Consider the following 66,943-nt stretch of genomic DNA (forward strand, 5'->3'; position numbering starts at 1 on the left):
ACCCCCAGCCCACCTGAGACTGCCCCAGACCCCCAGCCCACCTGAGACTGCCCCAGAAGATCCCCAGCCCACCCGAGACTGCCCCAGATCCCCGGCCCACCCAAGACTGCCCGAGACCCCCAGCCCACCTGAGACTGCCCCAGACCCCCGGCCCACCCGAGACTGCCCCAGACCCCCGTCCCACCCGAGACTGCCCCAACCCCCAGCCCACCCGAGACTGCCCCAGACCCCCAGCCCACCTGAGACTGCCCCAGACCCCCGGCCCACCTGAGACTGCCCGAGACCCCCGGCCCACCTGAGACTGCCCGAGACCCCCAGCCCATGCCTGCGTCCACATGGCGAGGCCCCTGCCCCTCCTTCCCTCCCACAATCCGGCACCCAAGTGAAAGATGGAAGACTCAGAAAATAGTAATTTTAAATGCTTTATTGGGGTTGCGAGCGTTACAGGTTAAAGACAAAACCCAAGCCCTGGGCTTTGCCGGAAACATGAGCATGTTAGAGGAGTTGAGTCGAGGCAAACACGGCCGCTGCAAGATGGGCGGAGACAGCGGCAGGTGACTCGGGGTGTTTGGCGCGTGGGGGGTCTTCAGGTGATGGTCCAGTGGGGGACCCAAGAGGGGGTCCCGCTGAAGACATTGTCGGGGAAGAGACAGATGGGGGGCCACAACTATGGCTCGGGAGGTCAGACGGGGGCCCGGGTCGGGATGGACTAGGACCCAGGGGAGAGCTGCAGGCCGGGCGGGGGGCACAGAGGGTGGTCGGCAAGCGCTCCCCCGGAGCGCCCGCCCCGTCGAGGCGAAGGAATACTGGGGGCGGGCGTCCGGCGGGGTGGGCGGCAATTTGGGGTGCCTCGAAGTCTTTTGGGTCTCGGGCCAATCTGGGTCTCCAATCGTGGTGGCGGTTTTGCTCTTTGGGCTGCGTCCAATGTTCCGAATGGCCCACTCTCCGGGCGCCTGCCGAGGACCCTCTGTGCCTGGTGTGGGCGGGCTGGCGTGGACGACCCCCGGGGTCACGCCAGCCCTGTCGCCAGGGCCCCGAAGCCTTAGGCCTCTAGACTGCTAGTCGGACCGCCGTGCGGGGGGGCTCCGCTGGGGGCACAAGTGGGGGCGAGGTAAACCTCCCAGCTGCCCGGTCCCCCGCCCCAGTCCTAGGCGCCGTTTGAGGGTGGCTGCGGCGGACGGCCAGACCCACGGGCCTCGGGGCCCAAGCGACCCGGCCGATGGACACTCTGGCAGCTCTCCTGCTCTGCGGGGCTCAGCCCTCCTGACCTCCCCACTGCCTGGCCTCACCCCACCTTGCCCCGGGGAGGCCCTGCGGAGCTTCAGGCCTCCCCGGGGACAAGGCAGGGCGCTGGAGAGCGGGCAAGATGTCACCGAAGGAGGGGGCAGGGCTCCCCAAGTGCTCGGAAGGCGGCCACCTGCTCCAGCCCGGTGGAACTCCTCTGCTCACACGTCCAAGGCCCCTTCCCCCCCAGCCAGCCTGGGGCTGGCCGGGGGCCCCAACCTGGTGGCCTCCGAGCACCTTCCTGACACCTGGGGAGACCCCGCCCCACCCCCTCCTCCGCCCCCCAGGACCTCCGGGGACCAGCCACTGTCCCCAGAAGCCAGGCCGGGCAGCGGCCCTCTCCATTCCCCTCTGGCTGCTCCGTAGGGTGCTGTGGCCGGCACCCCACGGAGGCCCCACTCTCGACCCAACCCAAGCGACAGGGACAGATAAAAAAAAAAAAATTAAATGCAGGGAGATAAATGGCGGAGGACAGGACATGGTGGTCTTGTCTGTTGGTTCCGTGCACAATTACTTGGTCCTGCCCCCCTGTTACATGGGGAGGGGGTATAATTCGGCGCGCGTAAAAGCTAAGGAGGGATAAAAAAAAAAAGAAAAAAAAAAAAGGAAAAATGCCCCAAGAAACAAAGAGGGGAGATAGATCAATTGACGTAGAATTTGGGGTCCTAATTGCCGTCTGTCACCCTGCAGGTCTCCTGTTTTCCTCCTGACTCCTCCGAATCTGTCTGGGCCACCTCTCACCCGAGAGCTTCCCCCCCACCCAGCCCCCACTGCCCCCCACCCGCCCCGCCAACCGCCAGACTTCCCACTCTCCCCGTCACCTTCGCCAGTCTCCGGGGGGGCTCCCAGGAGGCTGGTGAAGGTGACCCTAGGTGTGCTCGGGAGGGGGGGTCCCCTAGATCTTACTGCCAGCAGCACACCCAGGGAGTCAGGCTGCCAGGGGGGCGGGCACGTCTTGCTTGGCTACAGCTGTCTCCCACCTGCCAAGCTCGTTCTTTGCTCTGCACAATGAACAGGGGGCTGGGGTGGGTGGGGGCTGGGGGGCATCGCAGCTCACACTGGGGGGCCGCGGAACAAGCACCCAGGAGGAGGGACGGCTCCCTCATTGTGGAAAGATGGTGGGTGTGTGTGCGTGTGAGTGTGTGTGAGTGTGTGAGAGTGTGTGTGAGTGTGTGTGTGGGCGGGTGCCTGCGTGTGTGTGTGTGGCTGCAGGGAAGCATGTGTGCTTTCTAGGGTGGGGGGTTCAGATGTACAATTTTTTTTGGGGGGGTGGGGTCACGCCAATTAAATTCTACCTGCCCGGATTCCGGTCCTCGCGTCCCATATTCCCATCTTCGGCCTCACTAGATCCCTCTAACTAGCTCCGTGACGGATTTTGGTGGTGGGAAATCGGGCAAAGAACGAGTTTGGGCCATTGCTGTTGTCGGTGCACCCCGAAAAGCCCGGGGGCGGGTTTCCCTGAGAAGACAGCGGCGCACAAGCAAGAGGGTGCCCGCCTGCGATCTGGTCCCTTCTCTCTGTGGGTTCGGGCACCCGAGTCCAGGCCGATCTGACTCGAGGTCCAAATGGGAAGAGAAGAAGGGGGGGGGCGCCAAATTCCTTTATTTTGCCAATTGTTTCGAAGCCAATTTGTTTTTAGTATTTTTTTCAGCCAATTGGTTTTTTAGTTTTTTTTTTTTTTAAGCTAATTAGTTTTTTTTTCTGGTGTTTTTAGAAAGCCAATTAGTTTTAAGGGGGCTGGTGTGTGTAGTTTAGGGTTTTATGTTTCCAATTTTTTGATGCGCATGTGTAATTTGGGGGTAATTTAGGGGGCAAGTCGGGGTTGTGGAGGATGTTGAAAGCCAATCAATTCTAAATGGTTTTGAAGATGTTACTGTGGCCCGATGGAGGGGGGCCTGGGGGGCAGCCTGACCTGGGGAGGCGGGGCAGGGGGGCTGGGCTGGGGGGAGCCCTCGAGGGGGAGGTGGCACAGAGAGATTTCAGGGGTGGAACCTGCTGGAAATGTCCCTGGTCAGGAGTTCACAGGACGATGGATCGGTGCTGCAGGAGGACGACGCTTTGGTTCACTTCTGATCGCTGGGCATCTCCGAAGAGGCGTCCCCGTGGGTGGGGTCTTGGGCGGGCAGGGCCTGGGGGTGCTGAGCTTCTCTGACCGCCTTGAGCTCCTTGGCGAGCTCGTGACCCCGGCGGGCGCGCAGGAGGGCAGGCAGGCCCCTGCGCAGGCGCTGGGTGGACTGCTTCCAGCTGTCATATTGGAAGAACTTGCCCACGGGGTATCTGGGGAAGTTGTCCTGGGGAGGGAAGGGGCCGGTCACCAGGGGCCCACTCCCGGGTGCCCCTACCCGAGCCTCCCGCCCTCCTGCATGCATGGGCCTCTCTCCGTGACCCGGCGGGGGGACCTTGGCCACGCCCGCCACCGTGTAGCCGCCACGTGGCAGTGCGACTGGTCAGCAACCGGTGCTGGGGAGAGACGGTGGCAGCCACGAGAATGGCCTCCCAGTGGTGGCCCCGCCAGCCAGGACGCTGGCTGCCCACCCTGCCCCTGGGCCGGGAGCCCCGCTGCTGGAGGGGACGGGTCTCACCGGAAGCACGGTCGGAAGGGTCGACACGTCCCTCTCGGACTTGGCGGGGGTGGCGCAGTAGGTCTCCAGGAGGGCCAGGTCACAGCTGCGGAAGCAGCACTCCTCAACGATGCCACGGCTGCGGCGGTTCACACGGCTTGCGGGCCTGCCTGGAAGTCCCACAGGACACAGGGGATGGCTTTAGCACTGGGCACCGCCGGGCACAGGGCCGGGCGGGCCCCCTGGGGAGGCCCGGCCACCCTTCAGGGCAGGAGGGGAAGTGAGTGCTGCAGGCAGAGGTGCCCCAGAGAGGCGAGGACAGAGGAGGGGGTGCATGCATTAGGCCCCTGGCCTCGGGGCCTCCTTCCTTCCACAGGTTTAAATCGGGCAAAGCCCCCGGCCACACGGCCGGCCGGGCAGACACCACCAGGACCAGAGGCCCGTGCTGGCAGTGGTTTGGGAGCTGTGGGGTGTGAGCCCAGTTCGGACACCACCCAGCAAGGGACCACTGGGTGGACACCAGCGTGGGCCACACCCCGGGAGCCGCCGAGGCAGGCAGGCACAGGCAGGAGAGGAGAAGACGGGAGGAGAGGAGTGAGGAGGCCATGGAACCACTCGCTTCTTCCCTCCCGCCTTCCCCCTCTCCCCCACGGCAGGGCTCAGCTGTAAGAAGAAAGTCACAGGGGAGGGGGGAGAGGGACCCCACCCATAGTGGGGTCCCAGGAGCAGCGGGGCTCCTCCGCCCATCCCTCCTCCACTTCCTGCCCCCAGTGAGGCTGGCGGGAGGGAGGGCCCAGGGAGGCCAGGGCAGCAGAACTTCGAAAGCGTCAGTAGTGGGTGTGCTTTTCAGAGAGAAGCTTCGAAAGGCATGTGCATCCTGTGAGCCCACCTCAGTGTGGCAGGCAGCGTGGGCAAGCAGAGGCTGTGGAGGGTGTTGCGCGGCAAGTGTCAGGTGGCAAGGACGGGGCGCCCCATGCACGGGGCACGCCCCGCCTGTCAAGCTTGCCCCGAGCCCCACCCAGGTGCCCACCCAGCCCCCCTTCCAGGGGGTGAGTCTGAAGGACAGCGAGCAGTGAGCCCACCCTCCAACCCCCCAGGCCGGAGATCAGGAGAGAAACAGAAGAGCAGTATCCGAGCACTCTGGGGGGGCGGCAGGGGGCACCCCACCGCCTCTCCTCCTGCCACCCGCCGCCCGCCGCCCGTGTGCACACTCAGCCCCGGCACCACAGACCACGTTTGCTTTTGCTTTTATTGATCTTAAACCGATTTCATCCGGTTTTAAATCCTGCCATCTGTGCACACAGGCCCCTGTCAAATGCCCACCGAGTGCAGGAGAAGAGGCGGGTTGCTCCTCACCCGCCAGAGGCTCCACGGTGGGGGCTGGCATTGCCCACCGGGAGCTCCGGCCCCCGGGCAGCCCCCTGCGAGTGCATGTGAGGAGCCGGGCACCTCCGGCCACCCCCAACAGGAACTGTGAGTGCGTGTGGCAGGTGACACCGAGCCCAGGTGAGCTGCAGCTGCTTGGCCAACACCAGCTGGGACTCCAAGGCCTCAGAGCAAGGGCTGGCCCGGTCACCTGGGCGTGTCCTGCCCCAATGAGGCTAGGCGTCCTCAGCTGTCACCCAGGGAGGTCTCGCCTAGGTGTGCTGAAGCCACCCCACCCGACTGGGTGCCTGCTGTGTACGCCCCACCCCCCCAGCCCCAGCCCCAGCCCCCCCCCCAGCCCCAGCCCCGGGCTACTTACTGAAGTAGAAGCCGCGGTCCCCACAGACAAACTGGAGGGTGTCCACCAGCTCCCCGCCGCACAAGGTCTCACTGGGGCGGTAAGCAGCAAAGCAGCACGAGGCCAAGGCCAAGAAGGTGAGAAGCACCAGCATCGACTTCCCCGCTGGGACCCCCATTGGTATCTGGGGGCAGGAGACACACAACACCGTGAGCCGGGTGCCCGGCGGACTGGGAGGTGACAACGCAATTGCAACTCTGAAGCTCGGCTTCCCCATAGGCGCTGGCATTTTAATCGCAAAATAACACACACGCCTCAGCGGCTGGGGTGGAGAGGGCTGGGTGGTGGAGCCACAGGACGAGCTAGTAGCGTGGGGTGGCCATGCCCGCCGGCACTATGGCAGGGTCTGGCCACACCCGCGGGCGCCAGGGCCCTTGCTGGACAGTGGGCCTGGTCTCCGGCCTGTGACATCATGGAGATGGGGCCAGCCCAAGGGCATGTCACCACTTCTTGGCCTCTGTGCACCAGCCAAGAGGGCAGAGCACATGTGCCCAGGAGGACCAGCCCTCCCCCCTCCTCCACCCCACCCCCAGCCGGACAAGGGGGTCCAGGAGGACCACCCCTCCCCGAGCAGCAGGCGGGGCCGGTGAGCCTCTCAGAGCTTCCACCCTTCCAGTGTGTGCAAAGCCCAGGTTGAGGCACCTATGGTCTCAGCACACTCACACCCCTTACTCCCCGGAGCCTGTTCTCCCAAGTCACCCAGTCCTCCACCTCCAGTCTCCCCCGGGCACCCCAAAACACGACAGAGCCAGCACGCCTCCTTTGCCTCCAATCCCACCACCTAAGGCCAGGGACCTCAGAGGCCCTCTGTGGCCACCTGGCCACTCCCCATCTGGAGTGCCGAACCCCGCCGGTGGGAGCCGGACAGCAGCTCAGGCCACCTGGGAGTCCGGACACCAGGTCCCTGCAGGTCCACCCTGGAAGCAGAGGCACATCCTAGGACACACCCCCTCTGTGGGTCCGGTGGCCACAGGGCTGCAGGGCAAGGGTTAACCGGCCCCCTGAGGGTGGGCGGCCTGGGACCCACACAGCAAGCGCCCCCGGCCCCCCCACACCCCCGCCCCGCAGAAGGTGGAGGCCTCCAGGCGGGCAGCCCCGGCCTTCCCCGACAGGCCTAGGGGAGTTCTTGATGCAATAAATCACGTGAGCCACGGAGCAGGGATGAGAAAGAAACACGAACTGAAAACCCCAGGGTCACCTCTTGACCGCACCCCAACCAGTCCCCCCACCGCCCCTGCCACCCCCTTCCCAAGTCCAAGAACACACTGGAGTGGGCGGCAGAAAGCAGGAGCCTGGACAAGAGGCACATGGAGGGGCAGGACAGGTGAGGGCCCAGGAACAGCAGGGAAGCTGGGCTCAGAGGGCCAGGAGCGAGGAGCAGAAGAGGGAACAGCAGGTGAGGAAGCCAGAGACCCAGGAGGAGGCCGGAGCGAGGCGGGCGCGAGGCAAGGCGCAGGCCGGCGACTGGGCCAGGCCAAGGCTGGCGGGTGTCCTGGGCTGCCGCAGGCTGGAGTGAGATGGCAGCAGGGTCCTCGCTCCACAGCCCCGGTTACCTGCAGCTGGACAAGAGGCTCGCTGGGGTTGAAGAGGAGGAGAAGGAGGAGGAGGAGGGAGCTGGACGTTTCTCTCGAAGGAGAAGCGATGTCCAGTTTGCAGGCTGGTCAGTGCCTGCGCTTTTATGTCTGAGCGGGCTCCTCCCAGCCCCGGCTCCACCCTGCCCCCACCCCTCCGCCTGCTGACCACTCCCCCCGCCCCTTTGCTCCCGCCCCCTCCCTCCTCCCAGCCAGTCCCTCCTCTCCTGCACCCCCCCCACCAGCTCTGGACCATCCCTTAGCAAAGTGCCTTGGGGGGGCTGGTTCTGCACCCCCTAGCCCATCCCCACACGGGTGACGGGGGGAGGGGGTATGTCTCCTCTCCACCTCCCTGCACGGAAACTTCCAGGCTGCCCACCGGGCGGGGGCGGCTGCCCCTCTGCAGCCCGCGCGCTCCTGCCCTTCCGAGCGTCACTCCAGCCCCTCTCCCCGATTCCTGCTCGGAGACGTTGGGGACAGAGAGCGAACGTGGGGGACACACTGCAAAGGTGGCGCCGGGCCGAGTCCTTCGCCAGCGCGCCCCCCTCTCCGTCCGGGCCCCGCCCACCAGTCTTTCCCTCGGTCTCGCTGGCAGCGAGTCAACATGCCAGGGTGGGCTTCTCGGGCTCTGCCCCCCACGCTCCCCGGCGCCCGGGGACGCCCGCCAGGCGCGGATCACACACTTCCCGCGACACCCCTGCACCGGCAAGCCGACCAGGAAGTTGGTGCCCTCGCAGACAGCTCACACCTCCCTCGGCGCGTCCCGGCGCCCCCGCCCCCCCAACTCCGGCGGTGCAGGGCGAGAGCGGGGCTAGGACGGGGAGCGGGACCCGCAGCCTCCCACCCTCCCGGGGCTCCGCCGGCCCGCGCCGAGCCAGCCCCAGGGCCGGGCGCCGCCGGCCCGCGCCGCACCGCTTACCTGGAAGCCGGCGACGCTGCCGCCCACCTCCCTGCTGCACGATTCGCAAACCAACAGCGGGCGTGGGCCCTCCTGCCGGGCACTCCTCTGCCAGCGCCGCTCTGGCCGGGTCGCGGGGGCCGAATGTGCGACGGGGCCGAACGGGGGGATGGCTTTTTTTGGGGGGTGGGATTTGTCTGCTCTTTCAGGGAGGACGGGCTGTCTTCGGGCTGGGGCGGGCCAGATGTTGTACTTTCGGGGGGGAAAGGGTGTCGTGGAATGAGGTCAGCTGTTGTATCAAGGACAGAGGGGGGGGCAGGACAGTGGGAGAGACAGAGTGAACGTGAAAGGGGGGGGGCCGAAGAGAGGGTTAGAGACGGAGAGAGGACAGCGAGGGGCGGGCAGGCTCACAGCGGGAGAGAACAGTGGAGAGAGAAACAGAAAGCGTATAATTAATCCACTTTGGTAGGCGAAGGCGAGAGGGCGGGCGTGGAGGGGGAGGGAGTCGGAGGCCAGGAGCTGGGGGGGACGGGAGGGAGCGAAGGGAAGGTGGCGGGAGAAGAGAGGGGCCGGGGCCAGACGCAGAGAGAGGATGGGGCGCACAGAGAAGCCAGGGAAGGGCGCAACGTCGGGGGCCGGGGGAGGTGTTGACGGGGGGCGGAGTTGAGGCGGCTCCCCGGCCGCGGGCACCCAGCTCGGTTTGGGCCGACGGAGCCCTCTGCCGTCGCGAGCCCGGGCCTGGGGGGGGGGTCAGGCGGTGGCGCCGCCGGGGCCGCTCGGGACGCAGCGGAGGGGAGCGGCCGAGGCTGCGCGCCGGGGGAGGGCTGGGGGGGAGCGCGGGGGATGACCACGCCGGCGGCCTGCGAGCCGGACTGCCTGCGGGGGGGACCGCCTCCCCTGGCGAAGCGGGGACGGGGTTGAGGTAGACGACGAGGAGGCGGCGGGGGGTCCGCAGGCCTGGCGGAGCGCGGCCCGCCGACGGCGCCCGGGACGGGAGTCAGCAGCGAGGTGACGGACGGCGTCGGCGTGGGCCGCCAGCCCGGGTGGAGGCGCTGGCGGGCCGAGTGCGGGCGGGCGTGGGCCAAGAGGCGGGGGCGGCCGGAAGGGGGGGCCGGGGGCCGGCCTGGCCTCACGCAGCTCCGCCGGAGAGCAGGCGAACTTCGGGCGCCAACGCCCGGCTCTTATAGCCGCGCCACCCCGCGGCCAGGCGCCCGCTCGGGCCCCGCTGGCCGTGAGCCCGCGCCAATGGGCGCCCGCGGGGCCCTCGCCCCGCCCCCGGCCCGCCCCCGCAACTCGAGCCAGGGGGACGGGGGCCGGGGGCCCCTGGCCCCGGGGGGCGGCGGCGGGAGGGGGGCCGTGGGGTGCGGGGTGGGGGGAGGTTGGGTGGGGGAGGTTGGGTGGGGGGCAGGGAGCGACGGAGTGCGATCGGAATGCTGAATGCCCTTTCTAAAGAATTCAGGGGCCCTATCTCTGGTTTCCGGGGTGCCAGGGCGCCCTGGGTTCGTGCACATGGGGCACCGTGCTGGCAGGGGCAGGCGGCCTGCCAGGCTCCTGCAGCAGGCCCCAGGGGGCTACACGGCAGGGGCGCTCCGCCTCAGTGCAGGCGCAGGTGGCTCGTCTGGGCCAGGGACCCCGCTGTGAGCTGCAGGGGAAGGGGTCCCTGGACTCTGGCGGGGCGCACAGCCGCCACCTGCCCAAGCAGGAGGAACCGGCCGCGCGGCGCCTCGAGTGAGCGGCACTCGGATCCCGAGCGCCCCCAGGTGCCACGCCGAGCCTCGAGCACGGCTGCGGCCGCCAGGTGCGGACGCGAGAAAGGCCGGCTGGGCTGAGCCGGGCCGAACCCTGGACCTGGCTGGGAGCCTACCCAGGCTGTGGCCGCTGGGGAGAAAGGCTCAGCGCGGGAAACCGCTCAAATCCTACCTGCATGACCGAGCTCACCGGGGTGCGTCTAAGCAGCTCCCCTTTGGGGCCCACCCCAAATATCCGGATAATGGTTACCCAGTCCTCAGTGAGTTGGACTTGCGTAGACGCGGGTTCAGTCCCGGGGACCACCACGATAACTTGGGGGTCCGGGGACACCATCTCCTAGAGAGTGTGGACGATGTGAGAAGGCGTTGTGATTTGCACCAAGTCCAACCATGCACGAGACCCCGCACCCCGCCTGCCCCGTCCCAGGCCGCCGAGCCTCGCTAGGGGAAGGGGCCCCGGCGGAAACCCGCGCCCCTCGCCCCCCTCGCTCCGCCATCAATCACTTCGCCCGCGCTCGGCGCGCGCCTCCCGGAGCCCTGGGCCTGCGGGCTGGAGGCGCGGGGCCGCCCGGGCAGGCAGCGCCTCTCCTCTGCGTCCCTCCAACCCGGCGCCCCGCTTGCTCCGTGTCGGTGCCGTCAAGTCGCCTTCCCCACAAATGTGATCTTTGCAAAGAACAAACGAAAGTGGCGCCGGTTTCTGGCCGCCGAAGCCGGAGCGCGGCCGCGGCCGCCGAGCCGCAAACCCGCAGCTGGCTCCCGCGCCCAGCGCGGCGGCCCCAGAGGAGCGCCAGCCCGGGCGGGACAGCGGCGGGTGTGGGTCAGAAGCCGGGCGGGACCCGCAGAGACCGAGGGGCCGCACCGCGGGGGCTCACCGCAAGTTTGGAGGCCGGTCCGCGGCGCACGAGGAGCCCAGGCGACCGAGGAGCGCTCTGTGGCGGCGGCGGACGCTGCTGGAGGTGAGCGAGACCCCGGGGGCTGTCCTCGATGTGTCGGGGCAACGCCCAGTCCGTTGGAAGACCCGGGGACAATGCCCAAATTTGGGGGAAACTGGGGGCAATGCCCAGTCGTTTTCCTGGACACGGGAGAAGCAGCACAGCCCACGTCTTGGGGACGCGCGGGCGGCCCAAGCGTGTTTGAGGAGCACAGAAATTTCCAAAATCCGAGTAGCTCGGGGGACTTCGTAGGAGACGCAAAGAGGCCTGAAACCAGTACCCGCCTGCCGCGCGAGGGACTGGGGAGGCAGACTCGGGCGGCCGGCGGCGGGAACAATGCCCAAATTTGGGGGGAACGCAAGTCAGACCTCTGTCTGATTTGCGCGGAGAAAATGGGTGTCCCGAAGTAGGGGACCCAGGGGAGACTCTGTTGAAGTGGGAACTGTGATTAATGACTAAATTTGAGAGTCTAAAAAAATAGAGCCCAAGTTTGAGGAGGAGGGAAATTGCTCCAGGCAAATTGGGGTGATAGGGGTCTGTGTCCAAAATAGGGGGGAAGCCAGCATCTTGGTCAGCAGCCTTGGGGGACCCACCAAATCCCAGACCAGTTTATGGAGGGGCATATTTTTTTGGTTGAATCAAAATTCTCCATATGAAATTTGGGGGGGGTACCTAAAAGGTAGATTGCCTTAGATGGGGAGGGGAAAGCAAATGGGTACATTTTGGGGATCCAGGCAAATTATTAGTGTGTGGGGGAAGCAGGGATTCACTTCACATTTTAAGAATGCAAGCGAGTGGCCTGGACACTTGCAGCACTAAAGAAAAGCAACCTCCCTAATTACCGTGGTTTCAGGGGGGAATTTTAATGTCCTTTAGAGACCCTAGAAGCACTATGTAAATCTGGGGGACCCTAGAGCATGATAAGTACATTTGGTGAATGCAGAAAATCAATACCTTTTTATATTTTATTTTTTAAGTAGATATAAAGTAATTTATTGTTTATAAACAAGAAAGATTTTATATATATATATATATTTTTTTTTTCTGGACAATGTCTGCATTTGAGGAAGCTCCGTAAAACATGTTTCAAGTTTTGGGGATCCATGAAAATTTACCCAAAGGAAACTGATAATCTGCATTTCAGGAAACCGGGTTAGTAGCTCAGAAATTTGTAGGACACAGGCCTTTAAAAGCCTGGGATTCCTGGGACCAAGGGGACGTTTTCCATGTGCTTTGGGGGGCCATGGAACAGTGCCCAAAGGCAGGAGGACTCAGGACAGGGGTTGTAAAGCCGGGAGAATCATAAATCAATGTTCAGAAAAGCTCAATCGTTTTGTGAAGGAAAATAATCTCCGTTTGTTCCGGAGGGCTGGGGAGACAATACCTCAAACCTGGGGGTCCCAGAGAAAAATAATTGTTGAATCTAAGGATGGGTGAAGCTGCTCAGGGTCTTGGAGGGCTTGGGAGTCAATACTACATTTGCAGGGAAGGCATTATGAATTCTGAGGTCTTTAGGGCCTGGGGAATCTACTCCCAAATTTTGTGATCTACGGGGAGCATGCAGTGCGTTTGCAGGAAACATTGCTTACGTTTGGGGTGACTCTGTGGGTGCATGGGTCTCTTCGGAGCCCAAGAAATCAGTCCCTTCCTGTGACCCAAATGTCCTGCCGAATGTGCCCTATTCCAGGGAGTCCGGCTAATCCAAAAGTGGGGGTGGGGGTGTCAGGAAAAGAGTCCAATGTGATCCTGGGGTTTGGGATTTGGGACCCGTGTCTGACTTTTTGAAATCCTTGTTGTCAGCAAGCTAGTGGCACTGGGCAGCTTTTTTATATTCAAAACGTTGTGTGATGCAGAGAAAAAATGCTCAGCATGTTTGGGGACACTTAAAAAAAAAAAAAAAGAACCCGGTATAACAAAAAAAAAAAATAGACTCTGCCCAAGGTGTTAATTTTGTGCTCCGTGTGACCCAGAGGGATGTGGGGGGCCATGGCGATTTTAGGGGAGCTTAGAAGACCCCCGGTCACACTTGGGTGCATCCCGGGTGGGTAATCTCTGAGTGTGCTGGGGGGCCTGGGGTGACGTGATGGCGTTTAAATCTTAAAACAGGGATAGATGATAGATCAGTGGCCTGGAGCTCCTAGGGCCACAGGAACGAACACCCCCAAATCTCTGTGGCATGCCAAAATAAATGAATAAATGCACAAATAAAAACTCTCTATGCGTTTTGGGGGTCACTGAAAAATAATTCAACGGAACTCGGTGATAAGCGAGCAGATGGCGTTCACGACTCGGGAAAGGAGTTGGGTGGCTGTGGTGGGTGTCATTGCCTGAATTTAGGGGGAGGTGGGTGAGACAAGGTTCAAACCTCCAGGGTTTCAGGAAAATCTCTCCTCAGTGCGAGGGTACTTGGGGTTCCACGTGCAAAACTGGGGGAACCCAGGTTGGTGCCATTAGATTTGGGGCACTCAGCGGAGGGTGTCCTACAGTGTGGGGAGCCAAGGAAGACTGGGGGGATCCAAGCGAGGACGGGGAGTTCGAGACCCTGCGGTTGATATTCGAAGCTGTGCATAGACGCGGGAAGAGTCTACTTATTTCGGGAACAGCCCAAGCGTGAGAAAAGCGCGGTCCGCGTCCTGCGGAACCAAAGAGGTGGCGCGCTGCGGGGCTGAGGGGTTACTGCGTAGATTTTAGGGCCCCAGGTGAGTGGTGTGTGAGTCTGTAGGGCCTGGAGGGGTTACCTGAAACTGCTCAGAGCCCTGGAGAAGACTAATCTGGGGACCCAGGACACGTAGTGTAAATTCTGGGGGCGCCAGTCGAGGCTAGAAGCAATTTGAGTCCCCGGAAACCACTGTCCACGGGAGCTCTCCGCCCTGCGGAGTGCGGAGCGGAGGCCTGAGAAGCCGCGCTTACATTTGCAGGACCCCCGAATAAGTGGGGACCCAGTTTGGGGGAGCAGGGAAGTTGCCACTGGGGTCCCGGAGAGCAAGGGCTGCGCTGCTTGCGAGACCAGGCTCCGCCGCCGGGGAGGAGCGGCTGCGGGCCACCGGTCTGGCCGGCGCGGGGCTGCTGCGCGCTCCCCGGGGAGCTGGCGGGCGGCGCGGGCGCCCTGGCGCGCACGGCCGGGGAAACTCGCTTTTCCTTCTTTCCCCTTCTCCCCACGCAGAGCACTTCCGCGGCGGCGGCCTGAGCCTAGCGGCGCCTGGGTGAAGACAGGGCCCTGAGGGCCGCGAGGGAACCGCCGGGAGCGGCTCCCCGGGCGCTCCCGGGCCTCCGCTCCCCGCTCGGCCGCCGGGGCCAGGGCCCGCGGGCTCCCCATCGCCGCTGCGCCCCACGCGCTTCCGCGCTGCGAGCCTAGGCGAAGCCGCGGCTGAGCCGCCGCCGGGGGCAGGCTCGTCCCTGCCTTGGCTTGGGGGCCCCGGAGCACCCCAGGCGGCCACCGCCGCCTGCCTGGGCGCTCCGCGCGCGCCGTTCGGGGCTTCCGCCATCCCCAAGCAACGGCGAAAGCAATTTTGTTTGGCAACCGGAAAGAGGAGAGGAAGCGGGGAAGCAGAGGAGAAAAATGTGGGGAGAGGCAGGGGTGCAGGACTGCGCCCCGCTGAGGGGTCAGGGGTGTCCTTTCGTTTTCTCAAAGAGAAATTTTACAGAAAGCCTCTCACCCCCCCTCGCGACTGGGGAAAGTCCAGTTCCTTAAAGGCAAACATTGAACCCACACAGGAGCGCGCAGTGCTGTTGGCCAAAACAAGGTCACCCCTAGGCATTGGGCAATGTTGGGGGTGGGGGACCACAGCCCCAGGCGGCCTAGGGGTGGGGGCTGCCGGAGAAGGGCACTGCAGCCGGCAGGCAGTGGGGACCCTGGGGCAAGTACAGTGAGCTTTGCTGGTCCCCACTGTCACCCCTTAGAGGGACACTAGCTGGAAGGGGGTGACCTCAAAGCCTGACACCCTGGGGAGGCAGGGGTTAACGCCTTTGGACAGGTGCGGGAGCTGGGCAGGGCCCAGGCATCTCCCTCGGGTTAGCTTGGCAAGACAGGGAGCCCCCCACCCATGAAAAACAGCCCATTTTCCACCCAGAGTGCAAAGCACGTGGGGAATGTCCCCTTCGAATTCCAGTCCGCATCCATCACCCCGTGTCCCATTCCAAGAACATCTGGCTGTCTCCCCCCACCCAGCGCGGGCCCCCTCCCCTTTCCACCAGCCTTCTGCAGGCTCCCTGCATCCCGGCCCAGCGGCTTTCTGGCCTCCGAGTTAGCCTATAGAGGGAGGGAGGCTCCGGCACCACCGAGGCCCAGGCCGCACTGAGGCCGCAGGCCTGGTGATGTTCCCCACTCCAGGGCGTCTTGCAGATTTGGGGGCGAGGAGCGGGTAGTAAGTGCCTGGCTGCAGTGACCAGGGCAGATTTCAAATCTCTGTTGTGGACAACGCCAGCCTCCCCCTGCCCTCCGCTGTGCGTCCTCCACCCTCTCTGCAGGCCTGGGATGGGTGGGACACCAAGGAGAGCTGTGGGCTTTCACCTCAGGGTACCTGGGGGCAACCACACCAGTGACCTGTCTGGGGGCCCTCCCTTGCTCCCCTGCTTTCTGTTCCAGAGGCACCAGCCCTGGAGGAGCCACCACAGCCCACACTGGGAGACCCATGCCTGGACTTGGCAAGGTATGGAGAAAGCTGAGGTCACCTTGGGGTGCCCACGGCAGGGTGGGGGCTGCACACGGTCCCCTCCCCACCGGGGCTGCCCACTGGCTGAGCCCTTTCCTTATTTAGTCAAAAGTATGGCCAGAGCGAGCAGATCCGGGTCACCCTGGGGCTCAAAAAGTACACTGGCTGCACCCCCAGCCAGGACTGGCAGCGGGGTCTGCCCCCAAGACCTGCTCCTTCCCCACTGTTCCTGGACCCCCAGGGGAGGAAGGGTCCCAGGACGCTGCACAGGGGTGAGCCCTGCCCCAGCCCAGAGCTTGGCTGGCAGGAACGTCAGCCTCCAGTGGCAGCCTGGCCAGGCACTGCCTGCGACAGCACCGGTCTTCTCTCTGGGCTCGCAGACCCAGACTCCAAGGAGAGTGACTGTCCCCCCAGAATTCCCACTCACCCCCAAGAGCTGCTCCTCCCTCCCGCCGCTGCTCCCCTGCTCGGGCTCTGCCTTGGGCCCTTCTCATCCCGGTTTCTCCCGCTCTGGCTCTGAGCTGGCCGCTCCCCCCTCCCCGGGACCAAGCCCAGCACTTTGCAGACCCGGCTCCGTTCTCCAAGGGTCCCCTGAGCACCCCAACCTCACCCCGCAGGGCACTCCACTCGGGGCTGGGGAAGCACCACCGCGCGCCCACTGGGCGTCAGCCGCCAGCGTGGCAAGCCGGGGACTGACCACCCCGAGAGGGACTGCCAACACCACGACGACCATGCCAACGGCTCATCGGCTCATGGGGCACCCAAAGCCAGACGGTAGGTCCTGGGCGAGGGTCGCGGGGAGCGCAGGGGAGGGCCGCGCACTCACCACTGCGCTAAAGGAAAGACGCCTTTGAGAGAACCTGCCTGAAGACGCTTCCTGCTGGGTCCCTCCCGCAGGCCCCACAGGGAGGCCTGTGTCCTGGGTCGGGGACAGGGACAGGGACCACGGCGCACCCTACCTCCCTCACCGCCCGCCCCCGACCCGGGTACCTGACCAACCGACTGGCGCAGCCACCACCACCACCACCGAGCTTGCTGCGGCCGGCCGGCAGAGTCAGGGGAGTCAGGGGCGTCCGGCCGGCGGGGCCTCTGCAGCCCCCCCACCCCCACTGTGCACAGGAAGCCCGGGTCGCGGAACACAATGGGATTGGGACAGCCGCACTTGCCAGGCCCCCGGTGGTGCACAGAGCGCCGCTCTGGACAGCGCTTGGTTTGCTCCTCACAGCCCTGCACCGCCAAGGGGGCCTGAGACTGTCGGCCACTTTGACAGATGGGGACAGACACAGAGAGGTCGAGCCACTGGCGTGAGGCCTCACAACCCGCAGCTGGGCAGGGAGGACTGGGCCCCCCAGGCCCCGCAGCGGACCCAGCTTTCCCCGTCTCCAGACGGCCCCTGCCTGATGTGTTCTCCCTCTCCCCCTTCTCCCTGCTCACCCCTGCTCCAACCCTGTCCTCACGGCTCCCTCTGTCCCTGCCCTCCTCTGCCCTCTCCCTCGCCCCTGCAGCTCCCCTCTGAGGACCTGACGCTGCAGGGAGCCTGCTCTGCCGGCACCAGAGCCCTCCAGAGAGAAGAGCCTGGAGCCCACGCTGGACTCGGCGTGCCAGTCTGCGCGTGGGGCGTCCGCACCTGCCTGGGTGCCCGAGCCCCTGCCCGGAGCCCGGCACTGACCCGCACCAGTGACATTTCTGCCCTGCCCTGCGGTGCCCCGGTCACTCACCTCGCTGGGGCTGGGGCTGGCCTCAGTTCTCAGAGTGCAGGGGTCCCTTGAGCCACAGGCCGCAGCAGCTCACCCGGGGACTGGGGTCTCTGGCCTGCCGGGGCTCAGGCTGGGCAGGCGGCTGAGCCCGAGGAGGAGAAAGAAGAAGGGCTCTGGGCTGGGGGCTGCGGGCCGCCTCCTCCCGCACAAGCTCGGCAGTGATTCTTCGGCCCCTGGGGAGAACCAGAAAGGTGTTCCTGAGACACTGCCTTCCCCAAACCAGACACCCCCACCCAAGCCATCCCCTCCTGTCCCTCTGCTCCTAGCTCTCCCTGCTGCAAAGCACGAGGGGGGAGTGTCAGAAGGTCGCCCAGAAAGGGCTTCTCTGCAGCCAGGGCTGAGTCCTGCGGTGGGTCGAGGGGCAGGAGACCCTCCTGCTGGGCGGCGATGAGGTGCACACAGGTGGCATCTCGGAGACGCACAGCACGGAATGGGGAAGTCTGTCCCTCTGCTTCCCGAGAGAGCCCCCTGCAACCCCCGAGGACACCGGAGCCCCGAGAAGGCTGCCGAGTGGGGTGCAGCCGGGCTCCTGTGGGAAACGAACCCCTCCCCACAAACACCACCCTGGGAGGATGGAGGAGTCCGGGGTCCCGGGTGCGAGAGAGAAACGCCATGCAAGATGCCTGTCGCCCCAGCGGAGCTGCTGTGGCCCCGGCCCTCCTTGCAGAGCCTGTCGGGAGGAGGAAGGTCTACTTTTTGAAACCCTGCTAGGAGTGTCAAGCCCATTGTCCCTTCATCGTCCTTCTCACTCTCCTTCCCAGTTTCTTGCTGGTGGTCGGGAGGTGCAGGGAGCAGGGAGAGAGGGAAGCTTAATGTTTAAAATGCTATGTGTGTGTATGTGTGTATGCGCATATATTATATATACCTAGTCCGGAGCCTCAGGCCCGGGCCCCTCTGCACAGTCTCCTGTTTGTCTTTGGGATTGGAGGTGTGTGTGGGGGGGTGTCGGCGTGCAGCAAGAGGAAACTTCCACACAGAAACCCCTCCTTGGACATGTGCAAAAACAGCTGTGCCCTCCTGCTGGGCAGAGCAGCCCTCCCCACCTCCCCACACCCCTCCCCTGTGCCTGCGGGCTGAGTGCAGGAAACCTATTCTCCTTGCAAAAGCCCCGGTGGCTCTGTGCAGTCCCATAGAGGAACCCCCTCCCCGACTGTCTTTCCTGTCCCCTCCGCAGTGGAGGCCACTCCCGGGAAGTTTGCCTGGGCCCTCCGGCAGCGGACATTCCTGCCCTCTCTCAGAAACCGGGGTCTCGGCAGCTGTCCCGGGTCCCCAGCCCACCGGCGGGGCCTGAATGCTCAAGAGGCGGCTGTTGTCAGACACACTCACGGGGCACGGCTGGAGGGAGGGAGGGAGGCCCAGTCACCTGTGCTCTAGTCCCTGCGAGGTCCCCGCGGCTCCCGGGCGGTGGATGAAGAGGACCGGAGAGTCACTGGTGCCCAGGGATCTCTGCTGAAACTGCCTGGACGATGATCCGCCGGCTGGGCCAGTATAAGCAGTCGCCGCCAAAGCAGGGGGTCCTCTGGCCGTGGTGCCCAGACCCTCCAGCCGGGTCGCCGCGGAGGAGGAGGAGGAGGAGAAGGAGGGGGACGAGGCTGAGGCTGCAGAGACAAGGAAGGGCGCTGTTAGAGTGTGCATGCTATCGTGGGGCCCCTAGGAGCAGGGGAGCCTGCCCACCACCACCCAGCGCGGCACCCACCCAGACGCCAGCTGAAACTACAGCTGTGCTCTCACCTCCTGGTCCCCTCCACGCCTTTCCCCGGGCGCCTCCAAATTTGGGGAACTTTGCATCGACGTGGCGGTGCTGGGGTGGCTGGCCGTGGCACGTGCCCACGCTAGGGCCCGGTGCATAAGGGGTGGAAGCTTGGCCCGTCCCCACCCCAAGCAGAAAGGCTTCTGAGGCCGTGGGCACAGCCGGGAGCCGTCCCTGCTAGCTGGGAGGTGGAGACTGTGTGCAGGAGGTGGGCAGAGGGTGGGGCTTCCCGAGAGGGACCCTTGGCAGCTACTTAAGACCCTGGCACGCCTGTGGGCGTGGCACTGGTAAAATGGGGGCGGGGACTGAGCAGGGTTCGAGAACGAGCAGAAAAAATCGATTTTTAGGTGCTCCCGAGGTAGCTGTGCGCCTCTCAGCCACGTCCTTCCGTCTTCCACGGGCTGGGGACTCAGCTGGGAGCTTCCCCCCTTTCCCAGTCCCACTTGCTCCACCCCCCACCCTGCACGGGCGGCCCCGGGCACTAGGGACACCGAGGCACGCAGCAGAGGGGGAGCACGTGCAGGCACTGCTGGGCAGGACAGCCGGCCAGGCTCTCAGCCCTCTGAGCCTGCACGAAGCTCCAGCTAAGCTCAGGCTCAGCTGACGCAGCTGGAGAAAGTTCAGATGGAAGCTCCGCCTGGTTGGGCTGAGCCTCCTTGGGAACTTGAAACCTCCTTCCCAAGCCAGCAGGGAGGGCAGGCTCAGAGCAGGCTGGACTCAGGGAGATGCAAAGACGCCTGCACTTCCCCGAGAGCACCCGTCCCCACCCCACCCCGCACCCCTGCACCTCAGCCATGCGTCCTGGGTGTGTTCGTCCTGCCCAGCCCACCGGCCTGTGCCGGGGTCTCATTCTCCCTTCTCCCGAGCCCGCATCCGAACTCCCTTCCTTAGTTGGAGCAACGGGGCATCTCGTGAGGATAGCAGGGCTTGCAGCAGGGAAAAGACTTAGGTTTGAGGGGGACTCAAATCTGGGGGGTGGGGGTGGGGGTGGGGGGCATCTCAGACAGGATGCGGATGCCTCCTGGGAGGCAGGCAGGTGGGACTCCTCCTCACCGGCCGCTGGGCGGGGGGGCGTGCTAGTGGCCCTGCGTCCTGTCTGGAGCCCGTGGGCAGAGGCAGGTGTGGACAGCTCTCCAGGTGAAGCGGTCACCTGCTCATGCCGGCTCTGACTGCGCTCTTGTGGCCTGGAGATGCTGTGGCACGTGCTGCCCCCTGGCGTCCGCCGCAACATGCCCAGATGCCGCGGGGAGCCGCTGCCAGGGGCCTTTTGGGATACTGGGGTGGGGCTTTGCAACTGGCAGAGGGAGCTAGGGAGGGGGAAGGGCTGTCTGCCACCGAGCCAGATGAGGTGGCTCCAGGGGGAGGCTCATCAGAGGACTGTCCCCAGCCTGAGGGGCAGGCGGCTACCGGGCTGGAAGGGAAGCCGCCCACAGATCAAGCTCCTGGAAATGAGGAGCCCCCCTCCCCAAAACGGCGTCTTGAATCCGAGCTCTGCCCTGGGCTGGATTTCCCTCTCCACCTGGCACAGAAGGGGCCCATTCCAGTCCGGGATTATTCTGCCCACCAGGATCTTGGAACCCAGGGAGTTTAAGCAGGAGGAGCGGGGCCAGGAGAAAGGGGGCCGGGCAGGAAGGGCCCATGGGCGGGAGCCCAGCCGTGGTGCACCGAGGCAGGACACAGCCGAGAAGGACCACAGCACAGACAAACATCGGGGTGCTGGGGTGAAGCACTGCACACAGCAGAAACCTCCTTGCTCCACGGCCTCTTGGGCCTGGAAGAAGGTCAGCCCATCCTGGGGGGTCTGGTCGGAACCCCCATTTAGGCGGGAGAGAATCGGCTACCCCCAGAAGTCCCCAGTGCCAGGTTCTGCCACTCGGCTTCTTGAGTGGCCTCGTACTGCCACCTGGTGGGCATTTACAGAATTACACTGGCACGACGCAAGGGTTTTGGGGGCTGCCAGTTGGGGTACTCCGGGAGGGAGGGTGCAGGGTGTGGGGGGCAAAGCCAGGACACCCCTCCGGACGGTGGAGAGGCCCCTCCGCAGTGTTGGGGGTACGGGTGGGTTCCGCCCCTTTCTGCTGGCACCTGCCTCTATCCTGGCAAGACTGACGGGGAAGGGGATGGGAGACTCCCTTTCTGTGTCCCGGACCCTGGGGGTACGGCACGGTGGGCACCCCGAGCCACAGGCGGCTAAGCCTGGAACCCCTTCCTGAAGCATCCCTCACGTTTGGAGAGAGGAAACTGTATTTTATTAGCATCAAAATAAAACCGGGCGTATCACTGAGAGGCCCCGGGCAGAGGCAGGGTCCCTGGGGTAAACGCAGGACGCGGGAGTTTGCCCTCGGCGCCCACTCCCTGCCCCACCGGGAAGCGGGAATGCCGGAATTTCCAAATCCGGCCCGAGCCTGACACCTTGTGGCCACTTGGGAAGTTGCAGCCACTTTCCTATAAGTCACTGTCACTGTTAGTCACTGCAGGGCCAAACCTCGGGGATGGGGGGACGGGAAGGACGTCACCCACGACCCCCACCCTGAACACACCAGACGTCCCTGGAGGGCACTGGGCGGCCCAGCTGCCACTCCTGGCAGGGGGGAGGCGGCCCGAGGGCCCGCCGGGCGCGCTCAGACAGGGGAGGAGGGGGCACAGGGCCCGGAGGCTGACCCCGTGCACATCCCAGCTCTGCTGCCTACGGCCCTGGGGGAGCCGGGTCGCCCCAAGCCTCCGTCTCCCCTCTGCCTGCACAGGTGCCAGGTGTGGGTGGGGCAGCCCGCTTGGACCCAGGGAAAACACACAGTCGTTCAGCGGCACCCCGTCCCGGGTGTGAAGTCCTGTCTTCCCCTTTCTCCCCTTGCCCTTGGCCCCGAAACGCCAGACCTGGGACCACGTGCAAACACGGCCCAGACGGTCCCCGTGCCGGGGCCCCGGGAGCCCCACCTGCTAAGGCTCCTCCACCTGCCCCAGGATAGGGGCGGTGAGTTCTGGGGAGACCTGGGAGCGGCTCTCCCTGCCCGGGGCTGCCAGGTTCAAAGAGCTGCAAAGACCCCCCCGGCCATGAGGGCCTCAGGCACACGGAGCCACCCTCAGACTGCACCCTGGCACCCCAAGTCCCTCCTGCACGCCTCCTGTTCCTGTGTGTCCCCCCCCCAGCTGTGTGGGGGCCTGTGCCTCCACCCCTGGCCCCTGCCACCTACCCACGGCCGTGCCTGGCGGCCTGGAGGCTGCGGCCTCCCCCAGAAGACACGCGGGGTCCCCCGGCCGCCACCCCCAGAGGAGAAGCAGGCCCGTGGAGCTGTCCCCAGGAGACTGGGGCCCAGAGAGAGGAAGCCACTACAGGAGCGCCAAAGCAGGAGGCGCCAGGGTCTGGACAGGTCCCCCGAGTGCCTGCAGCCCCCTCCCCGCACACCTGGGCGGGCTGGCCTGCGGCCTGGGTCCTGGAGGACACCTCCACGCTGGCGTCCCTCGTGGTCTTAGGCTGTGGGCTCTGGGGCACCACGTGCTGGCCGAGGACGGCAGCAGGCGCAGACGGGCCTGTGCGGAGCACTCACACCTGTGCGGAGCACTCACACCTGTATGGAGCACTCACACCTGTATGGAGCACTCACACCTGTGCGGAGCACTCACACCTGTGCGGAGCACTCACACCTGTGCGGAGCACTCACACCTATGTGGAGCACTCACACCTGTGCGGAGCACTCACACCTGTGCGGAGAACTCACACCTGTGTGGAGCACTCACACCTGGGGTGACAGCACTCACACCTATGTGGAGCACTCACACCTGTGCGGAGCACTCACACCTGTATGGAGCACTCACACCTGTGTGGAGCACTCACACCTGTATGGAGCACTCACACCTGTATGGAGCACTCACACCTGTGCGGAGCACTCACACCTGTGCGGAGCACTCACACCTGTATGGAGCACTCACACCTGGGGCGACAGCACTCACACCTGTGCGGAGCACTCACACCTGTATGGAGCACTCACACCTGTGCGGAGCACTCACACCTGTATGGAGCACTCACACCTGGGGCGACAGCACTCACACCTGTGTGGAGCACTCACACCTGTGCGGAGCACTCACACCTGGGGCAGCAGCACTGGTACGAGAAAGCAGGCTCCCTGGGGACACCTGGAGGGTCCCCTCCCTGGCCCAGTAGTGTGGGCAGGAGGCAGGAGGCCAGACGTGGAGGGGCCAAGAGGGCGCGGCTCTGCCAGGGGCCCCCCAAACTCACCCTCTCGGCAGCCAAGGCCAGCGGGTCTCCTTTGGCCACCTTTCGACAGATGAGGAAGCCAAGACCCAGAGATGTCAAGTCACTTTTCCGAGGCCACACAGCCCGGAGCGGCGGAGCCAGCCCTGCAGCCCTGCCCAGCCTGCCCGCTCTCTCCCGTGAGCCCGCACCAGCCCGGAGGATGCTCAGGGCCCGTCGTCTCCGACCCCCACAGGACACGCCCGCTGCCACCCTCGGACCACAGCCGCCCCTTCTCTGCCAAGGCCAGGCCCACGCCCAGCCTCGGGGAGGCCCCGGGTGCCAGCTCTGTGCCGTCACAGCCTCCAAGTCTCCGGCCAGGGCGTCATGGGCTGCACCAGGCTGCGTCTGCACCCCCGGGGGCGGTGGTCCAGCACGGACTGGTCCTCAGGGCTGCCGAGCCAGCGGGGCCGTGAGACACCTCCTCCAGGAAGCCCGCCCGACTGCTGCTTCCTGGCCCCTCTGTTCCGAGCTCTGATTGTGCAGCTGGAGCTGGGCGGGGGGTGCCCCTGCCTCCCTCTCTCCCCTGTCTCTCAGCCAGCCCGTCCCCCTGCCTGGAGCCTGGGCCCCCACACATTCCTGTCCCACAGCTGGCCCAGGTGGGGGAGCACCCCCAGGTGGCCAGGGAGGAAGCCACTTCCTGCCCCTTGAAGCTGTCTTTGGACCTTGGAGGTCGGGCCTCGGGAAGGCGCCATGGGGGGACAGGGGCCGTTGCCAGGGCCACACATTCAGGTGCCTCCGGCCCTCCAGACCCCCCCGGCTCCCCTCTCTGCTGCCCACATGTGCCAGACCCCGCCAAGGCCCCCGAGGCCGGTCCGGGCTTTCCCAAGGCCCCTGGCCGCGCGGGCAGCAGCGGGCCTGGCATGCGGGCGGGGGGCGGGCGGGCCGGGCCCGGGGGTGGGGGGCGGGCTGGAACGGCACCAAGTTCCGAGTGCGGGTGGACGTGGAGGGACAGCGGCCTGCTCCTCGGGTCTCAGCGGGAGCGGCCACAGCTGGCGGGGCTGCCGGGCCACGGCTCTGTTTTCCAAAAACACAGATGGGCCGTGGAAGGGGGTCGGAGCAAGGCCCGGGCGGAATGCGGGGCCCACTCGGCCCTGGGGTTCTGCTAACTCAGCAGCCCGGTCCTCGGGGGCTGCGGGGCGGGGCCTCCCGAGGCTCGGGGGGCTGTGACCCCCCAAGCGGGGCTGCCCAGGGCCGACCTCCATCCCTGGCAGGCACAGAGCTGGGCACGGCTGGGGGACCCTCCACCAGTCACAGAGGGGAGCGGGGGTGGCTGCTGGGGAGTGAGCCACCGGGGTCTCTCCAGACACCGAGTGAACCTCCCGCACCCCACTTCACCCTCAGCCGGGGGACTCTGGCTCCGGCCCAGCCATGGCCACGCAGGTACCCCCAAGACCCCTCTCTCAGGCCTGCCTGGGGGAGCGGGAGGGTGGGGTGACCCTTTGGCGCAGCCGGGCTTCCAGGGCAGCCTCAGGGACACCGTGGGAGCCGCCGAGTCGTCTCAGCCCCCCCGCCCCCCACTGGGGTCAGGACGCCCCGACAGCGGCAGATGGGCAGGAAGTGGGGAGTCCAAGCCGGGCGGGGCCGGAGGCCACCTGGGCGAGGGACAGCGAGCTGAGGACAGCGGACGGGGAGGCCAGTGGGGGGCTCGGCGCCAGCGCAGCACGACAGGCCGCAGGGTGGTGGGGGGCCCTTTCGAAGGAATCCGCCTGGCTGTTCCCGCGGCCCAGGCCAGAAACAACAGCGGCAGGAGGGGGGCCAGGCCGGCTCCACACGGCGATCACCGGTTCCCAGACCCCGTCCTCCCCTGACCCCCGCGTGTCCCTGGGCATGGGCGCGGGGCCCTTGCCCTGACCTGAGGGGCCCCAGCTCGGGGCTTTCTGGGCCTCGAGGTCCCCAGCCCCTGATGCCCCCAGCCTCACACGGGGACGAGGGCTCCGCCCGGGGCTCGAGTGGCCCAGGAGGCGCGGCAGAGTGAGGACCCCGTTAGCCTCCAGCCTCAGTGTCCCCCTGGGCCCAGCCGCAGCTCGAGGAGGGCGGGAGGGGGGTCCGACTCTAGCTGGAGGTTTCTCAGGGCGTTAGGGACCCGGGACGTCGGGCAGCTGGCTGTCCCCTGTCCCCTTGTCCCCTGTGCCCCGTCCCCCCGGCCAACCCCCCCCCCCCCGGGTCTGCAGCCTGCAGGGACCCTGGGCTGGCGGGAGGCGCTGGCCTGGGGCTCGGCAGCCGCCACCGCTCGGCATCCTCAGACTCCGTCTCCTTCCTGAACCCCAGGCCCTCCCGAGTCGGGGCGGTGGGCAGTGGGGGACCCGCACCCCGAAGAGAGAGGAGAGAGCCTCGCCATGCAGCCCCGGCCCCGCCGCGAAGGCGAGCCTTTGGCGCCATCTGCTGGCTGCATCTGCGAATGGCCGCGCGGCTCATCGCCGGTGTCCCTAGCTGCCACCCAGAAAGCAGCCACCTGCAGGGGGGCGGCCCCGTCAGGTCCCGGGCATGGCCCAAGGCCCCCCCTCACGGCCGGGCTGGAGACAGACAGCAGCTACCTCGCCCCCACCTGAGCCCAGCCCGGCCTGGGACGCCTCTTCCCCTCGCCCCGGGCCGCGCCCTCTGCCTGGGCCGGACCCCGCTGGGCACCAGGTCCTCGAGGGCCAGGGTCGACCTTGGCAGCCCTGCATCCCTCGTGCCCCCCAGGGACACTCTTCGTGCCCCCCAGGACACACCCTGGACAGCAGCGAGGACAGCAAATATTTGCAGCTGGCTGGAGAAGGCAAACACAGCCGAGGCCAGCGCAGGTGCCAGCCTATCTGTGCCAGAGCAGCCTGGGGCCGGGCTGGAGCCTCAGTCTCCCCTCGGGGGCACACGGGCACAAGCGTCCCCAGCCCTTCTGGCACGTGTGAGGGCGGCAGTGAGCAGGCTGCCTCGGTGACACCCCTTGCCCTCCAGACACGGGGCAGAGGTCGCAAGGGGGTACGGCAGGTTTGAGGGGCCTGGGGGGCAGCTGCCCCGCCACCCTCCCTGCTCTGCAGCTGGGGAGCACTTAGGTGGACCCCAGCCCCAACGCCAGCAGGCAGGCAGAGCTGGACACGGCCGGTGGCCACTGCCGGCCCTGCGTGCCGTGCGGCCCAGTTCCAAGGGCAGGCAGGGTCTGGGCACCGGAGGTTTGTCCCTCGGATTCCCAGAAGGGGCGGAGCACGGGCAGAGCCAAGGTCTGTGGGCCTGGCGTGGTGCGCGGGGTGACCACACTCCCCAGCAGGTGTCAGCCATGGGGCGGTGCCCGGGGGGGGGTGGAGGCGGGTGACAACCGGGCCTCCCGCCACCCTGGGTGGCCACATCCCGTCCATGCCCAGAGCAGGGAGAGGCGCCCCCCACGCCCTGTCTGGTCTCCCCCCCACCTTCTCACGGACACACAGCAGGACCGAGGGGCTGGAGGAGACCAGTGTGGGGAGGGGGCCCCGGTCTCAGCGCCGCCGGGGCGGCTCTCAGGAAGGCGGAGGGTGGGCGGCAGCTCTCTGGGACCACGTCCCTTCCGGCCAGAGGCCCCCAGACGCCACGGGAATTTGGCCCCTCAAATGACCTCCCCAGCACCCCCTGCACCCCCAGTGGCGGCCACGCTGTGAGTCCCGAGAGGCTGGGGTGGCCCATGCGCTCCCGGCCCCCAGAGGACTCCTGCTGCCCGCCAGCCCCCACTCACACCCCCTGCGAGTCTCCCGGTGCCTCGGGGCGCCTGCCCATCACTCCCAGGGCCTTGCTGGCCACCGGGGCCGGCCACCGGGGTGACGGGCTGTCTGCGCCCGCCCGGCACACGTACCTCGGCTCCGGAGGGACCCCCTGCCTCTCCCCAGCGACTAGGGCCGGCTGGGACTTCCTGCGGACGGACGGCTGCTGGCCCCAGGCACCTCCTCCCTCCTCTTCCGGGTCCAGTGTCCGGCCGTCCACCCGCCGGCCCAGCCTTGGCCCCCACTCCAGGGGCGGGGCCTGCACCATCCCTGGGGGGGTGTCACTGCTGTCCAGGGCAGGGGGCGACCTCGGGCTGCAGGAAGGAGGCTGCCCGGTGCCAGCCCCAGGCCCGGCCGCCCCAGGCCCTGGCCCAGGCGGAGCTTTCAGGGAAGGTGCAGATTGGCTCGGCCTGGGTGCCAGGCAGTCCGGCCAGACCTCGTGGCAGCCAGGGTCACCTGCTGACCTCCCAGGCCTCGGTCAGTCAGGCCAGGTGGCCCCGGGCTCCTGTCTGCTCTCTAATCTCGGTGCCCAGTGGAACCTCCTGTGCTCAGGGGTGCTGCAGAGACGGCCCCCGGGGAACCCAAGACCTGCACCCAGGGTGACCTTGCCACCAGGGCCTTTGGGCACTTGTGGGCGTCACCACCAGGGCTGTGGCTGAAGGGATCTGGCTGAGTGGCCCTGCCTATGGGATGGAGGGGTGGCCGGGAGACCCTGGCCCAAGTGCCTGGCCTTGTGGCCCTGGCGGTCCCTGGCCTTGTGGCCCTGGCGGTCCCTAGCCCGCGGGGGCTGCTGTTCCCAGGGCCTCGCGGCCAGTGCGGGGAGTGGGGTCCGGGGCCCGCCCACGGCCGGCCATCCCTCCCGCTGCCCGGCTCGTGGGGAGTCATCCGGCCTGTCCTGCTTCCTCCAGCGCACCAGGGTCTCTGTTGACCGGGTCTGGCCGGTCTGGGCTGGGGGCTGTGACTGACCCCACCGGCCCCCCGGAGCTGGGGACAGCAGGCGCTGAGGGAGACCCAGCCTCAGCAGCCTCACAGCCCCTTCCCGGCCCCACCTACCCCTGCAGGACCCCTCCGCCAGCCCAGCCTCCCCCCTGCACGGGGACGCCAACAGAAGCAGCTCTAAAAATAGGGCCTGGGAGGGGTAGGTGGGAAGAAGCCACTGGAATGTTCTCATTCTCTTTCCTCGAAAATTCTCTGGGGACCCTGAGGGCCCAGGGCTTCTGAACCGGGAAGTCAGCTCCCCAAGAGCCCCCCGGCATCTCAGCTCGCCCACGCCCCCCAGAGCCCCGGGGGGGGCAGTGGCAGGCACCCCGCCCCTTGGGGTACCCGGGCCTGGCTGGAGCCCGGGGAGCATGGAGTACGCTCGGGGTTGGGGGGCTGCTGGGGAGGGGGGTGCGGCGCGGCGGGGCGGGGCTCGGAGACACACGGAAGACAGACACGGGGGCCATTCAAGAGGTTTATTCCGTCCCGGGGCGGGGCGGGGCGGGTGGCTAGTTGCAGTAGTTCTCCAGCTGGTACAGCGAGCAGATGCTGGTGCAGCACTGCTCCACGATGCCGCGCTTCTGCGGGGCCCCCTCCAGCGCCAGGGCCTGCAGGCCGCCCGCACCCAGGCCGCCGTCCGGCCCCACCTGCCCCGCTGCCGGCCGGGCGGTGCCAGGCAGACAGGGAGGGAGAGAGAGAGACAGGGCCAGGGCGTCAGGGACACAGAGCCGCCCGCCCCCTACCCCGGGTGGCCGCTGGGCAGGGACAGGCGGGCCCCGAGCCCACACACCCTGCCACCTGTCCCCGGCCCCGGGCAGTGCCGCGGCGGGAACGTGGCAGGTGCCCCCCACGGGCACCGTCCCCGGGGGTTGCCCATCCCCCGACTCCCCACTGCCAGCCTCCTATTGCTACCGCGCCCCACTGGGCGGGTGGGGGCCACTTCCCAAGGTCACCCTGAGACCACCCACACCCAGGACCTGGGGCGCTTGTTTTTATTTATTTTTTTTTTTGAGACAGAGTCTCACTCTGTTGCCCAGGCTAGAGTGAGTGCTGTGGCATCAGCCTAGCTCACAGCAAACTCAGACTCCTGGGCTCAAGCGATCCTCCTGCCTCAGCCTCCCGAGTAGCTGGGACTACAGGCATGCGCCACCATGCCCGGCTGATTTTTTCTATGTATTTTTAGTTGGCCAGCTAATTTCTTTCTATTTATAGTAGAGACGGGGTCTCACTCTTGCTCAGGCTGGTTTCAAACTCCTGACCTCGAGCAGTCTGCCCACCTTGGCCTCCCAGAGTGCTGGGATTACAGGCGTGAGTCACCACGCCCGGCCTTGGGCATTTACTAAAGTCCCCCCTGGAAGCTGCTATCGTCCTATGAAGTAGGGACGGGGGCTGGGGTGTTTGTTTGGGGAGGGCAGGTGCGGGGAGGGCCATGTGGGCCTCAGGGTGCCATCGGGGCCCTGCTCGTGCAGCGGGCACTGTCCTGAAGCCCAGAGTCTCTGGCCGGGCCACGGGGGGCTGGCCGCTTTCAGGACGTGGCAGGCCAAGAGAGCTCCCTTTCCTTCGGCGGCACCTCCCGCCCCCTCCGCCCCGTGGGCCTGCGCTCACCCTGGGCGTCCTCCACCTCGCGGCGGCTCTTGGGCGTGTAGAAGAAGCCCCGCTCGCCGCACACCAGGTAGAGGGCCTCCACCAGGTGGGAGCCGCACAGGTGCTGGTTGACGAAGGCGGGGGCGGGCTCGGGCCCCCACAGGGCCAGCAGGGCCAGCAGGGGCAGGAGGCGCGTCCACAGGGCCATGGCGGGGCGGGGGCAAAGACCTGGGAGAGGAGCGGGGCTGAGGCCAGCGTGGGCGGGCACCCTGCCCCGGGACCCCCGCTTGCTCCCCCAAATGCCCCACGAGAGGAGCCCACGTCCCTCCCCACCACCACCATGCAGAGCTGGGGTCCCGGGTCCCACCGCCCTGGAGCCCCTCGCTGGGCCGCCCGGACCGGAGGCCCCTGGCACAGACCTGCTTGCTGACGGCCGGGGAAACAGCTGGTCCGCAGGGCTGGGGGCTGCCGGGCGCTGCCGGCTTTATAGCCCCGAGCCCACCTCCCTGCCCCCGGCCCGGCCGCCTGGCCCATTAGGGCCTGGGGGGGTCGGCAGATGGCCGGGGGGGGGGGCGCTGAGGCTGCAGTTTCCGGACCATTTCCCTGCTTCGGGGGCCGGGAGCATCTCCTCCGTGGTCAGCACCTCTCGCTGGGGCCACGCGGTCATTAGCGTCTTAACGAGGCCCTGACGCCCTGACTGCAGAGCTGTCCCTGTCACAGCTGGGGGCGAGGGTGGCCGGGAGAGCGCGGCCCCACCCGACTCCCAGAGACGTTTTCCGCAGCAGTCGGCAGAGCCTGGGGCTGCAGGGACCCGGGGGTGTCCTTGTGCCCCTCCCGGCACCCTCGCCTGGCCTGCCCCATGGGCGGCGTGGGGACGTGTCCTCCCTGCCCCCTGCCACGGCCCCACCACGCCCAGGACAGCAGCCCCCGCCAGGCCTCAGCTGCCACCCCGCGTGCTCAGTGACAGGCAGCAGGTGCCACACGACCCCCCGCACCTGCCGCACACCGGCCACTCCGGGTCACCCCAGGTGTCCTCTAGACCCCCAACTTCTTCCAGGGAGGCCAGACCCATCTCCCCCATTCCAGCCACGCCCAGCCACCCATCACCTGCCTTGGGTGTCACCTGGGCTCCCCCGGGACAGGCACCTGGAGCCCCAGCGTGACCATTCAGCGTGGGAGAACACTAAGCCCCCTGCCTGCAGCTCCGCCCACCTCATAGCACCTTGCAGAGGCGCCCCTGAGACCGAGGGGGTAGGACGGGTTGGGGGCACCCTGTGCCTGCCTCTTCTGTCCCTGTGCCCCCTGCCCAGGCCCTGCCCCTCCCTCCCAGCCTACTGGCGAGACCCTCTGCCCGGCACTCGGCGTGGGACCCCTCAGGGGCTGCCCCACCCACACCCCAAGCCTCAGGCCCCCCCAGCCTGTCCAGGGCTCTGCATAGGGCAGGCACCAGCTGTCAGGACACCCCAGAGCTCCGGGCCCTCTGCAGCTGGGGAATTTGGGGTGTCACTTTGAGAGGGGTGTGCAGGGAGGGAGGCCAGACGGGGAGGACCCAGGTGGAGGGCAGAGGCCAGGGTGGCAGGGCAGGGGGAAAGGGAGGCCATCAGCCCTTTTCCAGGGGCCTCGTGGGGCTCACAGCCCTGAAGAAATGTCCCTGGGGCAGCCTCGGGGGCTGAATGGACGTGGGCACTGGGGGCCGGGCAGGGACAAGGTGGCGAGGAGAGCAGATGAAAGAGCACCCTGCCTGGGGGGCCTTGATGGATGAGTAGGAGTTTGCTGGGTGGCCGAGCCAAGGGTCCAGGTAGGGCATGGTAGGGGCCTTGCAGACCGGCTGGCACCCCTCACCCTGCAGGGAGCAAGGGGGGGGTGTCCTCACAGGAAGCCCTGGGGCCGTCTCTCCAGGGGTAGAGGTGGGGTGGGACGGGGCCGTCCGGCCAGGCCTGCAGGTGCAGGGCTCCAGCTGGAGCGTGACCTCCAGGCCCTGCAGGTGAGCCGGGGTGTCTTACAGAGCCCGTGTCAAGCCCCCCACCTTGCTGGGCAGGAGGGGTCCCTGGAGGGTTCTCCTGGGAACCCGCTCGGCCGGACTCCTCCCCTCTGCTCACGTTCTGGGGAGCCCACAGAGGCCCAGGTCCTGCCCTGAGTGGGTGGGGGAATCAGAGCGGCTTGAACCCCCCACTCCTCTGCCTGCTCTGAGGCTGGGACCCCGGGCACGGGGACCCCCCTGGTGATCACGGCTGTGCCCCTGCTCCCTGGGGGAGGTGGGGGGCCACGTCCTAGGGAGGAGGAGGGGGAAGGGGCCCCTGAGCCGGGCTGGGGCGCAGACTCGGGACCAGACAGGCGCACAGAGACCGTTCCTTCTTTATTGAGAGGGTGATGGGGTGCGGACGGCGTCGGGGTGGGGTGACGGCAGCGGGGGCCACAGCAGCAGGACAGGGACGGCAGGCGCACACACCAGCTGACGCGCTGAGAAGCGGCGGGCGGCGGGGAGGGGGTGGGGGCCCCGTTGCCTGGCAGGCCCCAGGGTGCCCAGGACCCAGCCCCTAACGCAGCGGGGCTCTGGGATGCCCAGGGGCGGGAGGAGTTTGGGGCCGGGAGACGCCGGGGCGGCCGCCGGGGCGCCTAGCTGAGGGCGCTGAGCGCGTGGGCGAGGGTGTGCAGCTCGTCCTGGACCCCCTCCAGGGAGCGCTGCACGGCACGGGGGCTGTCCAGCACGTCCACCGCCTGCGTGTAGGGGTCGAACTTCACGGAGAAGGGGCGCTGGATCCGCGAGGCGTAGCTCCTGGGGGGGACGGGGCGCCCTCAGCCACCCAGGCGGCCGGAGGACACAGAGCGCGGCCGGCACCTGGGCGCTGGGGCCTCCTCCAGGGCCGGGCGGCTTTGCCAGGGGAGCCCGGCTGGGCGCCTACTCCAGGAAGCCCTCCTGGGGCATGTGCCCTGGAGAGCCCTCCCCTCCTCTCCACGCTGGGCACAGCCCCTGGCCTCAGTTTCCCCATTGCACAACCTGGGGCTGGAGGGACGTGGTAAGTCCTTTCAGGAGGACGCACCTGTCGGGCTCTGCTCCCCTCTCCGGGACATCTGGGTTGCGGCACCCCAGCCCCCGGCCCTGGGAACCCGCCCGGCCCCCGCACCCTCACCCCAGCCCCCGTGCCCCTCCCCAGCTGCCTGGTGTCCTCAGGGAGGGTGTGCCCGCCGCGGGGGTGCCACAATGAAGGCTCAGTGCCCTCCCGTGACGCAGGTTCACAGGCCCCGTGGGGGGCTGGGACGAAGGCCCGGCTTCCCAGAGCGGGGTGCGGCGGGAGCCCCGCCTACCTGAGCTTGTCCTTGGCATCGCTGAAGCTCTCGGACACGAAGTAGACCGACTGGTAGGCCTGGTCCTGGTAGGGCTGCACGGCCGCGGCCTCGGGGTCGAAGGCCCGGATCTCGGGCTCCTCGGACAGGCAGTGCTGGCGGGAGGCCACGGGGTCACCGGGCACCCCAACGCCCCGAGGGGACCGAGTGCTACGGCCTGACTCCAAGGTGGGCTCTGGGCATGGATTGGCCTCTTCCTCCCCCCTCCCCCCGGGCCTCCCGAGGCCAGGGGACGGGGTGGGCTGGGGACCGGGCGCAGACCGGCTCTCCCCGAGGGGGGCCTGAGTCCCGGGGGCCCGGCTCGGCAGGGGTGCTCACCAGGAGCTCGCCGTAGGAGGACAGCAGCCCCGCGCCGTAGGCCTTCAGCTCCCCGTTCTGTTTGCAGAGGCCAAACTCCACCGTGAACCAGTACAGCTGTCGGGGACGGCCAGGCAGCGTCGGGCCAGAGACAGCTGCCACCCGCAGCCCCCGGGGACGGTGGCCGGGCCCCCCCTGCACAGGCTGGTGGGCTGGACAGGGGAGGGCCACACTCCCTGGACAGAATCAGGGACTGACGGGAGGGCGTGGCCTGAATCTGGGAGCCCCCAGCCCCAGGGGAACCCACCGTGGACAGCTTCTCAATCTCCTCGTCCGAGGCCCCCAGGGAGGCGAGGCCGATGTCCTGTGGGGGGCGGAGGGGAGGAAGCAGGGACACAGCCCGGGTGTCACCCCGACACTGCCGGGATGCTGAGACCTTCCCTGGCCACCCAGTGCCCACGACCCGCTGCTCCGAGGAGCCGGCAGGTGGCAGCACAGGCCGTGGGATCCTCTGCAGGGCCTGGGCTCTCTGGGGACCGGCCTGTCCCATGCACTAGAGTGTCCCCCACCCGTCTGGTCTGCTTGCTCCAGGGCGCTTGGCCTGGGAGCCTCCCAGACCCACGAGGGCACCGTCCGCCCTGGGGGCACCGAGTCCCCGTGGCGGGGCAGGGAGGAGGCAGCCCCAGCCCCCACCTGTGCCCCCCAGTGACCCCCAGCCCCAGCCACGGCACACCTGGGAGAACTGGGCGAAGGTGCGGTCGGCCAGCATGGGCACGTGCCCCAGCAGCTCGTGGCAGCAGTCCCTGCGGTGGGCGGGCGGGCGGGCGGGCGGCGTGGGGAAAAGGGAGGCGGGCTGGGGGTCAGCGGGGTCCTGCCCTGCACCCTCCCTGCCTCCACCCTTCCTCCCTCGGGGACCACTGCCCGGGCCCCTCCCTGCCTCCGCGACCTCTCCGCAAAGGGGCGTCCCGGCGGCAGGCCCCCCGCAGGGCACTCACGGCTCGGGGGAGTGCATGGGCGAGGACGGGTGGCGGATGTACTGGGTGCACTGGAACACGCGGAACGCCAGGCTGGACAGGAAGTCCCGCGCAGACAGCAGGCCGGCCACGGGCCGCAGCTGGAAGCCCGTCCGCTCTGCGGGGGCCGCGGGGGTCAGGCCGGCGCCCGGGCCGGCTCGGGGCTCGCGGTGAGGGCCCCCAGCCCGCCCCCACCCCGGGACTCCCGGGCAGCGCCGCCGCACCCTTGAGGAAGCGGGACACGTCCTCCAGTTGGGGGATGCTGTCCTCGCGGTACCCGCTGCAGCGCTCCAGCAGCTGGAAGGCCTGCAGGTACTCGCGGCAGGCGTGTGTGGCGTACAGCCCCCTCAGCGTGGTGTACACCTCCTTCCTGCGGGCCAGCCGTCAGCGCCCGCCGGGGCCCCAGCGCCGGGTCCCACGCCACCCCCCCCCCGCGGGTGCTGCCTGCCCCACCCGCACGGATACCCCCTTCTCCCCCCCATGCACCCCGGAGACCCTGGCCACTGGGAGGGGCTTGTGCTGGTGGCTTTGGGGACTCCAGGGGCCGGGGGGCCGTGGGGCCGTCCCCGAGCTCCCGGGGATGACGTGACTCAGGGCGGGCCGGGCACCCTCGTGCTCCCCACACAACGTTCTGGGCCTGGGGAAGTCCCTCCTCCTGCTGGCCTCGGTCGCTCCTGCTGCGCCCCTGTTCCGGGAGGCGGCCCTTGCACAGGGGGGTTGTGGGCACTGTCTAGGGTGACACCAGGCGGGGTCTCACCAGGTGGCAGTCTCCTCCGCGGTGTACTCCACACAGGGGATCGGGCTGCCACTGCGGAGGGGGTGGCGGTCAGCAGGTCCCCCCCCCCGGGGGGGGGAAGCGGAAGGGCAGGAGGGAGGGACCCATGCCAGCCGTGTGCAGCGCGGCCTCGGGGAGGGGGGCGCAGACAGGAGGCCGCACTCGGCTCACTGCCGGGGGGGGGGGTCCGGCTGTGCCCTGAGCTGGCGGTTGCTCAACCTCTCTGTGCCTCAGTTTCCTCAGCTGGGATTTGGGGAGACCCGCCCCAGAGCACTAGAGGGGTCGGCCGTGTCCGCAGGTGCGGAACCCGGGGCAGAGCTGCCCGGCAGGAAGCCTGCAGTGGCCGTGGTGACAGGGAGGTGACAATTCTGGTGACATCGCGCTCCTAAGCCTGGTGCAAGTCGCGGGACAGTGCTTGGCCCCGGGGGCGGCCTTACTGCCGGTACTGGAAGGCGATGTCAGCGATGAACTTCCTGCGCTGGCGGTACGCCTGGTCGGAGAAGCCCTGGGGACAGAGGGAACACGGGACACGGCTGTGACGTCGGGGGGACCGGGCCATGGGGTCCCGAGGCAGATAGACCTCCGGCCGGCCGGGCTGCGGCTGAGGGCGCAGGCCTGGGGGGAACAGAGGCTCACCGGGTGGTCCAAGTCCAGGTCCGGGTCAAACTTGGTGACCAGGTGGTGACACTGGTCCAGCTCCGACGCCTTCCTTGGGAACCAGGGGACTTCACCGAGGACAGAGGGAAGAGGTCCCCAGTGAGTGCGGGGCGGCGTCACCCACAAGCGGCCCCCGGGGACTCCGGCCAGGCAGGGGCAGCCGGGGCTGGGACGGGGCTGGGTCCCGGGGGTGGCGCGGGACCCTGTGCACCCCAGCGTCTCAAGCCACTCGGCCGCCCTGGAGGAGGGAACGCCGGCCTCACCCTTGTCCTCCCTGGCGCTGCGCACGTCCTCGGACACGCGGCGCAGGGAGCCGAGCAGCGCGGGCAGGTCCCGGCGGGGCAGCTCGCAGCGCACGAGGTACTCCAGCTGCTCGCCCCCCGCCCGCGGCCGCTGCGGGGGCCGGGTCTCCAGGTGGTGGATTTTGGCTTCAAACGTCTGCAGGGGCGAACGCAGGGAGAGGGAGAGGAGGACAGAGAGAGACGGGGCAGGGGTGGCAAGGAGGGCCCCGCCCTGCGGCACACAGAGGCACACGGACCCTCCAGGGCGGGGTCGGACGCCACTGCCCGGACAGAGCTTTTGTCCGATTCATCTAACCCGGAACTGTCCCTCCCTGGCCCTTCACGTGCTGTCTGTGTCCTGCAGCTGTGCCCACGGTCGGACTCCAGCCGCTGGTCAGAGGTGCCCCTGCCCCTGGTGGCCTCACCTGGGCCTGGCGGCCACTCCCAGGTCCTGTGCAAGGGCCCCGGTCCCGCCCTGTCCTGGACTTGAGGCTCCAGCCCCGCAGAGGGAGCCCTGAGCACCCAGGGCCTGCAGAAAGGGCCCGCTTCACTGCCGCCTCCCGTCACCCGGCAACCAGGGTCATCGGTTGCAATGCCCCAAGGCCACTGAGCTGGCCCTGGGACCTCTCGCGGAGTCTGGCTCTAATGTCATTTGGGAGTCTCTTCCCGGAGCGTGGCGGGAGCAGCTGACACAATTGGCCGCAACAGTAGCGGCTGGCTGGTGGGTGGTGGGCAGGTGGGGGTCAGGGCCATTCCTGGGATGCCCTGCTGGGTGGTGGTGGGGATGTGGGTGGTGGGGATGTGGGTGGTGGGGAGATGGGTGGTGAGGAGATGGGTGGTGAGGAGATGGGTGGTGGGGATGTGGGTGGTGGGGAGATGGGTGGTGGGGAGATGGGTGGTGGGGAGATGGGTGGTGGGGAGATGGGTGGTGGGGATGTGGGTGGTGGGGTGATGGGTGGTGGGGATGTGGGTGGTGGGGAGCTGGGTGGTGGGGAGCTGGGTGGTGGGGAGCTGGGTGGTGGGGAGATGGGTGGTGGGGAGATGGGTGGTGAGGAGATGGGTGGTGGGGATGTGGGTGGTGGGGAGCTGGGTGGTGGGGAGCTGGGTGGTGGGGAGCTGGGTGGTGGGGAGATGGGTGGTGGGGAGATGGGTGGTGGGGTGATGGGTGGTGGGGAGATGGGTGGTGGGGAGATGGTGGTGGGGAGATGGGTGGTGGGGAGATGGTGGTGGGGAGATGGGTGGTGGGGTGATGGGTGGTGGGGAGCTGGGTGGTGGGGAGCTGGGTGGTGGGGAGATGGGTGGTGGGGAGATGGGTGGTGGGGAGCTGGGTGGTGGGGAGCTGGGTGGTGGGGAGCTGGGTGGTGGGGAGATGGGTGGTGGGGTGATGGGTGGTGGGGAGATGGGTGGTGGGGAGGTGGGTGGTGGGGATGTGGGTGGTGGGGAGCTGGGTGGTGGGGAGCTGGGTGGTGGGGAGATGGGTGGTGGGGAGATGGGTGGTGGGGTGATGGGTGGTGGGGAGATGGGTGGTGGGGAGATGGGTGGTGGGGATGTGGGTGGTGGGGAGCTGGGTGGTGGGGAGCTGGGTGGTGGGGAGCTGGTGGTGGGGAGATGGGTGGTGGGGAGTTGGTGGTGGGGAGCTGGGTGGTGGGGAGCTGGGTGGTGGGGAGATGGGTGGTGGGGAGATGGGTGGTGGGGAGCTGGGTGGTGGGGAGCTGGTGGTGGGGAGATGGGTGGTGGGGAGCTGGGTGGTGGGGAGCTGGGTGGTGGGGAGATGGTGGTGGGGAGATGGGTGGTGGGGAGATGGGTGGTGGGGAGATGGTGGTGGGGAGTTGGTGGTGGGGAGCTGGGTGGTGGGGAGCTGGGTGGTGGGGAGCTGGGTGGTGGGGAGCTGGGTGGTGGGGAGCTGGTGGTGGGGAGATGGGTGGTGGGGAGCTGGGTGGTGGGGAGCTGGTGGTGGGGAGATGGGTGGTGGGGAGTTGGTGGTGGGGAGGCGGGTGGTGGGGAGATGGGTGGTGGGGAGTTGGGTGGTGGGGAGATGGGTGGTGGGGAGTTGGTGGTGGGGAGATGGTGGTGGGGAGATGGGTGGTGGGGAGTTGGTGGTGGGGAGGCGGGTGGTGGGGAGATGGGTGGTGGGGAGTTGGGTGGTGGGGAGATGGGTGGTGGGGAGTTGGTGGTGGGGAGGTGGGTGGTGCGGTGGGGCTTGGTGGCCTCAGCTGCAAGGCTTATGCTCAGGGGTCCCCCAAGAACCCGGGGTGCACCAGGGCCACGGGGGCTCCTGAGACCTCTTCCCACTGCCCGCGGTGGCCCAGGCAGCCACACTTCTGCTGTAGAAGGGACAGGGACTCGCCTCCCAGGCAGCCCCACCTTGCATGGTCCCCACATGCGCACCCACAGAGGCACATGCGTGTGCACCCACCGCGTGGCGTGGCCTCACCTCAAACACCTTCAGGGCCTGGGACAGCGCCGGGGGCTTGGTGCCCCCCAGTGAGAAGAGCAGGTTCAGCACGGCCCTCCCCGCCTTCTCTTCGAACACCACGGCCTCCAGGGGGTCCCCGGGCTCCGCTGCCGCGGCCGCCGCCGCCACTGCGGCCGCCTCCCTCTCCTTGCGGGCATCCTCAATGAGGCTCTGCCGCCGCCCGACAAACCTCGGGGACTGTGGGGACAGGCACAGCCACTGAGACCCACGCACCCCTCGTGCCCACGGAGGCCGCTCTGGTGGCACGAGGCAGGCAGGGGAGGAGGGCACAGCGGCAGCTCAGAGCACGTCCCTGAGCGCCTACTGTGTGCCTCCGCCTGCCGGCACGGCCCCCAGTCCGTCCTGACGGAAGATGCTGGAAGCCGAGTGCTGGGGGTGGGAAGGGAGGCCTCCCCCTCCCGCCTCCCTCAGCACAGGGACGCTGTGTCACCTGTCCCCAGGCCTGGCCCTGACTGGATTAGGACAGAGAGAGGGTGACCAGAGACCTGCCTGTCCAGCCCCAGCCTCCAAGGTGGACAGAGGTGGACTGAGATGGACAGAGGTAGACAGAGATGGACAGAGGTGGACCGAGATAGAGATGGACTGAGGTGGACAGAGATGGACCGAGGTGGACAGAGAAAGTCAGAGATGGACCGAGGAGGACAGAGATGGACCGAGGTGGACAGAGATAGTCAGAGATGGACCAAGATGGACAGAGATGGACTGAAGTGGACAGAGATGGACCGAGGTGGACAGAGAAAGTCAGAGATGGACCGAGGTGGACAGAGATGGACTGAGATGGACAGAGATAGTTAGAGATGGACCGAGGTGGACCGAGATAGAGATGGACCGAGGTGGACAGAGATGGACCGAGATGGACAGAGATAGTCAGAGATGGACCGAGGTGGACAGAGATGGACCAAAGTGGACAGAGATGGACCGAGGTGGACAGAGATGGACCGAGATGGACAGAGATAGTCAGAGATGGACCGAGGTGGACAGAGATGGACCGAAGTGGACAGAGATGGACCGAGGTGGACAGAGAAAGTCAGAGATGGACCGAGGTGGACAGAGATGGACCAAGGTGGGCAGAGATGGTCCGAGATGAACCGAGGTGGGCAGAGATAGTCAGAGATGGACCGAGGTGGACAGAGATGGACCGAGGTGGACCAAGGTGGACAGAGATAGTCAGAGATGGACCGAGATGGACAGAGATGGACTGAGGTGGACAGAGATGGTCAGAGATGGACAGAGATGGACCGAGGTGGACAGAGATGGTCAGAGATGGACAGAGATGGACTGAGGTGGACAGAGATGGACAGACATCTACTGCCGGGTGGGGGCAGGGGCAAACAGCTCAGGTAGGAGCTGCCCCCCTTCCCCCGGGCCCACCGGACAACCTCCTGGCCCTTCCTCGGCCGGGGCCGTCCTCATCCCCCCATCTGGACACGGGGGGCTCCCTGCTCGGTGCCTCGCCCTGCCCCACCAAACAGAGGGCCCTGTCCCCCCAGCCCTCCCTGTGCCCCTCCCCCACGCCCAGGGTCCGCACATCTGACACCCCGACACCCAGGCCCCGCCCATGTCGTCCACTAGACCCAGGCAGCGCCTGGCGGGTGTTTGGGGCTTGGGGCTTGAAGCAGAACTTCTGAGAACGTCCTGGGCCTCTTGGCAAGAGAGACCGGGCTCCGCTGTCCATGGGCTCCGGGTCTTGGGACACGGAAGGGGTGTGGCAGACACCCCGGCGCCCCGGTCACCCGTGGGGTGGGCGGTGTGGACACAGCCAAGGCTGCAGACCCAGGCCCGGGAGAGCTCGGGAGGCGGGCGCCCCGGGCCCCACTTGGGGAGGGGATGTGTGTGTGGGGCGATGGCTGGGGGGACGAGGGTGTCGTCCCGCCCTAGAATGACGTCTCCGTAGCTCACGCCATCGTGCTGCGCGCCATGAGCAAAGCCCGAGCGCAGCTGACCCGGGAGTCTGGGCCGAGGACCCCCGTGGCGGGGGAGACGCCCGAGCGTCCAGGCTGGCAGGGGGCTGGCTCGGTGGCCCGCAGGCGACGAAGTGAAGGGGGAAGGAAGGAGAGAGTGGGTGGGAATCGCCCGGAGCCTGCGCACCGGCTGGCACGGCGGGGCCTTTGCCCCCATGTGCCCAGGACCCCACCCTGCGCAGCCATCGGGGCCCCTCCCCTCGCCGGGCAGCTGGGGCGGGGAGCAGGCAGGTGGGGCCGGCAGGCGGAGGGGCCCACCCAGGACACTGTTGCTCCCCGGGGCTCCCTCCCAGCCCCCCGAGCTGCTTGCTCTCCGGACTCCCGTCCGTACGGTTCCAAAGCGAGCAGGACACCCGGAGACCCAACCCCCCAAGAGGGCTGGCACAAGAGGGGTGCCGACCCCCACACTCAGTCCTCAGCACACAAACACCCAGACACAGGGCTGCCCACCCGCCCAGGACTCCACGCCCGGACCCTGCCAGCCCGTGGGGTGGGGGAGAGGCCGCGGGCGCCCAGCGCCCTCTTACCATGATGGCCTCCGCCTGCTTGGCGTCCAGCTCAGAGACGGCCCTTCGGAAGCCCTTGGCCTGCGGCGTGGAGGCGCTGGGGGTGGGCATGGTGCCGCGTGGAGGTCCCGGCTCCTCTGCACGGCCCTCGGCCCGGTGGCCTCTTATAGGCTGGGCTGACGTCAAAGCCCCCCGGGTCCCCCACCTCCACCTCCTCCCGTCCCTCCCGTCCCTCCCTGCTGCTGTGCCGGAGGGGGGCGGGGGCGGGCGAAGAGCACGGGAGAAAGGGCTCGTCCCATTAAATCTAATTGCAGCCACTGTCACCGGTACTGTCCCTCTGAATCACCCTCCCCCGGCTCGGTGGGGACGGGGCTGGTGCACTGCAGGCGCCGGGAAAACGGGGGGTGGCTCAGCCCCTTGAGCGCAGGCGGGGGGGGGGGGCTGCCTGGGCACCCCACGGTGCAGGTTTAATGAGCCAGCCCCTGCGCCTGCAGCCCTTGCTCCAGATCCCCGGCGTGACCAGTGGGACCTGGAATGTTCCAGAAGGGCCCATCCCTCCAGGGTGGAGGGCCCCGGAGGCCCGAGGAAGGGGTGGTCTCTCAGGAGGGGCCCGGTTACGGCCCCTCCAGGGCACCCGGGGGGCTCCCACCCGCCCGGCGAGATCTGGGTCCCCCTACACCTCCGTACTCTCCTCTCCAGCTGGGCCCTGGAGGGTGGCGCTCTGGGGTGACCGGTTCTCCCGTGGTGCCCTGGGGACTCCCTCCAGGACACCCCCAGTGAGAGCGTCTCCCGAGGTCTGCATCTGCCCGTGCGCCCCCACCCCTGTCCCTCCGCCCCCACCCCTGCCCTGGCTCAGCCCCAGCACAGGTGCCTCCTGCTCCCTGCGGCCCCACCCCGGACGGGACGTCTCTGCCATGTCTGCCTTCCGGCTGGGGGGCCAGGGCTTCACTCTGGGGTCCACCCCCCAGGAGACCAGTGAGGCTCAGGAGGGGACCCCCAGCAGCCGTGTGAGCCCCACCCCGTCTCTGTCCAGCCCAGCTCCCCTCTTGCTGGCGACGGCTCTGGGCAGAGGCGTGCGGGCGGCATGGGGGCTTCTGGGCCCCTCGGGGGAGGGACAAGGCACCCCTCGTCCCCGGGGCATGCGGGGCCAGCAGGGACAGCCCAGGCCAGAGCCCGCCGTGAGGGCGGTGGCATGAGGGGAGGGAGGACTCGCCGCCACCGCCTGCCACCCGCTGTCCCCGCCTGGAGTCGGGGCAGCCCCGGAGTTGGGCCTGCTGGTGACAGGAGCCCCAGGGACACGCTGGACCTGGCAGAGCCAGAAGTCCTGGACTGTCCCCTCTCCCCCCACGAGGTCCCCCCCGGCTGGCCACCGTGTGACCTCAGACCACCCCCTGGGCGTCTCCCGGCCTCCAGGGACCGGCCTGTCTGCTCCAGAGAGCTGCTGGACCTGCCTCCCCCACTCCCTCCAGCAGGGCCCCGGGACCAGCCGCAAGTCATTCCCTTGCTCCACAACCCTCAGTGGCTCCCCGCTGCTCTCTGGAAGCAGCCTGAGTGCTCAGTCAGAGCAAAGAAAGACCCAGACCTGCCCCTCCACGGCCCACCCCCCTGCACTCCTGCTCCTGCTCCAGGACTGGACTCCAGTTTGAAGCCTCATTCCTTGCCCACCCTCTCATCCTGGTGAGCTCCTATGCATCCCGCAGAACCCAGCGCTCAGTCACCATTCACTTTGCAATGCCTGCTCCTTCCCGCCGTGGTATTGGGGCGCCCTGCTCTGCTCTGCTCTGTCATCTGCTCCCCTGGCACCTCCCGAGGGGGGGGACCGGGGACTCCCCCCAGGCTTGGCCAGGACAGCCTCCCAGTGCCCGCCGCAGGCCCTGCCTCACCTTGTGGGCTCTGTGGCCCTCAGGAGCAGGGCCCCGGGTGTGTGGCCTGGCTAAGTGGGCCCGGGGCGTGGCCTCGGGGGGACCGGCCCCGGGGACCCTGCGTGCAGGCCTGGCTCGGACTCCGTGTCCTCGCGCTGCGCCCAGAAGCCCCTGCTGCAGCTGAGCCCGGGCCCCGTGCCCCGCCCCCGCCCCACGGGCCGCCCCCGCCCCCCAGGGCAGGCTGCCAGGGGGCCGTCAGCCTCGCCCCGCCCGCCCCACCCCACAGGCCCGCGTGCTCAGGTGGCGCAGGCCGGGGGGTGACACGCCTGACAGATGCCAGGCAGGGGGCGGCGGCCCGCACCGCCCGATGTGGATTTAACCTTTCTGCAAATGCCGTCCACCGGCACAAATATTGTCTTTTAATTCGCTTTCCTGCCCGGGTCGGCTGCACTCGCGTGGAAGCCGCGCGGGGAGCTCGGCTTTCTAGACTCCTCCCCGGGCGCTGAGGCCATGGCCGCCTCTGGACCCCCCGGGCCCCCTCGGATCGAGCGCAGCCCCCAGCCCTGCACCTGCCCTGCTCCACCCCACGCCCCTGCGAGGCGCTGTAGCCTGGGGGCTTCCCCACACCCGCTCCTCGGGCCGGGGGCTGTGCTGGGCCCGGGTCTGAGGCCCCCGTGGGCACAGGGGTGACCCCCGACTGGAGCCCTGGCCATGCCATGCCCCCTGCCCCACCCCAGGTGGTGAGGGGACCCCTGGGGACCCCCGAAGTCCAGCCCGGGCCGGCATCCTCCCTCCTGGCCCAGAAGGTCCTCCCCAGCCCGGACTGCAGGCTGCCCGGGCCTGGGCCACCTCCCCACCCCGTCCCTCTCCAGAGACCCCCACGGCGGTCAGCCCTGCTCACCCTCGGACGAGAGCCTCCTCCACACTGGGCACAGGCTGGGAGGGACACAGGGCCGACCCCTGGCCTCTGCAGCGCCCAGGGCCGGGGTCCTCGGGGGCTGCCCTGCAGTGGGGGCGCTCGTGGGCCCTTCTGCGGGTGCAGGACTGAGGCTCCAGCCGGAGGCTCCTCTGGGTCACTTGAGTCCCAGCCCAGTTTCCCAACTTGCAAGACGTTGTTGGTCTTTCAAAGACCCAGCGGTGTACCCCAGGGGGGCACCCAGACCCGGGGCCGAGGGGAGGGGTCTCGGGAGGCAGGGACCCCGGAGGGAAGGGCAGGGCTGGGCTGAGCCCTGGGGGAGCGTGGGGGTGGCTTAGGAGGAGGGCGGGGGCAAAGGCGATAAGACCCGAGACAGGGCCCTCTCGGGGAGGGCGGTGGGGACGCTGCCGGCCCTCGCTGTCCCCCCACTTGCTGTGGGGTCAGGTAGGGGGTTCAGCCAGCCCCACCTTCCTGCAGGGACTCTCTGGTCCCCCTGCCTGCACCCCCGCAGGGCCCCTCCTCTCACCGTCTCTGGGAGAACTTACGCATGCAGCCGCCGAGGAAATCAGGGCGCTGCACCGGCTCCCTCCCGGCCCCCCCCACATCGTCTCCAGCACCCCGGCTTAATGGCCCATAATGACAGCCTGCCACGCCCTGGCACAGGTGCCCGCTCTCTGCCGCTCCCCAAACCCAGGCCCCGAGGGGTTCCATCCTGCACCCCTGCAGGGCCCTGACTGTGGTGGGCTCAGGGCTCAGGGGACCCCTACCCTCCCCGCTGAGCCCTGGCAGCAAACACCAGGACCCCCGATGGCCGTGGCCCCTGCCCTCGTGTGGCCCCTGCCCTCGTGTGGCCCCCTCCTCCCACCCACGCAGGTGCCCCGACCCCAGCGAGGACCCCTCGCTCTGGGCTCCGCAGTGGAAACTGGCGTGACCGTGGAGAGCAGCCTGGGAACCTGCTCCCCAGAAACCCGGGGCAGAGGTCAGCTCCCATCGTGTTAGCAGGACGGTCTCGGTCGGTCGGCATGTATGTCCTCTTGCAAGCGCCCGGGCACACGCACGCACCCGCCCCATGCACACGGCACACACATGCACACGCCACACATACGCACACACGCCACCAGCTGCACCAGGCCCACCCGTGGCTCTCTGAGCAGTCCCCTGGGAACCCAGGCGGCGCGGGCCGACACACACCTGCTGGGGCCCTCCCCGAGGATTTGGGGGCCACTTGGGATGTCACGCTGCCCTGGGCCGTCCCTGGGCCCCCGTTGTCCCGAGGAGGCGGGGAACAGTGACAGCCGCGTCCCTCCCCTCCCGCCACCCCGGGCAGCAGGCAGCGGCCCTGTCTGGGCTGTCTTTTCCCGCAGTCTAAGGATGCCCCCGCCCGAGCTGGGAGGGCCGAGGCGCCCTGACATGCGACAGAAGCGCGGTGCCTGCCAGCCCGAAATGTCAGGGCAATTAGCCCTAACGAGGCGGAGGATGGAGCGGGCGGGCGGGCTATCGACAGCGGAATCAGCGCCCGGGCGGATCGATGGCCCCACTCAGGGCTAATCCCGAGTTTGGAAGTCAGGCCGGCAGCGAGGGGCGGGGTGGCCCTGCGTCTGGCCTCTCTGGCCGTGCCCTGTCTGGTGGCCTCCTCACTGCCTCGCCCGGCCACCCTCCTCCTCCCAGCCACCCCTCCTCCCAGCCACCCCTCCTCCCAGCCACCCTCCTCCAGGCCACCCTCCTCCTCTGGGCCACCCCTCCTCCAGGCCACCCCTCCTCCCGGCCACCCTCCTCCTCCAGGCCACCCCTCCTCCCGGCCACCCTCCTCCGGGCCACCCTCCTCCTCTGGGCCACCCCTCCTCCAGGCCACCCTCCTCCTCTGGGCCACCCCTCCTCCAGGCCACCCTCCTCCTCCCAGCCACCCCTCCTCCCGGCCACCCTGCTCCTCCAGGCCACCCTCCTCCTCCCAGCCACCCCTCCTCCAGGCCACCCTCCTCCTCCCAGCCACCCCTCCTCCCGGCCACCCTGCTCCTCCAGGCCACCCCTCCTACCGGCCACCCCTCCTCCTGGCCACCCTCCTCTTCCAGGCCACCCCTCCTCCCGGCCACCCTCCTCCCAGCCACCCCTCCTCCCAGCCACCCTGCTCCTCCAGGCCACCCCTCCTCCCGGCCACCCTGCTCCTCCAGGCTACCCCTCCTACCGGCCACCCCTCCTCCGGGCCACCCTTCCTCCTCCCAGCCACCCCTCCTCCCAGCCACCCTCCTCCCAGCCACCCCTCCTCCTGGCCACCCCTCCTCCCGGCCACCCCTCCTCCAGGCCACCCCTTCTCCCAGCCACCCCTCCTCCCAGCCACCCCTCCTCCGGGCCACCCCTCCTCCGGGCCACCCCTCCTCCCGGCCACCCCTCCTCCAGGCCACCCCTCCTCCAGGCCACCCCTCCTCTGGGCCACCCCTCCTCCGGGCCACCCCTCCTCCACCTCCAAGCAGCCCCTCCGCCCTCCCTGACCGCCTCCTCCCAGAGGGGGTCCCGCCCCAGTGCTGAGACCCCTGTTCAGGGAGCCGGGAGGAGCGTCCTGCTCAGCCCCTGGTGGCTGGGCTCGGCTTTGCCACCCACACAGTGGGTCTCTGCAGACGCTGGCTGCACCCCCCAGAGGGCCCAGCGCCCACCCGAGACGTCCCCTCCCCTCCAGGGCATCCTCAGAGAGGCAGCCTCGAGCCTCAGGGGTGCGGGAGATTCCCGGAGGCCAAGGGGACTGGGTCGGGGGGTTTTTCCAGGTGCCGGGACCCAGTGGGTCCAGGTCGGGAAGGGAGGGGCAGCTGGGGGGGGAGGGGAGGGCAAGGGGACGGAGGGGCAGGTTGCAGAGCCGAGTGTGGGCAGTCCTGGCCAGCGAGGGGCCACCACAGCCCTGCAGCCACAGAGGTGGATGATGGGCACCTCCGGGCCCGCAGGGCGGGGCGCTGCCACCTTTTCCCTGACTGCTCCCTGGGCTCCAGCAGCCCCTGTGGGCTCAGGCTCAGGCTGGGGGTGATGGCTGCGCCGTACCTGGCTCACACGCGTCACCTGGAAGCCCACTCCCGGGACTTGAGGTCGCGGGGTGTGATGGACATGCTGAGATTGCCAAGAGCACCCCCTTGCGTGTGCAGCCAAGGTCAGGAGCCCCAAGTCCAGATCCCCGCCCGTAGTTTTATTTGGTGTGTGTGTATGTGCACTCAATGTACATGTATGTGTGTGTCCATGCCTTTGCAGATGTGTGAGTGTATGCATACATGTCAAGGTGTCTTTTGCACACATGTGCATGCATTGCAAGTATGTGAGCAAGCATGCTTGTGTGTGTGTGAAAGTGTCTGTATGCACACATGTTCATGAGTTGCGAGTGTGCGTGTGAAGGTATCTCTATACATACATGTGCATGCATTGCAAGTGTGCATGTGTGTAAGCAAGCATGCTTGTGTGTGTGTGAGGGTGTCTGTATACACACGTGTGTATGTGTTGCAAGTGTGCATGTGTGTGAGCAAGCATGCTTGTGTGAGTGCGAAGGCGTCTGCACACATGTGCATGTGTTGCAAGTGTGCATGTGTGTGAGCAAGCATGCTTGTGTGAGTGTGAAGGTGTCTCTATGCACACGTGTGCATGTGTTGCAAGTGTGCATGTGTGAGAGCAAGCATGCTTGTGTGAGTGCGAAGGCGTCTACACACATGTGCATGTGTTGCAAGTGTGTATGTGTGTGAGCAAGCATGCTTATGTGCGTGTGAAGGTGTCTCTATGCACACGTGTGCATGTGTTGTAAGGGTGCATGTGTGTGAGCAAGCATGCTTGTGTGCATGTGAAGGTGTCTCTATGCACACGTGTGCATGTGTTGTAAGGGTGCATGTGTGTGAGCAAGCATGCTTGTGTGCATGTGAAGGTGTCTGTATGCACACGTGTGCATGTGTGCATGTGAAGGTGTCTGTATGCACACGTGTGCATGTGTTGCAAGTGTGCATGTGTGTGAGCAAGCATGCTTGTGTGCATGTGAAGGTGTCTGTATGCACACGTGTGCATGTGTTGCAAGTGTGTATGTGTGTCAGCAAGCATGCTTATGTGCGTGTGAAGGTGTCTCTATGCACACGTGTGCATGTGTTGTAAGGGTGCATGTGTGTGAGCAAGCATGCTTATGTGCGTGTGAAGTTGTCTCTATGCACACATGTGCATGTGTTGTAGGGGGCATGTGTGTGAGCAAGCATGCTTGTGTGCATGTGAAGGTGTCTGTATGCACACGTGTGCATGTGTTGCAAGTGTGCATGTGTGTGAGCAAGCATGCTTGTGTGCATGTGAAGGTGTCTGTATGCACACGTGTGCATGTGTTGCAAGTGTGTATGTGTGTCAGCAAGCATGCTTATGTGCGTGTGAAGGTGTCTCTATGCACACGTGTGCATGTGTTGTAAGGGTGCATGTGTGTGAGCAAGCATGCTTATGTGCATGTGAAGTTGTCTCTATGCACACGTGTGCATGTGTTGCAAGTGTGCATGTGTGTGAGCAAGCATGCTTGTGTGCGTGTGAAGTTGTCTCTATGCACACGTGTGCATGTGTTGCAAGTGTGCATGTGTGTGAGCAAGCATGCTTGTGTGCATGTGAAGGTGTCTGCATGCACACGTGTGTATGTGTTGCAAGTGTGTATGTGTGTCAGCAAGCATGCTTATGTGCGTGTGAAGGTGTCTCTATGCACACGTGTGCATGTGTTGTAAGGGTGCATGTGTGTGAGCAAGCATGCTTGTGTGCATGTGAAGGTGTCTGCATGCACAACTGTGCTGCTTGCCCAAGTCTTCATGAATGAGTGTGTATGTGCTTTATGTGCACATGCGTGCATGTATGTGTGCATGATCATGTGCGGGTGCATGCATGTTTCCATGCACGTGTGTGCATACACAGTTGGGGCTTAGAAGGCCTGACCAGGCACAGATGTGTGATGCATAGAGTGCCCCCCGGCTCCTGTGTCCCTCCATGGCCAGGGCCCCGGCAGCCCTGGGGATCCTGCCAGGTGCCATGACTTCCTGTGGTCCCCTCCAGGCCCCCTGGCCTCGCCCCTGCGCCAGTGACTCAGTCAGACCGCGGCCCCATGCTGCCCTGCCCCCGGCTCTTGATAGTCTCTGACAAATTAGCCGGGTGAAAAGCAATAAGGACGACATCCAGCTCTCGTTAGTCACCCGCGGAGACGGCAGCTGTGCTCTGACAGCAGTGACATCTGATTGCAAGACCACAGCCCGCCCCTGTCCCCTGCAGTGCCGGCGCCTCGGGCTTGGGTACCGGCTGCGTGGCTGGCAGAGAGGCGGTCCCGGCGCTCTGGGCTGAGCAGGGTTGCACCCAGGGCCCGCGGCGGTGCCTGCCCCCATCTCCCTGGGGACGGCCCGGCCCAGGGCTGCATCAGCAGAGACACAGCAGCCAAGACACGGGAGGGGACAGCCTTGCTCTGCTCAACACGGTCCGACCACAGCGGCAGGACCCCGTGGGACCCAGACAGGGGTCAGCTGGTGTTCCCAGGAGGCTGGGCCCTGCGGGAGGGACGGGAGGACAGCGGGTGGCATGGTGTACTTGTCCTCAGGACACAGGCCCCGGGAGGCCTTGGGGCACGGGGGTGGGGGGAGCAGGGCGGCCATGCTGTGGGGGAGTCGAGGAAACAACAGAAGGGCAGATGCCCCCCAGTGCCACCCCGGGGCCCGTCTTGGCCACCGGTCGAGTCCCTCTGCTCCACCCCAGGGCCGTGGCCGTGGCCTTCCGTGGCCCTGGCACTCTTGCTGGCCGTCCACCAGGAGGGCAGCTGGGCTCAGATGTGGGGGCTTCCTGGAGCTGAAGGGCCCCGGATCCTGCTCTCTCCCGCACCTGCCGCCCCTCCTGGGCCCGGGACGGGGAGCAGCCCCGCGCTGGCTCCACGCCGACAGCTCTGGGACGGCGAGGACAGTGTCCCCACTACTGCAGCGTGCCATTCTCCTGGGCACTCAGGGGGCTACAGGTGTCACCTCAGCCCACAAACGTCCCCATTGCCCCATCCGTGCCCGTGGGGACGTCCGGCTCCCTTGGGCCCGGGAAGCCCAGAGCAGGGGCCAGCCCCAGCGTGGAGCCTACAGAGGAGGAACTGAGGCACGGGATGGGGGTGGGGGTGGCTGGCGCAGTGGACGCTCTCCATGGCAACCGCTGGGACGGCCTTGTGCAGAGCAGGTGCTCGCGGCCCTGCTTCCCCAAACGAACACCGTCACGCCCCACGCAAAGCGGGGGCCCCTCTCCGCGGGCAGCTTTCTCCCCCACCCCCGGCCCTGCGCCAGCCTTGCCCGCCATCCCCAGGTGCCCGCCCTCCCCAGGTGCCCTCCCCAGGTGCCCACCCTCCCCAGGTGCCCTCCCCAGGTGCCCTCCCCAGGTGCCCTCCCCAGGTGCCCGCCCTCCCCAGGTGCCCGCCCTCCCCAGGTGCCCTCCCCAGGTGCCCGCCCTCCCCAGGTGCCCTCCCGAGGTGCCTGCCCTCCCCAGGTGCCCTCCTGAGGTGCCCGCCCTCCCCAGGTGCCCTCCCTCCCCAGGTGCCCTCCCGAGGTGCCCGCCCTCCCCAGGTGCCCTCCCCAGGTGCCCGCCCTCCCCAGGTGCCCTCCCCAGGTGCCCGCCCTCCCCAGGTGCCCTCCCGAGGTGCCCTCCCGAGGTGCCCGCCCTCCCCAGGTGCCCGCCCACCCGGTCTGGGCAGCGGCGGCAGGAGGGCGGGAGGACTCCGGTGCTTCAGGTGCCTCCGGCTAATCCGGGGCCAAGGCAGCCCCCGCGCCGCTGACATTTCCAGGCTGCCTGCGCCGCGGCCGCGTGATATTTAGACAGGGCTTACCGCGACCGCCGCGTGTGCGCCCGGCGTGAACCCGCCGCACCTGAGCCGGCGCTTTGATCCGGAGCAGCTTGTGTTTAATAAACTCGTCCCCGGCTCAGCCGCTTCCTCCCAGCGGCCGGCCACTCGCCTGGGCCGGAGGGGACGCAAGGGCCTCGGGCCACGCAGTGGAGGGGGGCCCTTTGGGAAGTGCCATCAAGGTCTCGTCAGGAGGGGCCAGCACGCGAGCCCCGCCCCCACCCCAGCCTGGCCTGGGGTGGCCACGTACACACAGCTGGATGGGGCGGTAGGGGTCCCCACAGCTGGACTGGGTGGTGGGGGTCCCCACAGCTGGATGGGGTGGTGGGGGTCCACACAGCTGGACTGGGCGGTGGGGGTCCGCACAGCTGGACTGGGTGGTGGGGGTCCGCACAGCTGGACGGGGTAGTGGGGGTCCCCACAGCTGTATGGGGCGGTGGGGGTCCCCACAGCTGGACTGGGTGGTGGGGGTCCCCACAGCTGGACGGGGCGGTGGGGATCCACACAGCTGGATGGGGCGGAGGCAGAGACAGACAGACGGTGACTCTGGGCCCCGGTGCTTCCCCGACCCCCAGATCTCGGGGACCAAATTCCAGATCCCTAAAAGGTCCCCAGATTTCCGGCCCGGGACGTTCCGGGCTCCTCCGGGCCTTTGTCCTCGCTGTCCCGGCTGTTCCCGTGGCTGGGGGGTGTCCAGAGGCGGAGCTGGCGGGAGCCGAGGCCACACCAGCCCCAGGTCGGAAGCAGCGCTGCCACCAAGGCTGCCGGGACCCCCACCCCGGCCCACCAGGCTGGGCGGCGAGGGGGGCCGGGCAGACAGAGCAGGCGCAGGTGCGGGGCCGCGTGGGGGCCGCATGGGGGCCAGGTGGGGAGGTGCCTCGGGGGCTCTGTGCTGCAGCCACGGCAGCGTCAGCTGCTTCCCTCACGCCCCAGCACACGGAGTGAGGGCCTGGCTGGGCCAGGCGGGCACCTGGCAAGGAAGCCCTTCCCTGGCCACAGGCCGTCTAGCGGGCCACGCCGGCGGGTGGCAGGAGGGCGGCTGCAGGCGGGTCACACAGAGCAGGGCTGGGGGGGTGGCTGTGGAGCTGACCCTGGAGCCAGGACCCAAGGAGGTCGAGAGGCTGCCCAGGCCGGGTCCCCCCGCGCCGGGCACAGGGCTGCTCTGGATCACCCCATCCCGCCCCCTGTTGTTACCTGGCCCAGACAGGGGGGCTCCTTGTGGACGCCCCGCCTTGCCCCACACACGTGGGGTGGCCAGGCCATTTGCGCCCCCCCCCGGACATAGCCTCCACGGAAGCAGAGCCGGCCCCTTCGTCCCCCGCACCTGGGGGCCCCGCCGGTCTGCGCGGTGAGTGGGCACGGAGCAGCCGGGGCCCCTCGAGCCGGTGCCACCAGGGCCCCGTCCCCTCCCCGTGGCCGAGCCGTGGCGAGCTTCGCTCCCAGTGAGCGCAGCACGCGGCGTCTCCAGCGCCTGCAGTCCCCCATGCCAGCCCACCCCTCCGTCCCCGTCCCCGGGACCGCAGGAGGGACCCCAGCACAGCCCGGCCGCCGCCTGTCACCACCCCCCCCATCCCGGCTGCTTTTTATCACTGGGGTTTAAAATAACTGTTGTTCCCACTGTGGTGAGACACACCGGACATGAGCTCGCCCTTAACCGTCGTCACTGTGCGCCCGGCGGCAGGAAGCACCTTCGCCAGGTGTGCCGTGAGTCACCTCCCTCCACTCCGGAACCTTCCATCTTCCCGCTCTGTCCCCTTTGAACACTTGCTCCCTGTCCCCCCAGACCCCATCCCTCCACTTTCCGTCTCTGTGACGCTGACACTCTGGGCCCCCCACCCCCGCAGGAGGGACCACACTGTCTGTCCTGCGCCCGGCCCTTCCCCCTGCCCACGGCGCCCCCAAATCTCCCCGCGCCGTGGCAGGTGCTGGGGCTCCCTCCTGTCGGGGCCGAGGAACGTTCCGTGGCAGACGGAGCACGTTTTGTTTCCAGTCCACCCTCTGCCCGTGGACGTGGGGTGCAGACGCCTCCTCCAGCCCCCACTTCCATCCTTTGGGGGACACACCCAGAGTAGGGATGAGTAGGGGTCACACGGGGGTTCTGTCTGGCTTTTTTGAGGCGTGTCCGGCGGTTTTCCACAGTGGCTGCACCACCGGCGGCCTGCAAGGGTCCGATTCCTCCGCGTCTGTATTATCGTCGCTAATTTTCTTTTACAGACCGGGTCTCACTCTGTCGCCCAGGCTGGAGTGAGAGCCGGGGTGTCAGCCCAGCTCACATCAACCTCAAACTCCTGGGCTCAAGCGATCCTCCTGCCTCAGCCTCCCGAGTAGCTGGGACCACAGGTGTGCGCCACCATGCCCTGCTAGATTTTCTGTTTTTTGTTTTTTTTTTGTAGAGATGGGGTCTTGCTATGTTGCCCAGGCTGGTCCCAAACTCCTGGCCTCAGGCGATCCCCCGCCTCCATCCACCTCCCGAGCGCTGGCATTTCAGCGTGGGCCAGCGCGCCTGCCCACAGGTGACATTGTCAGAAGTCAGGAGTGCGAGGGCGGAATCTGACCGCCGCTTCAGCCTGGAGGTCCCGGGCCCCAGCGCGCCGTCCTCCGCTTGCGGCCTCCACTCCTGAGCTCCGGTGGGCCCGTCCCCTCCTCACCTTGTCCCCGGCGGGTGTGTGTGTTTTCTGCAGTGAGACGAAGGAGACCTCTCTCCGTCCCGGGCGTGGGTCCCCTTTTGCAAGAAGTGTGTTCTCCCGGCCCCGGTCCGTCCTTCCCGTGTGCACGGAGTCCACTGTCCCGGAGAAGGTTTGGCCTTTCCGGGACCTCGCTCGGGGTGCGGCAGTCTGGAGCTTGCAGAGAGCCCACCCAATAGAGCAATGCCCCCCAAGAAGGAGAGTGCCGCCCCCACCCTGTGCACACCGGGGGTGTTGGGCGTTACAACGCACTTCTGCGTTTCCATAACGACGACAGGCAACGGTCCCCGGTTTCTCTTTTACAAACTGCAGGCGGGTGGGCTGCGCAGAATCTTCTGGATGGGGGCGAGCACTTCAGTGAGTGTCACCGTGGCGGGGGTCGGGGGCATGACCTCCCTCGAGGACGCTGGGCTTTTGATGTTTCTCAAAGGGTCAGGGGTCACGGAAGGCGGAGGGACCTGTCAGGGCTGCGAGTGCTGAGGTTGGCCAGGCGCAGCCGCGGGCCGGCCGGGCGGGGCCCCGCACCCCGCCTTCCCAGGGAGGCGGCCGCCGCGCCCGGCTGGGACGTGACAAGGCTGGCTCTGTCCGGGCCGCCGCAGGACCGCCACCGCCCCGCCGGCGACCCCCGAGGGGCTTCCCATTGGTCGGAATGGGGGCTCCCGGAGCTCAGGCTGTCTGAGCGCTCGCCGGGGGGCCTGGGCTGGCCCCGGACTTGCGGCCGATGCCGCCACTGCTCCTTGGCCGTCCCGGAGCCCACGCCGCCGCACCTGCTCCTGGGAAGGGGCTGCAGAAACCCAGTCCACAGTCGCAGCCGCCTGGGAAGCCAGGGGCGGGGGCATGGAGCTCACAGGGAAGCCAGGGCTGGGGGACAAGGGGAGGACGGGATCGGATTTCGGGGTTCAGAGGGGTGGGGGGCTGGGTCTCCAAATGACCTCTCCCGGCAGGAGCTCTCTCCTCCCGGCCACAGCTCCTGGGTCCCCCTGGTCCTCCTGGTCCCCGGGCGTGGCTACCCCCACTGTCAGCCCGGGCGTGGGGCCGTCAGGTCGTGGGGGACCCGGCCCCCTGATGCCTGCTCTGTCTGCCTCTGTGCCCAGATGCGACCACATCTGTCAGGGACAACATCTCGTCCCCCCTCCTGGCTCCCGCCTGCGCCCAGGGGGAGACGCCTGTGGTTGGGGCTCAGCCCCGCTCCTCCAGTCCCCCCGGTTCCAGGCTGTGGGCCCCGCAGCCCCAGACGTCTCTCCTTCCCACCTCCCGTGGGCGTCTGGGTTGCGAACACGCAGCACGGTCCCGGCAGCCTCCACGGGACCCTCCCTGCCCAAGGACCCCTGCAATGTGCCCTCGGGCCCCCGTGGCTCCTCCCGGCACCCTGCTCTTCCTCTCCCGGCCAACATCTTTCAACCCGGGCCCCTCAGTGATTTCACCAGACAGAGCTCGCCTTGGTCACTCTCTTGCTCAAGCACCTTCCGTGACTCCCACTGTCTTCAAGTGGCAGCATGAGCTCACGGCCTGCCAGCTCACGGCCCCTGGGCCAGCCTGACCTGGCAGTGATGGGGGCTGCTCTCCATGACAGACTACGCACAGGATGGATGCCTGCGTGTTCACATGCATGCTCACACACGTGTGTGCAGGCACACACACGTGCCCCATGTGCCCCGCTCTGGGGAGGGGAGGTGGGCATTGTCCTCAGGGACGGAGGACCTGGTCTCCTGCGAAACTCGTGACAACGTGTGTGGATGTCCCCTCCACCACTGGCTGGGGCAGAGAGCCCTGGAGCAAACCCCCACATGCGTGACCACACGGTTCTCGGCAGGGGCGCTGGGACCGCCCGGCGGGGAAAGGGCGGCTTACCGGCAGACGGAGCGGAAGCAGGGTCTCCCCGCGGGAAGGGAGGAAGCAGGACCCCGGCCGCGCACGGACGGTAACTCACAGCGGGCCAGGGACCCTGCGGTTGTGAGACCCAGAACCGTGGAATTCCAGGAAGAGAGCCAGGACTGACGCTCCCGAGACTGCTCGTGGCAACGGCTTCCCAGACACGACACGAAGGCAGAGGCAGCAAAAGAGAAAACAGGCAATTTGGACCCCATGAAAATCAAAAGACTTAGCGCATGAAAAGACCCTATGGGCCGGGCGCGGTGGCTCTCGCCTGTCATCCCAGCACTCTGGGAGGCCGAGGCGGGAGGATCACTCCAGGTCAGGAATTCAAGACCAACCTGAGCAAGAGCGAGACTCCGTCTCTACTAAAAATAGAAAGACATTAATTGGCCAACTAAAAATGTATAGAAAAAATTAGCCGGGCATGGTGGCACATGCCTGTGGGTCCAGCTACTCGGGAGGCTGAGGCAGGAGGATCGCTTGAGCCCAGGAGTTTGAGGTTGCTGTGAGCTAGGCTGACGCCACGGCACTCTAGTCTGGGCAACAGAGTAAGAGAAAGAAAGAAAGAAAGAAAGGAAGGAAGGAAGGAAGGAAGGAAGGAAGGAAGGAAGGAAGGAAGGAAGGAAGGAAGGAAGGAAGGAAGGAAGGAAGGAAGGAAGGAAGGAAGGAAGGAAGGAAGGAAGGAAAGAAAGAAAGAAAGAAAGAAAGAAAGAAAGAAAGAAAGAAGGAAAGAGCTAAGACGGTCAATTGTGTGTTATGTGCACTTAACAACAAATGAGTTGCAAAATAAGATATAATGAAATGAAGGGGGGAAAGAATGTTCATGAAGAGTCCCCAGCATGAGCTCTCCGTTGGCCGTGCGCCCAGAGGGCTGGGATGGGGAGAGACAGGGAGGACCGGGCTGGGGTCTCTGGGCCGTGGGCAGAGCGGCAGCCCCTCCCCGGGAGGCCGGTGGGCAGTGGACGAGAAGCCCGCCCAGCGTGTGGGCAGCTGAGGCTCACCCTCCTTCACCCGGCCACCGTGCCCAGGGGTGCAGAGCTGGGCGGGCAGCCCCTGGGGAGCCTGGGAACTGTCCCCCTGGGGTCTGCAGGGCCCGGGGCCGGGGCATAAGGCCACCCCAGCCCCGCCGTGCCCCGAGCCCCTCCCCATGGGCGGCAGAGGGGCTGCCTGCAGCCAGGGAGGCCACGGCCGTTTGCCGAGACGTCCCCGGCTCACAGGCCCAGGCCCTCCCCGCCCTCACGGAGGGCCTGCTCTGCGGGGAGCCGGGAGGGAAGGGCGGCCCCTCCCCGCTCCAGCCGCCCTGATCCGATTAGGCTCCGGGCGGGGGACGGGCGGAAAGCGCGGTTTCCTCCGATGGCCGGTGGAGCCCAGCGTCTGCGTGTTTATTTCTTCCCCATTAAAGGCCTCGGGACCGTTTATCGGGATTTTATTAGGACGAGTTATCTTCCATTACGAAGCAAAGCGAACAGAACGGGGAGGCCACAGCGGCCGGGAGAACGCCCTCGAGGCCACGGCCATGGCGGCTCCACTCGCCTTCCCCCGCCTGGGCCAGCTGTGACCGCGGGGCAGACCAGGGGCCGCCGGGCCCACCGCCCGCCCGCCCGTCTCCGCGTCCAGTCCCCTGCAGAAGGGGAGGGAGGAGGAAGGAGGAAGCTGCCCCCCCCCCCGCAGGTGCTGCCGCCGCCTCCCCGGGCCTCGCTAAGGAGGCCTGGAGGCTGCCCGCTGTCTAATCACACGCCTGGGCCGTGTCCAGGAAAACAGCCGTGTGCTGCCCCCCAGGGCAGAGCGTCACCCTGTCTTATCTGCACGCCAGCAGCCCGGCCCGCCGCCTCCGCACACGCACGCAGGCAGACGCGGGGACTGACGGCAGGGACAGGGCACCAGACACGCCCCGCCCCCGCAGTGGGGGAGCCCCCCCCCCAAGGCCCCGGGTGGAACAGAGCGTGTGCAGGGGCTGCGATCGGAGGGCAGGGCAGGGAGCGTGACTGTCCCCAAGTCCCCTCTGCCCACTGCGTCTCACCAGGCCCAGGGTGACCTCTGGGGCCAGGCGGGGTGCGGGAGGCCTGCGGCTTCACGTTCGACACGGAGAACCGCGGCGCTTAACGTGCAGGAAGCGATCCGTGTGCGGCGGGAAAACGTCAGCGGTGCAGAAGCGTGTGAGGGAGATGCAGCGGCCACCCGTGCCCTACAGTGAGCACACAGCCTGTGTCAGCGCCCTGGGTCGCTGCACACACCGGGTGCCCGTGTGGACACCCCCACGTGTGGGGGCCCCACATTCCGGTGTCGGCCGTGTCTGGGGCCGGAGGGGCCGAAGTGGAGCCGAGGTGCACACGTGGGGCGGGGTCCTGTTCTCTAGGGGGGATGGGGGGGCGGGAGGTGCTGGGGTTGGAGGGAGCCGGCAGCAGCCGCTCCGGGGATGCTGGTGTCCCCTGTCCCCCAGCTGCACGGCGGATTGTTAAGCACCGGCCCTGGGATGCACCGTGGGGGCCTGGTGGGGTGTGGCTCGAGTTCTCAGGGTGAAGCTGGGCCACCCCCTCCGGGCTGGGCCTGACCCTCCGAGCAGCTGTCCCCAGGCGGCCGGTGTGGGCACCGGGGCACGGACAGCGTGGGGGGCCACGCACCCTGCTCTCGTGGGGCCGGGCACCCGTCCCACCGGGAAGAGCTCTCGGACGCAGGAAGGGTCAGCGCCTCCCAGAGGGAGCAGAGGCTTGGGGGCGCCCCAACACTGGGGGACTTCAACCTTGGGGACCCCAAAAGGCAGAGCCTGGTGTCTCTGAGCCGAGGCGATTCTGCGGAGGGGGGGCGTGTGCGGGCAGTTGCCCCTCTGCCTTCCCCGGTTCCGGCGGGTGGTGGCCCCTGTCCACAGGGTCAGGCGTGGGGTCTGACGGTGCCTGGTGGCTCTGCCTTCCGGGGCTGTGGGCAGCGCTGAGGCTGGAGCGGCTGGCCCTGACCCTTGCTGGCCTTGGCTGGGGGAGGCCACCGGGTGGGAAAAGTCGCCGGGTGCAGGGCCTCGATGTCCCCCATGTGACGGGAGTCCTGGTGCCAACCCCGTGGGCCGTGGCGGGAACCGTGGCAGGCGCCGGCCCAGGCTCCCGGGCGCAGGGCACACAGTGTTCTCTCGGCAGGACGTGTCCCAGCCCCGCCCGAGGGCACAGCAGAGCCACTCTGCTCCTCGCCTCTCCGGGCGCTGGCCCTGGTCTGTGTCACTCTGACAGGTGACACCCAGCTCTCCCAGGAGCCAGGCTGAGGCTCTGGGCGGGGCCGGGAGACAGAGGAGGCCCAGCCAGGGAGGCTCATGCACTGCCCCAGGGGCCGGTGCAGCGAGAGGAGCAGAGAGCCAGGCGGCACCGCAGGGCCGGGGGAGGGGGGCAGCGGGAGGGGGGCAGCAGTGTGGGATGCGAGGGCACGATCCGGGCAGGGCGGGGCAATGAGCAGCGCCCGGCAGGGGCCCAGCTTGGGGCCACACACAGACTCCGGCTATGGTCCCATCCTGCAGGCCCGGGGGACAGTCTGGGCCCTGGGAGGAGGGGGGCACCCTGCTGGAGCGACCCCGACCAGCACCCAGAGACCCTCACGCTGGCGTGGCGGGGACGGCCACCGAGGCCCGGGGTGGGACCAGCCTCCCTGTGCTCTGACCCTCAGCCCCAAGCTCTTCCCCCACCCATGCTGAACCCCAAACCTGGAGCATGGGGGGCCTGGACCCCGTGCCCAGGGACTCACTGCAATAGTGCTGCTGTGGCACCAGCTGCCATCTGTGCACACACGTGTGCCAGAGCATATGTACCTGCATGTGCACATGTGTGCATGTGTGTGAGAACATGTGTGCCTGCATGTTCACACATGTGTGAGCATATGTGCCTGCACGTGCACATGTGTGCACAGGTGTGTGAGAGTCTATGTGCCTGCACGTGCATGTGTGCATGCGTGTGTGAGAGCACATGTGCCTGCATGTGCACTGTGTGCATACGTGTGTGCGAGAGCATATGTGCCTGCATGTGCATGTGTGTACACCTGTGTGAGAGCACATGTGCCTGCATGTGCACGTGTGTGCACACATGTGCCTGCACGTGCATGTATGTGCGTGTGGTGGGGACGCTGCACAGCCAGGCCACGTGGGAACGCCAGCTCTGCCTGCCGAGAGGCCACGGTGGCTGCACGTGGGGTGGAGGAGGGAAGGACCGCAGACGGGGAGGGTCTGAGGTGGGTGTGGGGCACGGAGACCCTGCGGAGCCCACGCAGGCCCCGAAACCCGCCGTGAGCCCTTTCCGGGCAGGACGCCCTCCGCCCTCCGTCCAGTGTGGGCGTGGGGTGCGTGCGCCTGTAGACAGGCTGCGTGTGTTGGGGTGAGCAGGTGTGGGTGTGTTTGTCCTCGGACACGCAGGTGTGGGCCCTGGGTGGGTGGGACCTCGGCCCCATCCCCACCCCCGGCTCCCCCGTGGACGGGACGCACCTGCTCGCACAGCCCCCCACGGCCAGCCCCACCTGCACCCGCCTGCCCACCTGTGCCCAGGCTCCCTCCTCGGGTGGCGCTGCCTGGAGCGGCCACCCTCTCTCCTGCCTCCCGCGGCGGTGGGCACGCCTGCCACCTCTGCCCAGGGCTTGGAGCGCCCGCTGCCGGGCAACGCCTCGCCTGTGCTCCCTGCCGGCTGGCGCCCCCACGTGGCCACCCGCGGCATCGCCGCGCCCTGCCCGCCGCAGGAAGAGGCGGTTGGGGGTTCTCGAGCCCTGACCGGCAGGCAGTGGTCTGCGGAGGGGCGCTCAGATCTGGGGGGCTCGGGGCTGGCACTGGCCGCGCGGGGGGTGGATGCCGCGGGCTCTAGTTTCCCAGATCCCAGGGTCGTGGGGTTTGTCGTCCCCTGGGGTCCCCGAGAGCCCTGGGGTCACAGGTCAGTGGGCGGAGTTTTCCAGCGTGGCCGGCTCCGGCTGCAGACGCCCAGGTGGGAGCCGGGCCCCCGCCCGAGGGCTCTGGGGGTCTCGGGCCCCACCGGGCTCTCAGCCGCGCTGCCTCCCTCCCTCCCTGCTCAGCCGCAGCCCACTGCTCACGGCTCCCGCGCAGGCCCCTCGGGGAGCCCACCTGGCCGCACAGGCTCAGCGTGGACGTCAGCCCTGAGCAAGGCCGTCCCGCTGCCCACCCCCCAGGCAGTGGGGCTGTTCCCTCCACAGCGGGCACAGGGCACGGTGTGGCCCCCGCCCGTCTGTGCCAAACCTCCACCTGTCTGGAGGCTCTGGGGTCCTGACCCCATGTGACAGGTGGAAAGTAGGGGCCCAGGAGGCAGTGAGTGGCCAGGCCTCGGCCACCGTGGGCAGGGCGTCTCGGGGAGGAGGGTCCCGCCTACACCTGCCTGCCAGGCGGGGCACGGAGCCAGTGGCGACACCCACGGGGCACGTGCTCACCTGCGCGGGGGCTGAGCCTGGTCTGGTGGAAGGTGGCCTCCCTGTCCGGTGCTGTGCCCAGTTGCCACCAGGGTCCCCACCCACCTGTCCCCACCCACCCGCAGACACCTGTGGGCCAAGGGGCGGGGCACGGGGAGGAGGGCTGTGTCCTGGAGGATCCCAAAGCCAGCAAGAGGATGGCGTGGCCCCAAGCAGCCTCTGCCTCCCAGTCTCTCTCTGTCTCTGTCTGTGTCTCTGTCTCTGTCTCTCTGGTCTCTTCATCTCTCTCTTCTTGTCTGTCTGTCCCTGTCTGTCTCTGTCTCTGTCTCTGTCCCTGTCTCTCTGTCTGTCTCTGTCTCTCTGTCTCTCTCTGAGTCTGCCTCTGTCTCTGTCTATCTGTCTCTGTCCCTGTCTATCTCTGTCTCTGTGTCTGTCTCTGTCCCTATCTCTGTCTGTCTCTCTGTCTCTGTCTCTTTCTATCTCTGTCTCTGTGTCTGTCTCTCTGTCTCTGTCCCTATCTCTGTCCCTATCTCTGTCTGTCTCTCTGTCTGTCTCTGTCTATCTCTGTCTCTGTGTCTGTCTCTGTCCCTATCTCTGTCTGTCTCTCTGTCTCTGTCTCTGTCTCTGTGTCTGTCTGTCTGTCTGCATCTCTCAGTCTCACACGCCCCTCCCAGAGGAGGAAGGGCAGTCGCAGTCGGGTGGAGAAGCCTCAGACAGGCCTGCAGTGCGGCCAGTGACCACAGGAGGGGGCCCTCGCCCCACTTTCGGGAGGTGGCGGAGGAAGGCGTTTGTGCCCCGGGCGAGGGGAAGGGGAACAGCCGGGGGAGCTGGGCTGGGGCTCGGGGACCCCAGGTGGCTCACAGGTCCCCAGAGGGAGGGAGGAAGGTGGGACCTCAGGGACCCAGAAGGCTGCCAGGTGGCACCTTCCTGGGGGCCAGTGTCCACCCTGGGACAGGAGGCCCCTCTCAGGCCCTGCCCCAAGGACCCAGGGGCGCCCTCCCCTTCTGGACCCCCATAGGGAAGGGGTCGGGGCCCTGCTCTGGGCAGCCAGGACGTGGGCCAGCCACCCGGTCACTCCCACCTCAGCCCAGCCCCAGGCCAGCCCCGTCCTAGGTGTCAGCAGAACCACACTCCAGGGCAGCACCCCTCCTTTGGCCTGGTCCTGCTAGAAACACGAGGGTCGGACACATGGCCAGGCCCTGGGTGTGCCGGGGCCTCCCTCCCCACCAGCCCCGGCCTCCCTCCCCAGCGGCCCAGGCCTGCCAGCCCGAGTCACCTGGGCCTGCAGGGCCCTTCCCCCGGGTGTCCGCACAGACACCCCAGCCCTGGACCTTCCGAGCGGCGGGGCCAGGACCTCGCCCGCTCAGACCACGTCTGCCCTGGCGAGAGTGGCCACAGCCGCTGGCCCAGGCACAGCCAGCACCTGCAGACAGGAGCCACTGGGGCCAAGGTCGGCCAGCACCTGCAGACAGGAGCCACTGGGCCCAAGGTCAGACCGGACACAGGGGCCCCTCAGAGGGCCCTGGCCAGGGCAGCCGGGGAGAGCCTGCACGGAACCACAGCATCTCCCGTCTCCCTGCGGCTGCAAGCGGGACGGTGGGGGGAGGGGGGTCAGGACGAGGCTGGTCGTGTCTCCGCGGGGGGCTCCCTGTCCCCACTCCCTCTTCCCGCACCAGCCCCACGCAAGGGGGCCGTGGAGGCTTCTGGGAGGAGGAGGCAATGAGTGCACTGGCGGGCACTGGGGGCTTCCTGCTCCCCACACCCGGGACCCCAGTGTCAGGGGATCCTCCCTCCTCACCCGGGGCCATGCCGAGACGGGGACACTCTTGCTGGAGCCTCTGGCCGGCCAGGCGCCCTGGCATCCATCTGGGACCTCCAGGGCTGCAGCAGGACTGCCCCACCCCGACCCAGGGCGCCCCTGTGCTGACAAGCACCACCCCACGGGACCTCCAGGCCACTGGCGGGGCAGACTTGTCACCAGGCCATTCCTGCAAGGCCTTCATTGACCACCTACTATGTGCGCCCTGCTCCAAGTGGGGCCAACAGTGGGCCAGGCGCCTGTGGTCGGGGCAGTGAAGTGTTTATCCGGGAGTGGACTGTTGCCTCCTCTGACCACTCCCAAGGCCAGCCGGCCAGCTGGATGTGACCCCGAGGTGGTTCCTGGGTCCCCAGTGTCCCCCAGTTGCTTGGCCTGCCCGGCAGCGTCCCCCTATGAGCTTCTTCCAAGAAGGACACTCATCTTGCCGGGCCAGGGCCCAGCCTCACGCCCTCATCTTACCTGTGACTCCCTTCGAGCCTGCAGTGATGCCCTTTCTAGAACTCCTCTGACACCTGCTGTCCTGCGGATTCCTCTCGCTCTGCCTGCAAAGCAGGTACTGTCACACCTGGCCAGGGAGGGAAAGCTAGGCCGCCCAGCTGGGGGCAAGCCTCCTGGGGTCTGGGCTGCATCCTGGCGCCAGGAGACCTGCTAAAACACCCCTCCCTCCCATCCCCTGCACCTGTCCACCCACCCCCAGGCGTGCCCCACCCCCGCCTGCCCCTGTTCCATCCTCCAGCATTTGCTAGGCACACGCAGCACCCACAGGAGTGGTCGGGGACCACCACATGCTAAAAATGTGGACTCGGCATTGACTGGTGACCAAAAATTAATCATCTAAGACGGTGAAAGATAGATATTTTCAAAGCAACTGAAATAATAGTCCCGCGGCTTTAGAATGCTTTCGTTCATTAAGCAAGCAGTTCCCGGGAGCGGCTCTGCATCATGTGGGCACATGGAGGCATGTCTGTAACCTAATAAGAAACAAGGTGCGATTCAACGCATGCCCATCTGCTCAGTAAAAGTGGTGAGATTTAGTGAATAGATGGATGGACAGACAGATAAGTTCATCGAGAGAGATACGCTTAGGTAGATCAATGCTGAAGAGAGGAAGAGAGGGAGAAATGGACAAAGGAAGGGAGGGATGGGTTGGGGAATGGATGGATGGACAGGAAATGGGTAGATAAATGGGTGGATGGATGGGTGGGTGGATGAGTGTATGGATGGATGGGTGGGTGGATAGGTGGGTGGATGGATGGATGGGTGGGTGGGTGGATGGATGGATGGGTGGATGGGTGGGCGGATGGATGGGTGGATGGATGGATGGGTGGCTGGATAGATGGATGGGTGGATGGATGGGTGTATGGATGGATAGGTGGATGGGTGGTTGGGTGGATGTATGGGTGGATGGGTGGTTGGATGGATGGATGGGTAGATGGGTGGTTGGGTGGATGGATGGGTGGATGGATGGATGGATGGGTGGATGGGTGGTTGGGTGGATGGATGGGTAGATGGATGGATGGATGGGTGGGTGGATGGATGGGTGGGTGGATGGATGGATGGGTGGGTGGATGGATGGGTGGGTGGATGGATGGATGGGTGGGTGGATGGATGGGTGAATGGACGGATGGGTGGATGGGTGAGTGGATGGATGGATGGATGGATGGATAGATGGGTGGATGGATGGATGGGACATGGATAGATAACTGGGTGAATCGGTGGGATGATAGAGGATGGTTGGATGGAGGCTGAGGAGGCAGCTCTTTGACATATATCACATTCTTAAAGCCCCCACTCTGGTGTCCTTCCTGCTCTGAGACATGCCTGAGTCAGTCCTCCTGTCAACACAACAGGACCCAAATCCCCACAGTGTCCAACTTGGTAGATAGCTAACATCACTCCCAAAGCCTGGGCCCACTTGGGTCCTAGCCACGGTGGGGAGCTGCCCTGCTGCCAGCCTGGGCACCTTCTAAGTCCTGGGCCAGGCTTCTGTATGGTGAGTAAAGGTTTCGTGGAGAGACAGACGGACGGACGGACAGATGGATGGACGCCCACGTCTGTGCAACACACCCCTCGGGGAATCTGTGGGCTGCTAGGAGCTTGTCCATGTCCCTCTTGTCATTCAGGCCCAGTGGAAATGCCACCCACTCCCGGAAGCCTTCTCTGAAACAAGGGGCTCCCCCCTATCCCTGTTGGGGCCATTAAGTCCCCCGTGTGTCCCTTTGTGACGGGTCTGTGCTGGGTGCCATGAGGCTCTGCCCTGAGCAGGGAGCATCCCTGCAGTGCAATGCCTGGGCAGGGGGGAGGCAGAGGCCACAGCCATCCGCAGCCCCGCCCGGCACCCACATCCACCTGCCAGGCCCTCCCTCCAGACCCGCGCACGCCAGGGCCCAGAGAGGTGGAGAGGGTGTCCCTGGGCCTGCAGAGCCGCCAAGTCCCCCCACCCTCCCTGTCTCGGCCTTGCCTGACAGAGCCACCAGGAAAGGCCCCTTCCCCTGGCCCCCGGCCCACACCCAACCCACCCTGGCCTGCACCGCAGCGGGGAGGGACCTGCTTCTGGGGCCCAGGCGTCCTGGGGTGGAGGCTGGAGGCCAGTGGAAGCCCCTGCCCCAAGGCCGACCTCCCCTCCCCTTTCCTGCCCGCCCACCCCCGCTGAGGGGGGTTTGAGGTCCTCTGTGTCATGCCCCGTCGGGCCTGCTGGGAAGGAAGCCGGCCAGATCTGAGGGGCGCAGCTCGGGCGGGCGCTGGTGAGGGAGGTGCAGCGGGCACGGGAGCGTGGCGGGGCCACCCAGGTGCGTTTGCACAGGGACCCTGGGCGTCAGCGGGAGCTGGGACATGTGCTCAAACTCGGGGTGTGCTCACAGCATGCCTGCCTGCGGGGTGTGCATGGGTGTCTCTGACGTGGCCCCCTGGCCTGCAAGAGTGCCTGCCCGCCTGCCCCACGTGCTGGGTCCCACCCACCACCCACGGGTGCCCCCACCCCAGGGGCCTGGGTGGCAGAGGGAGGAGCCCCCTGGGAGAAGAGGGCCCCCCAAACCCATGCCCGCCAGCCCCATGGACACACCTGACTCAGAGTTTAGAGGCCACACAGCAGGTGGGGGGCTGGAGGCCCCGCAGAGGGCCCACCCTCCCGGTGCGCCCCCTCCCAGGGAGTCTAGGGGTTCAGGAATTAGGGGGTGTCTTCTGCAGAGGCCACGGGGCACAGTGCCCAGGCCGGGACCCCCACGCTGGTGGGGCCACCCTTCTCCCAGGGCCACTCAAGGTGCCGCTGCGTGGGGCGGGCAGCTCTGGCCGGTCTCAGGAGCCCTCGTCCAGGAGCGGGGAGGGAGGGTCTGCTCCGGGCTGGCGGGGGGGCCCCGCAGGGCCGCTGGCAAGGAAACCTCTGGGTCCTGGACCATAAAGAGGCGCCGCCTTTGTGAGCCTGCGATTTTACGGCACCGTGAGGAGATAAGTCGGCTTTGAGTCTGGCTGTTTTATGAGCATCTGACTTTATTCCTCTCGGTTCCGGGAACAAACGGTTACGGCTGGTCCCCAGCTCCCTGCCAGCTGCAGGCGGGGTGGCGTGCGCTGGCTCCGATAAGACGGGTCCCCATCTCCTCCTGCCCCCTCAAGGCCCGTGCCTCAGTTTCCCCCCTAAAGGACAGGGCACTATCCGCTCAAGCGGGACCAGGGGACAGCTCAGGCCAGGCCACTGCCACCTGCTGTGGCTGTGGACGGCTGGGGGTTTGGACATTTAGCCACAGGCAGGGGCCTGGCTCTCGGGGCCGTGGGGTGAGCAGACCCCTGACCCTGGGGCTGGGGCCACGAGCCTCTGTGGAGACCCCCGCGCAGAGGGGCCGAGGGCAGTGCCCGGCTTGGAAGGGAGGGAGAGGCCTCTGGGCCCCGCCCACCTGCGGTCGGGGACATCAAAGGGCCCCACCCAGGGGTGGCGGGCAGTCGGAGCAAGCCTGGAGCTGCCCAGACCTGGGTCTCTGCAGGGAGCGGCCGCGGCCCAGCCCCACCCTGGGTGCAGGGGGGCCCCCGACAGCCCCCCGAGGCCCCAACCTCACCCCCGAGGTTCTGCCTGTGGGTCAGGGCCTCACTCCCGGGGCTGGCACCTGCAACCTGGCAGAGGAAAGGGTGGGCTGGGGACAGGGACACACCCCTCCACCTGGTGACCCCCAGTGTTAACAGGGGCCAGGAGCTCCTGGGGGCCGGGGGACCACGGGGCCAGCCCTGCCCTGCCCTCCCGACAGCCTCCCCGGCCGCCACTGTCGGCTTCTCCCAACCCACTGGGGCCCCCGCCCGGCCCTGGCGTTCAGAGTTCGACCTGCAGGAGTGGGGGTCCCCGAGAGCTCCCCTGGGGGATCCCGGTGCCACGGGCGGGGGTGCTCATGGGGTCACAGGACACACAGGACACACCTGCCCTGCCTGCTGCCTAGTGCGGGCAGAGGCTCCTGCTGCGATTCCACCCCCAGGGCCCCATTCCTAGGATATCTGACAGAATTCCCGGTGGGGGTGGGCCACTGCAGCGCCACGGATTCTAGAGGGTTCCGGGGCAGGGCGGGCTGGGCCTGCTGCACAAGGACCCAGATGTGGGGGCCTCCCCGGGTAGGTGCGAGTGCAGAAGTTTCCCTGCCTCTGCTGGTGGGGGGGCTGGCGCTGTAGCTGGGGGCACCGTCCCTCCTCCCGCTGGTCTTCCAGGGCGGGATGACAAATTGGCCATCAGCATCTGGGGCGGTGCTGTGCCTGACCCCGCTGTCCTCAGGGCCAGCGAGTCACTGGAAAGCCCACACTCTGCCTCCCAGCCTCCCTCCTCCCAGCCTCCCTCCTCCTCTCCT

The 66,943-nt window shown here is 67.2% G+C and overlaps 3 protein-coding genes across 5 annotated transcripts; all 3 read right to left on the reverse strand.

The window, feature by feature from the left end:
* Positions 1-2,056: 2,056 nt before the first annotated feature.
* Positions 2,057-17,262, reverse strand: IGF2 (insulin like growth factor 2). 3 transcript variants are annotated; one of them, XM_012743996.3, is made up of 4 exons: positions 17,148-17,262; positions 5,590-5,752; positions 3,867-4,015; positions 2,057-3,575 (listed from the first exon to the last, which is right to left on the reverse strand). In XM_012743996.3, the coding sequence occupies exons 2-4, from the start codon at positions 5,744-5,746 to the stop codon at positions 3,348-3,350; spliced, it is 534 nt and encodes a 177-aa protein (XP_012599450.1). In that variant the 5' UTR covers positions 5,747-5,752; positions 17,148-17,262; the 3' UTR covers positions 2,057-3,347. The 3 variants fall into 3 exon arrangements, with proteins under 3 accessions (XP_012599450.1, XP_075857747.1, XP_012599451.1); XM_076001632.1 differs by lacking the exon at positions 17,148-17,262 and adding an exon at positions 10,018-10,179; XM_012743997.3 differs by lacking the exon at positions 17,148-17,262 and adding an exon at positions 7,182-7,265.
* An 11,073-nt stretch (positions 17,263-28,335) lies between these two features.
* INS (insulin) lies at positions 28,336-29,917 on the reverse strand. Its single transcript, XM_012743999.2, has 3 exons — positions 29,877-29,917; positions 29,479-29,685; positions 28,336-28,528 (listed from the first exon to the last, which is right to left on the reverse strand). The coding sequence occupies exons 2-3, from the start codon at positions 29,663-29,665 to the stop codon at positions 28,383-28,385; spliced, it is 333 nt and encodes a 110-aa protein (XP_012599453.1). The 5' UTR covers positions 29,666-29,685; positions 29,877-29,917; the 3' UTR covers positions 28,336-28,382.
* A 1,879-nt stretch (positions 29,918-31,796) lies between these two features.
* TH (tyrosine hydroxylase) lies at positions 31,797-40,901 on the reverse strand. Its single transcript, XM_012743995.2, has 13 exons — positions 40,790-40,901; positions 38,260-38,478; positions 35,808-35,982; positions 35,524-35,612; positions 35,325-35,392; positions 34,870-34,920; positions 34,337-34,482; positions 34,095-34,230; positions 33,833-33,902; positions 33,407-33,463; positions 33,121-33,216; positions 32,764-32,897; positions 31,797-32,233 (listed from the first exon to the last, which is right to left on the reverse strand). Exons 1-13 carry the CDS (start codon positions 40,877-40,879, stop codon positions 32,074-32,076), a joined length of 1,491 nt encoding a protein of 496 aa, XP_012599449.2. The 5' UTR covers positions 40,880-40,901; the 3' UTR covers positions 31,797-32,073.
* Positions 40,902-66,943: the final 26,042 nt, after the last annotated feature.

The sequence above is a fragment of the Microcebus murinus genome, chromosome 4, assembly GCF_040939455.1.
Source record: "Microcebus murinus isolate Inina chromosome 4, M.murinus_Inina_mat1.0, whole genome shotgun sequence".
Taxonomy (NCBI): domain Eukaryota; kingdom Metazoa; phylum Chordata; class Mammalia; order Primates; family Cheirogaleidae; genus Microcebus; species Microcebus murinus.

Coding starts and splice junctions, on each gene's coding strand:
- IGF2 (XM_076001632.1), bottom strand. CDS start 10,179: ATGGTGTCCCCGGACCCCCAAGTTATCGTGGTGGTCCCCGGGACTGAA. Junction 4,016..5,589: donor GGACCGCGGCTTCTACTTCA/GTAAGTAGCCCG, acceptor TGGGACTTCCAG/GCAGGCCCGCAAGCCGTGTG. Junction 3,576..3,866: donor CCCTTCCGACCGTGCTTCCG/GTGAGACCCGTC, acceptor TTCCCTCCCCAG/GACAACTTCCCCAGATACCC.
- INS (XM_012743999.2), bottom strand. CDS start 29,665: ATGGCCCTGTGGACGCGCCTCCTGCCCCTGCTGGCCCTGCTGGCCCTG. Junction 28,529..29,478: donor CGAGGTGGAGGACGCCCAGG/GTGAGCGCAGGC, acceptor CCCGGCCGGCAG/CGGGGCAGGTGGGGCCGGAC.
- TH (XM_012743995.2), bottom strand. CDS start 40,879: ATGCCCACCCCCAGCGCCTCCACGCCGCAGGCCAAGGGCTTCCGAAGG. Junction 35,983..38,259: donor AGGCCCTGAAGGTGTTTGAG/GTGAGGCCACGC, acceptor TCGCCCCTGCAG/ACGTTTGAAGCCAAAATCCA. Junction 32,234..32,763: donor GATGCCAAGGACAAGCTCAG/GTAGGCGGGGCT, acceptor CGTCCCCCCCAG/GAGCTACGCCTCGCGGATCC.